The sequence below is a fragment of the Littorina saxatilis genome, linkage group LG5, assembly GCF_037325665.1.
Source record: "Littorina saxatilis isolate snail1 linkage group LG5, US_GU_Lsax_2.0, whole genome shotgun sequence".
NCBI lineage: Eukaryota > Metazoa > Mollusca > Gastropoda > Littorinimorpha > Littorinidae > Littorina > Littorina saxatilis.
The window spans coordinates 58,099,302-58,170,438 of record NC_090249.1 but is presented as its reverse complement, the minus strand read 5'-3'; the positions used below and the strand labels follow the sequence as shown (position 1 = coordinate 58,170,438).

The following is a 71,137-nucleotide window of genomic DNA, read 5'->3' as shown; positions in this document are numbered from 1 at the left end:
GCTTTCTCAAACATCTCTGCAAAGTACTGTACATGTACAGGACTTTAAAAACATACCATGAGATACTACTATGACAGCAAGATTCATTATCAGATTTGCCTGTTTCCAAATCTTGAGAAAAAAAAGGCTACTAAGTACTATAAACACAAAGACCTAGCTTTTCTGTCTCAAAAAATAAGATGTAGAGTGTTCAATGAATTTTGATCATAATAACTGGTGTACTGTTTTGATTCTGCACTCCAAAATGATTGCTAGCTAGTACACTAAACAAGAATTATTCTGTGATTATTGTTCCAAAAACATTTGGGCAAGATTTAGTGAGCAGTTAATTCCTTCAGTGCGGTTATTGTTTACTTTAATGATGCTTATGTCCATTCTTGTTGTCTTTAAGAGTGACTATACTTCATCAACAAAAAATTGAAACTTAAGCTCTTGTAAATGAAAAACCAATTTTAGAATCAGGTGATTCACAAGGAAACTCTCTCTCTCTCTCTCTTCTCTTCAGTCCCGTCTATCATACATCTCTAACCCACTCAATTATGCTAATTCTTTATGAATATGGAAAAGGAAACAAACTTGATGGACCATCCAGTCTGCAGGGTGCATAGAGACAGCAGGGGTTCGCATAACTACGTGTCAGACGCACCTTTTTTATATTTCGTTTTGGGTGTTTTCCTGGTTGGATGTTTGCAACCAATTTTTTTTTTTAAATGTATGCAACTAGCTTTGCAATGTTAAATGAGAGTAATAACTCTACAAGTGGGAACAGGACACACCGATTTAAAAAGCAGGTATAAACAGACTATGCATTCATGTTTATGTCTTCATCTGTTTATGTAGTTAATATCCTCATTGTCTTTTTCTATTCTCTTCTTCCTCAATTCCCTCTCTCTTTTTTTCCTTACCCCATGACTGAGATTCTCTGTGTGCACAGAAAGAGGGGGGGGGGGGGGGTGGGTGGAGAGGTGGAGGTAGTATAAAAAGAGGGAGGGAAAGGGACAATGACAATGACAATTCTTTATTTTTTGAGGGTAACAAGAATAAGCACATGTATGCTTTTTTTGCATCTGGCCCTCGCCCTAAAGAGGAACTAATCTACTACTACTACAACTATACTACCAAAAGCTAATTACATGAATACATAATTATTCGGGGTGTGGGAGAGAAAGAGAGAGGGGGGGGGGGGGAAGCAAGGGAGAAATCCAAAACAGAGGCAGTGAAAGAAAAATAGGAACATGTTCTCTGTGTGTGTATGGGTGTGTGTGTGTCAGTGTGTGCGTTTGTCAGTGTGTGTTGTTATGTTTTTTCACATTCAAATCTAAAATAATACATAATCAATAACATCAATGTTGTGATAGCTTTTTGCCTCGATAGATAACAGTACCAGTTCTGACAGTGACAATACAATCGCCTACCTTTGGTGCAGTTCAACTTCAAGCGTCAACGTCCAAAATAATAATTCAGCTTCAGCCTCAGAAAAAAACAAAGCCCAGTGACTGTGAAAAGGATGTGCATCCAACTTTGGGGCTACACGTTCACTGCGCAGTCAGATAACAAACACGGCCGTTCCTTGCTCCGTCTTTACTCTACAAACCGTCGATCTAAAATCTCCTTACACTGCTGCTGCACAACCGTATTTTATCACAATAGGCACGCTGCGTTTTGAATGTGTAGAATGCACACACTGAATACTGATGAACCGAACAAGCAGGTTTAGCTTGGATATATGCAGCGCGAGTCCTATTTTTAGACAAGATATCTTCGTACCTGTGGGATCTTCACGGTTCGTTGAACAACAAACGAGGTGTTGGAGTCAACAAGGTCTCTGGCTGTCAGCTTCTGTAGGGGTAATACACGATACACCGATGATGCGATGAACTGGAAGTCGTGTGCAGCCGGAGTGTCAACAGCGGAGATCTGGCTCACATCATAACATTACTTGGACAAAGAGAGATAACTAGCAGAGAAGTGAGCATCAAGGAAGTAGCAGTTACTTCCCATAGAACTTTCTTCACGCTTCGCACAACCACAGGCACAGGTCCTTGTTCGGTGCAAAATCCTTCTTTAAGCTTCGTCAGCTGACTCTTATGCAGGAACAAAGATACGGGTTACGTTGAACTTTTGATTTTCTAAATCAACGGCAGGGAATTGCTTAATTTGCCGTAGATGAATTTTATTTTATTTTAGTGTGTGTGTGTGTGTGTGTGTGTGTGTGTGTGTGTGTATGTGTGTGGTGTGTGTGTGTGTGTGTGTGTGTGTGTGTGTGTGTTTGGTTATGTGTTTGTTTGTGCGTGCCTGCGTGTGTGTGTGTACGTGCGTGTGTATGTGTGTGTGGGTATTCAGGAAAAAATATTGCTCTAAAGCGTGGAAAAGCTGAGATCAGCTGTGATTTGACAAATAAACACAATGATATTCTTCCTAAGATTTTCTGAAGTGTTTTTTTCTTGGACCCACTGATTTTCCTGCCCAGTTATCTTCACGATGTTGCAGTAAGTTTTACCTGATGTATTCAATAATTCAAATTCAGACCACTACCGCCACCACCCCTTCTCTCTTTCTTTCCCTTTCTCTTTTACTTCTTTTCTTCCAACACAAATAATATGATTATAAATCTATGTAAATGAATGCTTATTTGTATTCCACACTTTATAAACGAAAATACACAGTTCCAAAAATACCATGCCGTGTAAGAGACTACATATATAACCAAATGCCGAAATACAAAACTGAGCGAGCTCACTGATTTTAATTGAAAATACTTTGTCATGATAGCATTTCTAAATATTGCCATTAACCAAATACTGATATCAAACAAAAAAGATGTCTCCACTGCGTAAAATATGTAGGGGTAACACACCGAATCTAATGGATTTAACACATTCGCGGATGTGATATTGTAAAGCGCATAGTGCTTTTAGTTATGCGCTATAGAAATCTCCTTAATAAATAAATAAATAAATAAAAGTGTCATTTGTAGTTCTGATAAACAAAGGGAAGGAAGCACTCTAAATGAAAACAGAGACTGTCTCTGATGCATTCGATAGATATGTGTAATAGACGCTTTTGACGCTTTGACACTTATTGTCATTAGCTAATAAAAGCCTTATAGACAAGGTAAAACAACAATTTCTGCATCATTCATAAAAGGGGTAAAAGGACGAATGAACAAAACATTAATAACAACAAAAACATAGCAAACTAGTTTATGAGTACGAACAAACAAACACACCGACACGAAAGCCATAGGTAAACAACAAGTCGCGTAAGGCGAAATTACAACATTTAGTCAAGCTGTCGAACTAACAGAATGAAACTGAACTCACTGCATTTTTACAGCAAGAGCGTATACTCGTAGCATCGTCAGTCCACCGCTCGATGCACAGGCAGTGAAATTGACAAGAAGAGCGGGGTAGTAGTTGCGCTGAGAAGGATAGCACGCTTTTCTTTACCTCTATTCTTTTTAACTTTCTGAGCGTGTTTTTAATCCAAACATATCACATCTATATGTTTTTGGAATCAGGAACCCACAAGGAATAAGATGAAATTGTTTTTAAATCGATTTCGGAAATGTTATTTTAATAATAATTTTTATATTTTTAATTTTCAGAACTTGTTTTTAATCCGAATATAACATATTTATATGTTTTTGGAATCAGAAAATGATGGAGAATAAGATAAACGTAAACTTGGATCGTTTTAAAACAAATTATTTTTTTTACAATTTTCAGATTTTTAATGACCAAAGTCATTAATTAATTTTTAAGCCACCAAGCCGAAATGCAATACCGAAGTCCGGCCTTCGTCGGAGATTACTTGACCAAAATTTCAACCAATTTGGTTGAAAAATGAGAGCGTGACAGTGCCGCCTCAACTTTCACGAAAAGCTGGATATGACGTCATCAGACATTTATCAAAAAAATGAAAAAAACGTCTGAGGATATCATACCCAGGAACTCTCATGTCAAATTTCATAAAGATCGGTCCAGTAGTTTAGTCTGAATCGCTCTAAACACACACACAGACAGACAGACAGACAGACACACATACACCACGACCCTCGTCTCGATTCCCCCCTCTATGTTAAAACATTTAGTCAAAACTTGACTAAATGTAAAAAGACGATCCCAGGTCTCTAAAATTCAGCCCTTGTGCTCTAGTGAATCAAAAAATTCCATCTCTGTTCAAGAAACCGTTTCTCAGGTCGGCCACCATAGGGTGGGACCCAAGCACACTGACGGACAGGGTGCCTCAGAAGGATGCGATCCTATCGATACCTTGATCGAGATCAACATTGACTCATCTGGAGTGTGTCCATCTAACCCGAAAACTACTGCTCTTGACACGATGTTCAAATCTAAAGACCCAGAATCAAAATTGATTTGCCTGTGAGGGGTTCTGGGATTGCGTCTCATCTCATGTAAGTATCTCATCCTCAACATTTAAGGTAAGTCTCGTCCAACTTCTATTCACTTCTCTTCTTTGTTGTGGTCTTTCTAACTTTCTCCGCATTAATTTTTGTTTCCATTTTATATTGGTTGCATTTAGCATTTTTCATCTATCAATTTGTTTCATTTGTATTCTTCTTTAGTTGATATATTTTGTGTGTTTGTTTAAGGACAGGTTGTTAGACAAGACAATGTGCCCTTACCTTTATCCTTGTAAAATACAGTTCGTTCTCTCTCTCTCTCTGTCGATCTCTGTCGATCTCTCTCTCTCTCTCTCTCTCTCTCTGTCGATCTCTCTCTCTCTCTCTCTCTCTCTCACGGTGCTGTCAAGACGTCTTTCGCAACGCTCCGGAAAATCAGTGATACAGAAAACACGTACTTAGTTGCTTTAACCCTTTATAATCTTTCCACTGTTTTTTTTTGTTTTTTTGTTGTTGTTGTAAGTCATCATAATTCAATGAATATTTATCAACCTAAATTCGAACTAGAAAACGAAAATGACGTAACATGTTATAACAGTGTTCGCATTTTGAACACTTTGGTGTCCACAATGTAGTGTTCGGGGGAAGGTGGCTGCTGATGAAAAGGGAAATGACGTCGTGACGACGTGTGTGTGTTACACCATAGATCTATTTATATCTATGGTTACACCACATAACTCTCCCCGCGGTTGATTGCCATGCAAAGACAGCAACTGTAAAGGGTCGCGACGATCTGCAAATGAAAAGACTGAAGACAAAATAATTGAAAAGTCGGACATGTTAGTTTCTTGTGTTTGTCGGTGTGTGTGTGTGTGTGTGTGTGTGTGTGTGTGTGTGTGTGTGTGAGTGTGTGTGTGCGTGTGTGTGAGTGTGTGTGTGTGTGTGTGTGTCAGTGTGTTGTGTGTTTGTGTGTTCATGTGTCTGTATGTGTTTGTGTGTGAGCGTGTGTGCGTGTGTGTGCGTGTATATGTGTGTGTATCTGTGTGTGTGTTCGTGTGTGTGTGTGTGTGTGTGTGTGTGTTTTGGTGTGTGTCTGTGTGTTTCTGCGTGTGTGACATACTCACCGTCACTAAAAGAGTGGCGATAGTGATCCCAATGGAATGCGCGGCGTATGTACCTAGGGGGTCAGTCAACTTCTCCAAGCAGCCCTGAAACGAACAGCAAATGACGCACATTCTAGTGACGTGTGCAATTACTCAATAATCTACCCTACCAAACATACACACATACACACACACACACGCACGCATGCACACACACACTTACACGCTCGCCGCATGCACGCACACATACACGCACGCACGCTCATGCACTTCACTTACGCACACACACACTGTCACACACACACATACACACACACACGTACGCACGCACACACAAACATACACACACTCACACAAACAAACAAACACACACGCACACACACAATCTTACATCTTTGAAGAGAAGATCGTTGGCGGCAGTACCTTTGGTGACAGGGAGCTCTTGCACGGGGATGAGACTTTGGGTGTCGCGACACTTGGCAATGTCCGAGCCTTTCTTGCAGCACGACTCAGGGACCAAACGGTTGGCACCTGCCCAGCACACAACACATCGGGGAGTCAAACTGAGAAAAAATTCTCACCCGTTATTCTCTCAGCGGGTGCCAGGAGAACCCCCCCCCCCCCCCTTACTCCTGTTACACATGTTTGCATTTTGAGAGCTTCCATCACTTTGTTTCTCACATCTTTGTTCATACAGACAGACAGACACAGACAGAGACTTTGACAGCAACTGACTGATATCTGTCCATCTTTACCCTGCTGATCTGTGTACCACGTTGTCTTCCTGTAGAATGCCCATGATGTGTTGGAATAGACGTCTCCCTTTAGGCCGCAGCATTCCAGCTATAATAAAGAACAGAGAACAGCCACATTAAACCCCGCCAACAATGAATTAAACATATAATTAATTAATTAAACAGTCTCTTTGTTTTTGGATTTACCCGCCAACAATGATTCAAGTGCAAATCCAATGTTGCTTGAATTTTAATTTCAAAACAAGCAAATATTTATAGATGAACTCACCTTTCGTGTTATGTGATAACATAAATCAAAACAAAACAAATATGTTCTTGCTTCATATATAGTAATGTTCATAATTCCTTGATTTCCTACAAATAGACCTAAACTTTATCCGGATGCGACCTGTATCAACTGATACATTTAGTTATCAAATCCTAATAAGAATATCCCACAGATACAAACTTGCCCCATTCGTTACACTCCTTCCAACCACCATCAACTGTAGCCTCATACTCAACACCCATTCTGATAATCATCGGTCCACGCCCAGACCCGAAGGGAAGTAACTCATTTTGACCCGAGTTCAGGATGACTCAACACCCTCCAAAATATGAAGAGAGAGAGAGAGGGGAAACAAATGTACATGTACAATAACCATGAGTGATTCTTTTTATATTTAGTCAAGTTTTGACTAAATATTTTAACATCGAGGGGGAATCGAAACGAGGGTCGTGGTGTATGTGCGTGCGTGCGTGTGTGTGTGCGTGCGTGTGTGTGTGTGTGTGTGTGTGTGTAGAGCGATTCAGACTAAACTACTGGACCGATCTTTATGAAATTTGACATGAGAGTTCCTGGGTATGAAATCCCCGAACGTTTTTTTCATTTTTTTGATAAATGTCTTTGATGACGTCATATCCGGCTTTTCGTGAAAGTTGAGGCGGCACTGTCACGCCCTCATTTTTCAACCAAATTGGTTGAAATTTTGGTCAAGTACTCTTCCACGAAGCCCGGGGTTCGGTATTGCATTTCAGCTTGGTGGCTTAAAAATTAATTAATGACTTTGGTCATTAAAAATCTGAAAATTGTAAAAAAAAATAAAAATTTATAAAACGATCCAAATTTACGTTTATCTTATTCTCCATCATTTGCTGATTCCAAAAACATATAAATATGTTATATTCGGATTAAAAACAAGCTCTGAAAATTAAATATATAAAAATTATTATCAAAATTAAATTTTCCAAATCAATTTAAAAACACTTTCATCTTATTCCTTGTCGGTTCCTGATTCCAAAAACATATAGATATGATATGTTTGGATTAAAAACACGCTCAGAAAGTGAAAACAAAGAGAGGTACAGAAAAGCGTGCTATCCTTCTTAGCGCAACTACTACCCCGCTCTTCTTGTCAATTTCACTGCCTTTGCCATGAGCGGTGGACTGACGATGCTACGAGTATACGGTCTTGCTGAAAAATGGCAGCTACTTGACTAAATATTGTATTTTCGCCTTACGCGACTTGTTTCTTTTTATATTTAGTCAAGTTTTGACTAAATATTTTAACATCGAGGGGGAATCGAAACGAGGGTCGTGGTGTATGTGCGTCTGTGTGTGTGTGTGTGTGTGTGTCTGTCTGTGTGTGTGTGTGTGTAGAGCGATTCAGACTAAACTACTGGACCGATCTTTATGAAATTTGACATGAGAGTTCCTGGGTATGAAATCCCCGAACGTTTTTTTCATTTTTTTGATAAATGTCTTTGATGACGTCATATCCGGCTTTTCGTGAAAGTTGAGGCGGCACTGTCACGCCCTCATTTTTCAACCAAATTGGTTGAAATTTTGGTCAAGTACTCTTCCACGAAGCCCGGACTTCGGTATTGCATTTCAGCTTGGTGGCTTAAAAATTAATTAATGACTTTGGTCATTAAAAATCTGAAAATTGTAAAAAAAAATAAAAAAATATAAAACGATCCAAATTTACGTTTATCTTATTCTCCATCATTTGCTGATTCCAAAAACATATAAATATGTTATATTCGGATTAAAAACAAGCTCTGAAAATTAAATATATAAAAATTATTATCAAAATTAAATTGTCGGAATCAATTTAAAAACACTTTCATCTTATTCCTTGTCGGTTCCTGATTCCAAAAACATATAGATATGATATGTTTGGATTAAAAACACGCTCAGAAAGTTAAAACAAAGAGAGGTACAGAAAAGCGTGCTAACCTTCTTAGCGCAACTACTACCCCGCTCTTCTTGTCAATTTCACTGCCTTTGCCATGAGCGGTGGACTGACGATGCTACGAGTATACGGTCTTGCTGAAAAATGGCATTGCTTCAGTTTCATTCTGTGAGTTCGACAGCTACTTGACTAAATGTTGTATTTTCGCCTTACGACTAAATATTTTAACATCGAGGGGGAATCGAAACGAGGGTCGTGGTGTATGTGCGTGCGTGCGTGTGTGTGTGTGTCTGTGTGTGTCTGTGTGTGTGTGTGTGTCTGTGTGTGTGTGTAGAGCGATTCAGACTAAACTACTGGACCGATCTTTGTGAAATTTGACATGAGAGTTCCTGGGTATGAAATCGCCGAACGTTTTTTTCATTTTTTTGATAAATGTCTTTGATGACGTCATATCCGGCTTTTCGTGAAAGTTGAGGCGGCACTGTCACGCCCTCATTTTTCAACCAAATTGGTTGAAGTTTTGGTCAAGTAATCTTCGACGAAGCCCGGACTTCGGTATTGCATTTCACTGTGGTGGCTTAAAAATTAATTAATGACTTTGGTCATTAAAAATCTGAAAATTGTAAAAAAAAATAAAAATTTATAAAACGATCCAAATTTACGTTTATCTTATTCTCCATCATTTGCTGATTCCAAAAACATATAAATATGTTATATTCGGATTAAAAACAAGCTCTGAAAATTAAATATATAAACATTATTATCAAAATTAAATTGTCCAAATCAATTTAAAAACACTTTCATCTTATTCCTTGTCGGTTCCTGATTCCAAAAACATATAGATATGATATGTTTGGATTAAAAACACGCTCAGAAAGTTAAAACAAAGAGAGGTATAGAAAAGCGTGCTATCCTTCTTAGCGCAACTACTACCCCGCTCTTCTTGTCAATTTCACTGCCTTTGCCATGAGCGGTGGACTGACGATGCTACGAGTATACGGTCTTGCTGAAAAATGGCAGCTACTTGACTAAATATTGTATTTTCGCCTTACGCGACTTGTTTTTTTTATATTTAGTCAAGTTTTGACTAAATATTTTAACATCGAGGGGGAATCGAAACGAGGGTCGTGGTGTATGTGCGTGCGTGTGTGTGTGCGTGTGTGTGTGTGTGCGTGTGTGTGTGTGTGTAGAGCGATTCAGACTAAACTACTGGACCGATCTTTATGAAATTTGACATGAGAGTTCCTGGATATGAAATCCCCGAACGTTTTTTTCATTTTTTTGATAAATGTCTTTGATGACGTCATATCCGTCTTTTCGTGAAAGTTGAGGCGGCACTGTCACGCCCTCATTTTTCAACCAAATTGGTTGAAATTTTGGTCAAGTACTCTTCGACGAAGCCCGGGGTTCGGTATTGCATTTCAGCTTGGTGGCTTAAAAATTAATTAATGACTTTGGTCATTAAAAATCTGAAAATTGTAAAAAAAAAATAAAAATTTATAAAACGATCCAAATTTACGTTTATCTTATTCTCCATCATTTGCTGATTCCAAAAACATATAAATATGTTATATTCGGATTAAAAACAAGCTCTGAAAATTAAATATATAAAAATTATTATCAAAATGTTTTTTTCGAAATCAATTTAAAAACACTTTCATCTTATTCCTTGTCGGTTCCTGATTCCAAAAATATATAGATATGATATGTTTGGATTAAAAACACGCTCAGAAAGTTAAAACGAAGAGAGGTACAGAAAAGCGTGCTATCCTTCTCAGCGCAACGAATACCCCGCTCTTCTTGCCAATTCCACGTGCACTGCCTTTGCCACGGGCGGTGGAGTGACGATGCTACGAGTATACGGTCTTGCTGCGTTGCGTTGCGTTCAGTTTCATTCTGTGAGTTCGACAGCTACTTGACTAAATATTGTATTTTTGCCTTACGCGACTTGTTTACACTTGCAGCCAAGCTGACTCCAGAAACTGGGGTGGTCAGATAAAAAAAATGTGCACGCTTGAGTGATCTCATTCCTGACACTATGATTTCTTCTTCTTTTTCTTCTTCTTCGTTCATGGGCTGAAACTCCCACGTTCACTCATGTTTTTGCATGAGTGGGGTTTTACGTGTATGACCGTTTTTATCCCGCCATTCAGGCAGCCATACGCCGATTTTGGGGGAATCATGCATGGTATTTTCGTGTTCCTATACTGAGACCCACCGAACTCTGACATGGATTACAGGATCTTTTCCGTGCGCACTTGGTCTTGTGCTTGCATGTACACACGAAGGCACTAGCAGGTCTGCACATACGTTGACCTGGGAGATCAGAAAAATCTCCACCCTTAACCCACCAGGCGGCCGCGGCCAGGATTCGAACTTACGATTAAGAGGCCGACGTCTTACCACACCGCCACTGCGCCCGTCCTGACACTATGACATCTTTGACCTTCTAGGTTGAGCCCGGAGCACAGATTTGCTGTGTCAAGGATTTTGCTAAAATATTTTTTCTTTGGAAAGAGCCACGAAAGCTTCGTCCATTTCCAGAGGCTTAAGTCATCCGTTGTTGAACCCTGTCACACACTGGGAACCTAGTTCAACAATACCTCAACGATAAAGTTTTCCGCGATTTGAAATAAATTGTGGCTGTTCCTCCCGACTTCCGACACCAAACGAAATACCGTATGTGGTATTTATGATTTTAACGCTTATGATCAGAGATGGCGAACCATTTCTTCATTAGGTCAAAATGATAAAAGACTCCATTGGTTACTCGGGTGAGCCCAACAGACCTTAGGCCAAACAAAAATATGTGTTGGTTTCGAGTAACGTGACCAAAAATGATAGGGTCGGTAGGTCTGCTTTTTTTTCTCTTTCTTTAAAATGTAGTCGATTTTATATGAGGTTAATTCCCTTAGTCTTGGTATGGTTCGCAAAATGTGCCAAAAGTTGTTGTTTTTTGTTTTGAGAAATGATTAAAAAAAATGTTAGGGTCGGCGGGAAAAAATAGGGTCGGTCGGGTTACCCTAAACCAACCTATATTTTTGTTTGGCCTTACCTTCCTCTGGACTTCATCCCAAGCTTTGGTAAAATGTTTGTCTGTGCCGTACTTTTCCATCAGCTGTTTGTGCACCAGTTTGCCAGCTGTATCGGCAAGCTGAAACAAAACAGGACAAGAAAAGCAAATGCTCATGCGACTCACCGCTTGTTCGCCATTTTCTGTTATCTGAATGTGTATTGATTATCATTTTAGAACGTGTACATAAGCATTCTGCTTGTTAACGTTCTTAATGTTGTTATTGTTTGTTGTTGTATCAAAGAAAATGAATAAAACACGCTTAAAACGACTCACCTTCATCGTACATTACATGATTCAAGTACATGTATTATCTGTTACTCTATCTTTTATAAACATCAAGAAAATGATAACTTCCTACTTTTTTACCTAAATTGGACCCCCTTGTGACCCTGAAATTTGAACCAGATCAAGCAGACTTGGGTCATGATGTCTAGAAATCATCAAACCCTAGAATCATGTGAATTTTCAACACACACAAAAATTAACTTCAACGAAAAAAGCAAATGCTTACGCGACTCACCCTTTTTATATGTGATAAATATGATAAATTAATTATCTGCTGCTATAGCCCTGTGAACAGTCTGTGACCTTGACATCTGACGAAGGTCAATTGAACTAAAGATGATCAAATCATGGAAGTGTGCCAGGTCTCCTAGAAAGTTTCTCTAAAAGCATTGGAGAAAATTGTATTTTCTATTTCTTGGACAAAAAAACCCTCTGTGACCTTGAAGGAGATCAACTGATTATAGGTCATGTCTAAAGATGATCCAATCCTAAAAGTGCGTCAAGTTTCAAAGAACTTTCTTCAAATATGTTGGAGAAGATGGTACTTTTTTTCATTTTTTGGACCGAACTCGGAACATGACCCATCCGTGACCTTGCAAGTTGTCGAGGATCGATCAAACTTGTAATGCGTCTCCTACCGGCTCTTCTCACGCGTTGAGGTACTCCCTACGTTAATTTTTGAGAACGTTTTTTCCAGTTTCATGAGCTACATGACGCAGGGACAACACATGTTGGGGGTGGGGGAGGGGGCTGCTTTTAATTACATACAGAAGGATAGACAAAGAAGTATCACAAATGGTAGACAATAGTGGCGGCTATACTCACTTTGTCCTTGAAGGCGAAGCTTACAATAATGACGGCCAGAAAGCAGATGACCAGGATGAGCATGATGGCAAAATACTGAAACAAACACCACAACACCTCTAGCCTTTGTTTCATGGCAGCAGTGTCAATGTATACAGAAATGTAAAGGTACTTTCCCTCCCGTGTATCCCAGTTTATGAAATGAGAATAACCAACAAACATGTATGAGCTCTAGCACTGTTGTGATGGTGTTGACACTATATTTTGCCCAATTGAGTCTAACTACCTGATGGCTAATCTACTGTGATACCTGTGATAACTGATGATGATTACTGTTATTGGTTTTATGTGTTTGGTTGGTCTCTTCTTTGGTAGTGCAATAGCGTTAATTATGGATTGTTGTTATCATCATTTACATAAAAACTTATCTGTTAATCCAAACAATGATATAATTACTGTGATGTTCTTAACTACACTTTAACATGGAATGTATGTATGTATGTATGTATGTATGTATGTATGTATGTATGTATGTATGTATGTATGTATGTATGTAGGTATGTATGTAGGTATGTATGTGTTGGTGTGTCGGTGTGTCATGTGTGCAAGAAAAAAGGGTATGGTAGTTGTACATATATTACTTTAGATATTTTTATCATGGGTTTTATGAATTTTCTTCTCTTATTCTTTTATAATTATTAATTAATGACCTATTTGTGCTGATGACCAATTTAATTTCCTTTGTTGGATCAATAAAATGTTATGAGTTATGAGTTATGAGTTATTAAACGGGGACCTGCCATGGAAATTGGTAAAAATTTGCCAAAGCCGTATCTCTGGTGTTTACAGATGCATCTTCATAAAATGTTGCACACTAATTTTAACACCTGCGATGAGCTTTCATGAACAGTTTTAGCAAGTTAATTTTAATTAATGACTAAAAACCAGTTTAAAAATGTCTATGAATTTTGCCGTCTCTCCGGAACTTACAATAACAATCAAATTTGGTATCCTGATGTAAAAATGACTGATGAATGCAAATATTGTCGACAGAAGACTTTAAATGTGATGGGGTGGTTACTAAACCCAAGTTTGTGAGTATTTATTTCATTATTTTTGTGTGTGCATTAACACATGTTTGAGAGAGGAGCAAAAATGGTGTAATAATTATTACACAGTCTAATGCATGGGCCGGGGGTTTGTTCCTAAACCACAACCAGCTTCAGTCAATCAAACCGTTTTCCATAAGAAAGGGGTCAAATTTTGTATCGTTTCTAACATGTTATTGTGTCAAAACTGTACAAATGTTGCATATCTTTTGCTAAAACTCTACACAAACAAACTCTACTTAATTAGTTATTTAGATACGGCTCTGACATGAATTCCACGCAATGCGCCCCCTCAGTGTCAGAAACTGCCCATCTCCAAAGTAGGAGCCAGTCTGCAGAACTCTCGTATGAGTGTTCAGCATTGGTAAATTCAGCGACAACAACAGCATTAAACGACAAGAGTTGTAGGTTGTTCAGCGAGAACAACAGCATTAAACGACAAGAATTGTAGGTTGTTCAGCGAGAACAACAGCATTAAACGACAAGAATTGTAGGTTGTTCAGCGAGAACAACAGCATCAAAAAACGAATTGTAGGTTACTGGAACGTGTATTAGGCCACAAAAAAAGGTCTGTTTACGGTAACATAGGGTGAAAAAATAGGGTCGGTAGGTCGGCTTTTTTTCCCCATTTTTTTTCCATTTTTTTTTCTTCTCCCCTCTCTATGATGTTTCACAGTTCATTTCTTCTCATCAATCCCTGTTTTTGCCCAACATAACTATAAACAGTACTTTGAGCTTACCTCCCTTCTGTCGTCTGCTGTTTGAGCGCAAACAGCTCTATTTTGGATGCGGTTTTTTTTTTCAGACGATCCAAAAAAAAGATTAGGGTCGGGCCTAAAAACTAGGGTCGGTCGGGTTACCGTAAACAGACCTATTTGTTTTGGCCTTATTGACAAAACACAACGTTACATTTACTAGTACGTCGACCCACTGGTCTTTTAAGTAGATAGATAGATAGACTGACAAACACTTATGATACAAATAATGAACTTATCTTAGAAGCGTGGATGTTAGTTGATTTTAAGATACCACTTTAGATGTTTTAGTGCAACTCTAAATTCTTAGTAGATGTGATACGGTTTGGCGTTGATAGTTTAAAGTGCACTTCTTTATTCTTAGTAAATGTGATGTATTTTATGTCTGTAAACGCCTGACACTGCATGGCAATTTTCCTTGTTTTTATGAGGACAATAAAAGTTTGAGTCTCGAGTCTTGAACAACCTATTCCATGACATACGAATGCAAGAAAATATTTGTTCTCGAAGGCGGCTCCAGCGCATCCGAAGAGGGCGATGACGATAGTGGCAGTGCCCAAGCCGATCAAGAAGTGTGCGACCTTCATGTAATCAATGCCGGTAACGTCGGAAACATCAGACGTTCCATAATCTTTTGTGACCATGAGGATTCCAAGGGCAATCACTACACTACCACACAGCTGAAATACAAGAGGAGAAAAATGTTAACCACTGATGTTTCAAACCAAAAGGGGCACGGGCACATGAATACAAAATGGAGTTTATTAGCGCACTCGCTTTCAGATTTACCGCACACACACATACACACACACACACACACACACACTCTCCATACACACACACACACACACACACACTCTCCATACACACACACACACACACTCCATACTCACACACACTCCATACGCACAGACACATACAAACACACACACACAAACACACACACAAAACCACACGCACACGCACGCACACACACGCACACTACGCACACACACGCACACATACGCACACGCACACACACACACACACACACACACACACACATACACACTTACGATAACAAGAATGTTGAAGACCACCAAAGTGTATTTAATGCACCTGTACCCTCCTTGAACCACTTTTCCGCATCGGACTGCAGTTAACAAACAGAAAGATATCTGACCTGCTTGCAAGAATGACAAGAAAAGTTGTTTGGTAGTTGGTATACTTCACTGAATTTTTCCAGTGAATGTCGTGTCGCTACCAGTCTTTTTATTTATTATTTATTAGTGAGTATTTCTACGCACATACCCTCCCAGAGGGGAGGCTCATGGCGTTTACAATATGCCGTGTGAGATGGAATTTTTTACACAATATATCACGCATTCACATCGGCCAGTAAATCTCAAGCGTGTTAGGCGAGTATATACTTTTCACGGCCTATTATTCCAAGTCACACGGGTATTTGGTGGACATTTTTTATATATATGTCTATACAATTTTGCCAGGAAAGACCCTTTTGTCAATCGTGGGATCTTTAACGTGCACACCCCAATGTAGTGTACACGGGACCTCGGTTTTTCGTCTCATCCGAAAGACTAGCACTTGAACCCACCACCTAGGTTAGGAATGGGGGGAGAAAATAGCGGCCCGACCCAGGGTCGAACACGCAACCTCTCGATTCCGAGCGCAAGTGCGTTACCACTCGGCCACCACCGACACCGGCACTTTTCCTTAGTTTTTCTTCCTGCATGCGTGTATTATTTTATCCAATCCCTGTCAACTATAATCATAACACAAACTGAAAATAAATTGTTCACTATTTTGTGTCATTTTTGCAGTAAAGTTCAAAAGGTTGTTACATGTTCAGCTCAAAGAAACATAACACTCCCTCTCTTGTGATACATTAAGTTTATACGGTCATTAACCCGGGGTAAGAAGGTCAGTGTCTGTAAACTGGGGCAGGCAGAGTTTTCTCTCAGACATCAATGGAGACCTCTCATAGATAAAACTCGGTCATTTACCCCGGGGAAGAGGGTCAGTGTCTGTAAACTGGGGCAGGCAGAGTTTTCTCTCAGACATCAATGGAGACCTCTCATAGATAAAACTCGGTCATTTACCCCGGGGAAGAGGGTCAGTGTCTGTAAACTGGGGCAGGCAGAGTTTTCTCTCAGACATCAATGGAGACCTCTCATAGATAAAACTCGGTCATTTACTCCGGGGAAGAGGGTCAGTGTCGGTAACCTGGGGCAGGCAGAGTTTCCTCTCAGACATCAAAGGAGACCTCTCATAAATAAAACTCGGTCATTTACCCCGGGGAAGAAGGTCAGTGTCTGTAAACTGGGGTAGGCAGCTGGTCTCAGCTGTAAAGTATAAATGACCCAAGGTCTCAACGCCAACTAGCTATTACAATGCACCTGCCTTTGATTTCTCACCGTACATGTATCCAGAGCAAAAACCTTTTTGTGTAACGGTGTCACGAACTGAAACCTCTGCTGAACAATCCTTCTCATTGCGGTCAATGCGCATGCGCCAATCTTGGACTTAAAAAATGCGACCCTTTGACCGAATGAACCTAGGGCACAGGCGGAAGGTATCGTCCACTGGACGACTACTAATCACAGAAAGTAGTCTTTCTGTGATAGTAGTAGTCCAGTGGACGATACCTTCCGCCTGTGCCTAGGGTTAGGATTAGGGTTAGGATTAGGGTAACCGGTAAGGGCTAGGCCTAGGGTTAGGGTTAGGTTGTTCACGACCTGATTAATCTCCCCATGTTAGCGCATGCGCATTGACCGCAATGACAAGGATTGTTCAGGCAGAGTTTTCGGCAGTTCGTGACACCGGCATTTGTTTCGTCCACAGGAGCTTGTCGATCATTATTTACATGAACTTGAACTTGAACTTGAACTTGCGATGTTTAAGGCCTTAGGCCTGTTCATCGATCCTGTCGAATAGTACTCCAATAACACTTTTGTTGGTGGCATGCGCGGGCGGTTATTGGTAGCACGTTGGCGAGAATTTCTCTGGTCTGTCTGCCCAGAAATTGTCCAGCCTTCCTTTGAAACTGTTCACTGATGGTGCTGTCACAACTGTTTCTGGCAGACTGTTCCAGTGAGGAATCACCCTTTCTGCGAAGAAGCAGCTCCGAACGTTCAGCCTACAAAATGGTTTATACAACTTGAGGCTGTTTCCCCTAGTGTCTTTGGTTTCGGCCAGCTGGAAATTCGGGTTGCCTGTGTCGTAGATCCCATGCATATATACTTGTAGAGGTCGATCATGTCACCTCGGAGACGCCTGTGTTCGAGACTGGGTAGTTTGAGTATAGCTAGTCGTTCTGGGTAAGTTTTCTCACTGAGAGCCGATATCAGTTTGGTAGCCCTTCTCTGTACGTCCTTTACGTCCTCTGTACGTCCATTTCCTTGCACAGCAGTTTCTGCTGTGGTTGCCATACTGAATGTCCATATTCAAGGATTGGCCTGACAAGACTCTTGTAGAGTTGTACAAACACCTCCCTATCCAGATGCTCAAACGATCTCCTGATGATGCCTATGGTTTTGTTTGCCTTCGCAGTTGCTTGTGCAACATGTCCCTTGAAACTCAGGCGATTGTCTACAAGTACACCAAGGTCTTTCTCCGTTTCGCTTTCTTCTAGAGTGATGCTAACCTCCTCACCACTTTCGGATCTCCCTTTCATGTGATAGCTGGTCTCTGTGTGTTGTTTGCCTAGCTTAAGGACACTACACTTCTTTGGGTGGAACTTGAGGAGCCAGTTGTCAGACCACTCTTGTAGATTGTCCAGATCTTCCTGCATGACAACAGGTCCTGAGGGCACGTCAGTACGTGTATATAGCTTGGTGTCGTCAGCAAACAGCTTCACAGAGCTGGTGACTTGGCTAGGCAAGTCGTTTATATACAGGGTGAAGAGCAGAGGGCCCAATACACTTCCCTGGGGGATTCCACTGGTGACTGGCGCTTTGTCTGAGTGTGTACCGTTCACAATCACTTGCTGATGCCTGTCCGCTAGAAAGTTGCGTATCCAGTTAAGGACGTTACCATGAATTCCATGCGCTTCAACCTTCGCGATCAGTCTTGCATGTGGGACCGTGTCGAATGCCTTCATGAAGTCCATGTAAACTATGTCAACACTGCCTCCTTCATCTAGAATCTTTGTCCAATCATCCAATGCCTCAAGAAGATGGGTCACACATGACCTCCCTTGCACAAACCCATGCTGATTCTCACAGATGAGATTGTTTGACCTCAGGTGATCATTTACTGCCTCTCTGACAAGGGTTTCCATAGCTTTGCATAAGATGCATGTCAAGCTGACCGGACGATAGTTACTAGGCTCTGTTCGACTACCTTTCTTGAAAATCGGTGTCACATAAGCTTGTCGCCAGTCTTCTGGAATCTCACTGTTCTCCAACGACAGTCTGAATAGTCTTGCAACCGGATATGCTAAAGACTCAGCTGTTTTAGCCAAGACACATGGGTTGATACCATCCGGGCCTTGTGCCTTATCTGTCTTCAAACCAGAGAGCAGTTTCTTGACCTTTGCTACTGTGATCTCAAAGTTGTGGACTTCACTACCAAAGACATAGTGGGGGGGAGGTGGAATATTGTCTGTTGCTTCTTGGGTAAATACACTCTGAAAGAACTCATTCAGCACGTCCGCCTTTTCCTTGTCTGAAGAAGTTTTGTCACCATTAGTTTTCTTAAGATCTGCCACTCCAGTCCGACATTTTGTTTTGGATTTCACGTAAGACCAGAAGGCTTTGGGGTTTTGCTTTGAGCTAGCCGCTATTTCTGTCTCTAGATTTTTGGCTGCCTTTCGGCATGCCCACCTTGCTTGGTTGTTAGCTCTCTTGTATGCAGCTTTCTTCATTTCTGCTTCGGCCTTTTCAATTTTGCTAGGTGTCTTGTCATCCCCCTCCTTTACTTTGGATTCCCTGAATAGTCTATGTTTCTTACGCACAGCCTCAAGTGCCTTAGCATCCATCCATTTTTTTCTTTTCTTCCCCGATACTTTTCTGGTTGGAACATACTTGGTGACTGCCCTGTCAATCCTGTCTTTGATAATGATCCATGACTCATTTACTGATTTGTTTTCAAGTTCTCTGTCCCAGTCCACTTCACTCAACATTTTATTCATGTCATGAAAGTTTGCTTTCTTGTAGTCTAACCGGGTGCGCTTAGTTTCATTACTTTGATAAGCACATGTAAAGGTAACAATCAGTGTCGCATGGTCACTTTTCCCTAGACTGGCTGAAGTGTTGATTTCCCTGACCATTTCTTCACGGTTTGTGAGCACTAAGTCAATGAGGCTAGATCTTTGACCATCACGAAATCTTACAGTCCACTACTACGACATACTACTACTATATACTGCGATTGGATACAAGCTCCTGTGGTTTCGTCAACCGTTTTGGAACGGTGAACACTCCTCGCGGGCCTCAACCACTGTCACTGATCAAGTCAAGTCTTCAAGTCAAGAATAAGGAAGTCACTGACATAAAGAAGAGCATGTGAAGTAAAGTGAAGCGCACTTACTAAAACCCATGGTTTACAGCCGCCGCTTTCTCAGCCTGGTGAATGTGTGACAACAGAAACGCTGACCTGACGGACTGTGACAAACTCTTTCTCAGCGCCAAGCCTCACACATCATGGTGTCACAACCTCAACATTTAAAATTTCAACGTGACGTCAAATATCCCGATGACGTAGTTTACTGGGTCCAATATAGCCTCGGTCATACAAGCCCCAGGCGGAGAAATGTTGCTGGACTCGGTTTGCCATATAATAGGACAAAATTAATCTGGAAACACAACACAAGAAAAGAAACAAATTCCCAACTGCCAAAAATGCCTTATTGTTTGTTTGCTTGTTAGTTTGTTGGGAGCGGGAGGGGGCAGTTCCTTGAAATTGTACAATGGAACCCCCTTTTAAGACCTCACAAAATCTGACAAAACCAGGTCTTAAAAAAGGATTAAATGGGAGTAAATATACAGAGGAAATGAATAGAAAGTAAATATACAGAGGAAATGAATAGAAAGTCAAAGAAAACAAGGTCTTACTGTCCGGGCATCAAGTCGAAGCTGGCCCCTTTACCACCACGCCAGCGAAGAGGCCATTGCCAGCAGTTCGGCCTCATCACCTGCCGCACTCAGTATCGGAGTGCCGCTTTTCTACCCAGCACAGTGAAGGACTGGAACTCTCTACCAGCAGCTGTCGTCGAGGCCCGCACTGTCGACACCTTTGTGTCGCGCGCCTCGCACTAAACCAGCAGCCACTGTGACTCATGTCCCCTCCCCCCCATACTCCCCAACCTGTGAATTTTAATGGACTTTGGATGCTGGAAACGCTACTTTATTGGACTTGCGCAACATCCCATCAAGTGCCGAAATAATCACTACTGTTGATTGTGGGCAGCAATGGAAAGACAAAGACAAGACAAGAGGCGAAGCCTTCAAGGCTCACTTAAGAAATCGACAAACACAAACTCAATCACTCCGTCACATATACACGCACACAGTAAGCATATAGGTGACACGGTGCAAGAGTGCGAGACACTAGATCTAGATCTGTCTGTCTGTAGCCTACTTACGGGGACACGACTGCCAGATGGCCAGATCGACACTGCGCTTTCGACAGCGCTTCCTCGCGCAGACACTGGAAACACGCTGTGCAGATTAACCTGTAGGAAATCTCCTTTGGTATCTTCTTTATCTATTTTTCTGGAGCTACAAAACCGAACAATGTGAAATCATGAGTCGTCTTCTCCGAATCGGCGAACTGCAGCTCGGTGATAACTGTATCTATACCACAATCCTTCACGCGATCTGACCTAATCTTGACCCCTGACCTGGTCTACATACCACACACGACGCAAACCAGTCAGCTGTTTTTACCCCCCCCCCCCCCCCCCCTCCAAAAAAAAAAAAAACCACCACCACCCGTTTTCTTTGGATACACACTTTAACTACATACGTGCCGACGAAATGTTGATCATTGCTTCAATACTTTGAAGCTGTTGCTTGAATAATAACCAGGTAAAATTAGTATTTCGGTGTTCAGTCAAATGTTAAAGTTTCTACCACAGACATACATACATACGCACGCACGCACGCACGCACAGACAGACAAAAGTTAGCATCGCTACACTTACGTGAGCCAAAAAGGGAGGAAGTCTTACATTAGCGGGTCTTAAAAGGGAGGTTCCACTCACGGTATGTCTTTGGGGAATCAAATAAACACACAAACTAAATCAGCCTGTTCTTTCTTTATTTGGTGTTTAACGTCGTTTTCAACCGTTCAAGGTTATATCGGGGAAAAGGGGGGAGATGGGATAGAGCCACTTGTTAATTGTTTCTTGTTCACAAAAGTACTAAGGCCTAAAAATAAAAATAGGTGTGGTTACGGTAACCCGACCTACCCTATTTTGGGGGGCCGACCCTATAACTTTTTATTACATTTGTCAAAAAAATACACAAAAAAACAAGTAAACGAGTGCAGAAAACGCAGTGAAAGCGAAAGCGCCCGAGTCGCACACTTATTTCCCTGTCAAGTAGGTTTAATTTGTACACATTAGAAGAAAAAAAGTTTTAAAAAAAAGTGATTGCCTACCTTCCTACCCTTTTTTTTTGGGGGGGCTATGTTACCGTAACCACACCTATTTTTTGGGGGGCCTAATCAAAAAATTGCTCCAGGGGCTTGCAACGTAGTACATTGGGGTGTGCACGTTAAAGATCCCACGATTGACAAAAGGGTCTTTCCTGGCAAAATTGTATAGGCATAGATAAAAATGTCCACCAAAATACCCGTGTGACTTGGAATAATAGGCCGTGAAAAGTAGGATATGCGCCGAAATGGCTGCGATCTGCTGGCCGATGTGAATGCGTGATGTATTGTGTAAATAAATTCCATCTCACACGGCATAAATAAATCGCATAAAAAAAATTAATAAATAAATAAATCCCTGCGCTTAGAATTGTACCCACGGAATACGCGCGATATAAGCCTCATATTGATTGATTGATTGATAGTACAATATAATTATGACCTTACTGGGAGAATGCAAGTTTCCAGTACAAAGGACTTAACATGTCTTACATACTGCTTGACTAAAATCTTTACAAACATTGACTATATTCTATACAAGAAACACTTAGGCCTAACAAGGGTAAAAGGAGAAACAGAATCCGTTAGTCGCCTGGGTTACGACATGCTGGGGAGCATCGGGTAAATTCTTCCCCCTAACCCGCGGGGGGGTATCAGCCTGGTCACACAGCTCGTAACATGCATTGATAGTGAGGACAGGTCGTGTTCATATGATGAATATCCAGACAACAGGCAATGACAGATCTCAGAAACAAAGGTACATAAGAACTCTAAATACATAGGAAATGTGCAACAAGAGTAAGCGGGAGTTATGCAAAACCAATCTTCTGGCACCTGAGAGAATATCAAGAATTGCAATTAACAAAAGACTTTCATCCTCAGCGCTCTGCCTCACTTGTGTAAGATTTTCACAGGCAATGAAAGCTACAAGAAAGCTGTATTTTTTTCTGCTGCATTTCAGTTATTCTGCAGTTAAACCGAATATATTGTCATCATCCGCTAGAAATATTTGCAAGTCTGCCAATTTAGATTTGAACATGTTGTTTCTCAAACAAATCATCATTATCATAATCATCATTATCATAATCGTGACAGAGACAGTTGTTGGAGGGACGTAAGGGCTAGGGAGGCAGAGACCCAGCTTCTCGAGGCGGTTGTGTTGGGGGCCATCGGCAGAAGGTCAGGGAAGTTCATTTGTGTCCATTCTTTAATGTTGTCGGACCAGCTCTTCCGTTTAAACATATAACTTTCAGTGAATACTAAATCAAAGCTGTCTCAGCTTACACACCAGAATAATACAATTTGATTGAATTTGTATTAATGCCAATTTAATGCCCCATGCATCTAATATTTTTGCGTCCTTCATATATTGTGTTGCCAATTAAAACATTGTGAGGTTCAGTAAGGCTATGCTTTAACACACACACACACACACACACACAAACACACAAACACACACAGAATTTTCTTCAATAATTTACTCATTTCATTTCATCATGCAGCAAAGAAGAGGGTTATGACCAGTTCTTTAACAGTGAGACTGCTTAGTGTTGATAGAGTCGAACAGAACAGTCTCAAACGCCATCTTTGGTTTACGAAACGTCACGAAGTGACGTCAACGGTCTAAAAATAGCCCAAGTCCTGGAGAACTGTTGCTAAACAATGCAATAAAGAATTAATTATTTCTCGTAATTGGTAAGGACTTCAAACCTAAAACTTTGCAGGAAGCTTAATTTATACATGGGTCACTCTCCTGAAAACTGGTCAGATGTGTGACTTGAGTGCCCAAAAATAAAGTTAGTCAAAATTGAAATATTTTGGTGTGTTTGGTTTGTTTAACATCTCAACTTTCCAACACAAGGTTTTGAAAAGCAAGATAAACTTTTGGAAATGTTGTAATTTAAGATAATGTGTTGAAGGTTGCCTCGTCTCGCGTGTAACACAGGACACCATTAGAGGCACATTTTTACTCTTATCATAAAAAATACAAGTGATTATCATGCAATTTCCAATGAGATACAATAGAAATTGCTTCATAGAAGTACCAGAAGTTTCAAAATATACCATACACTTACATAATGGGGGGATTACTATGAGGACGCCAGATCAACAATTTCCTCATTTACAGAAAACCTTTCCAGCAAGTGATCAGATATTGCTATCTGCAAAATTGTATGATTTAAAGAATCTCCATGAATACTTAAAACAGGAATATGGACATACTTTGAAAAATCTTGGTAATACATGCAGATATTCATCAAATGACACAGAACGTCTCGCGTGTAACCATGGACACCGCAAACAAACACAGACACCAATATCAGTTAACCATGGGTTTATTTCAGTCAAAACGAAACAACTTTTTATTGAAATGTGTGTCTGCCACGTCTGTCAAGAGTTGGGACAGGCAGCACCTCAACTACTTCCTCAAACTTCACAAAAAATATCTCCTCCACAGCAGGCCACACAAACGATGATCCTTGTTTCCTAAGTAAACGGACAACCACCCCATTCCCATCCAGTGTGTCAATCTGTGGACAAACAAATGAACCTTTCTTAAAATAGAAAAATTAAAAATAGTAACTGAAAAGGTTTACATCATGAATTAAAAATACAAGGAGCAAGTGACACCAATAAACTTTGAAATGTCTACCTCAGAAAAGCAGACAACTGAAGCTCTCCATTCATACCAACTAGGGGTAATTTGGTACTTGAAATACATGTATAAATGTAATTGATTCCATATGTAACCTGCACTTACCATGCCATGGAAAGACTTTGCTAGGAATGTCTGCACAAATCAGTATGGATACAGAAAATTAAAAAAAATGACTGCATGCAAGCAAAGTCATTCCAGTATAATAAGATTAAGATTAATGAAAAACATGTTAAAACAATTATTTACAGTAGAAACGTACCGGTCTCTCTGATCTGCTCCTGGATCAGCATTGACTGGACTGGCAGAAAGGATAGGAGCATTAGCAGCATCCTGGCATCTGAAAAAAGTATGCAACAGTTGGAGTCAGATATTTTAATTGCTACCACAGCTTTACATCGCACATTGAGGTACATAACAGTGCATGTTACAACCGTCAAGATCCCAAGATACACACATTGGAAATCAGAGTGGTTCTGTCCTGAACACATCCTCGTAACACAAAGAAACAACAAGTCGCGTAAGGCGAAATTACTACATTTAGTCAAGCTGTGGAACTCACAAAATGAAACTGAACGCACTGCATTTTTTTAACAATGACCGCAGTGAAACTGACGAGCCTGTTTAGGGCGGTAGTGGTTTCGCTGTGCTGCATAGCACACTTTTCTGTGCCTCTCTTCGTTTGAACTTTCTGAGCGTGTTTTTAATCCAAACATATCATATCTATATATTTGGAATCAGGAACCGACAAGGAATAAGATGGAATTGTTTTTAAATCGATTTCCGAAATTTAATTTTAATCATAATGTTTATATTTTTAATTTTCAGAGCTTGTTTTTAATCCGAATATAACATATTTATATGTTTTTGGATCAGAAAATGATGAAGAATAAAATGAACGTAGTTTTGGATCGTTTTATAAAAAATAAAATTTTAATTACAATTCAGATTTTTAATGACCAAAGTCATTAATCAATTTTTAAGCCTCCAAGCTGAAATGCAACACAAAGTCCGGCCTTCGTCGAAGATTGCTTTGCCAAAATTTCAATCAATTTGATTGAAAAATGAGGGTGTGACAGTGCCGCTTCAACTTTTACAAAAAGCCGGATATGACATCATCAAAGACATTTATCCAAAAAAAGAAAAAAAATATCTGGGGATATCTTGCCCAGGAACTCTCATGTAAAATTTCATAACGATCGGTCCTGTAGTTTACTCTGAATCGCTCTACACACACACACACATATACACCACGACCGTCGTCTCGATTCCCCCTCTATGTTAAAAAATTTAGTCAAAACTTGACTAAATGTAAAAATGACTACACGCTGTGTAAAATCTGCTCCAGTGCAAATGAAAATGCCAGTATCTGTCATAATTTCTGCCCCGCACGCATCGCTGACACCGCATGCGGAAAGCAGCAATGGCGTCTGCTATACGAACGAGACAGCTCTGGCTATGATGAGAGATTCAAACGCTATTTCTTGAGATTCTCAACAAAACAAATGAACCTGAACCACATGATCTAATCTTCATTTAAAAAAATAGAAAATAAACTAACAAGAGGCGCAAAACAATCATAGAAAACGAAAACTTCTTTTCACGTTGGACTGTACCTAGATCTACTCTACCCATGAATTTGCCACTTGGTTGCGTTTTTCTGACAGAAAGGCATTTTTTTTCGAATTCAGTTTGTAAACATGACAAAATCATATTAGTGGTTTAAGTTCTACACGCAAAATAGTAAAAATAGAGCCGTCGTAAAGCTCAAACTTACCTCAAAGGTTGTGATCACATGTACCGTCTCGCACGTCTGTCGTCAACTTTGGCGCGGACCCCGCAACAACAAAGTTTTCCTGCGTCTAACCGCGTGCTCGATTGTACGAAAACACGTTTGCACCGTGTAACCCCCACAGGGACTCCCTTATATTCATGCGCGAATGGGTTGAAAGATCGCAAGTTTGCCAGAAAATAGTTCTGCAATGTGCTCACACGTATCGCAAATTTTCGGACACCACTTGCAGATCTATCAGAACATCTCATTAAACTTGCTTTACAGACTCAACTTGAATCTCATTCAATCGCGATTAACCACATCGAATATTTTACTTAGTCAGAGTAGAATTATCCATCCCCTGAAACAGTATGCACAAGTTATGTTTATGCATGGCGTTGAAGCTAAAAATAGGACACCAGGCGTGACGTGCGAGACGATTGTTTCTACATGGTCAAATGCAACCAAGTTATTATCAAAAGATCGTTTGGGCGCATCGGGGGGGTGAAATCAAATTCATTCACAGGAATTTGCAACAATTGTAGAAAAATGTGTTATCAAATGGGTAAATTTGAGGCATGTGTATGTGCAGAGATAGCATGTCACACTTTCGAATGGAAAAAAGTGGCGATTTCAGAGCTTCTGCAGTGCAAAGCAAATCACAGAATTTACAAACGCTTTAGTTCTTGTTCACACTGTTGCTCCAAATAACACTGAAGACAACAAAACACATAAAAATAAAGGAAAGTAATTATTTTGTTGTTTATTTAAATGTTTTTGTACGCTGTCCCGACTGACCAGTTTCCAGGAGAGTGACCCACATCCCCGCAACGATGGGAAAAGCCCTGGAAGTAATTAAAGCCATATGTACTCGATGACTATACACGCTAATTGCTTTACCAACAGCTGGAGACAGACTAAATTAAGTTCCCTGCAAAATATTGTGGTCTAGGACCCCTTAAATGTTGAGATATTTGAATTTTCATTTTGATCTGGATCGTCCTATTTATAGATTTGGCAACACATGTAACGTTGATGCAAGGGAGAGAACACCGCGGCTTTGTTGACATCCTCACTTTTTCAGAGGCTAGAACAAGCTGTAATGCATGTATTATGGTCCACGCATGGTGACGTATCGTCATTATATGGTCTTATGGTGCGTTTGACATCGATTGTGGGCAAACTACACTTTGTAAACACGGGAGTGCGTTAGTATGCCTTTAAACTAATTAAATAGGACTATGTCAGCCTTTAACAAAAAGTATAACCATTACACAGAAAACTCATTGTGGAATGTTGCTGAACATCATCAATAAACATACAAGCAACCAGATTCTTTTCAAAACAGCATAAAAGATCTCTCTTTCTCTCTCTCTCTGTGAGTGTGAGTTTGTGTGTATGTATACGTGCATGTGTGTGTGTGTGTATGTATGTGCGCAGTCTTTGCTTTCGTTTACAATTATTCTCTGTATATGTTCCAAGGACAGGTTGGAAGATTAGGCTAAGCCTAAAACCTTTATCCTTATGTAATAAAGTTCTGAGTTGTGAGTTCTCTCTCTCTCATTAGACATTTGTATCAGAAGTAAGGACCGGTTGTAAGAAAAGGCGTCGCCTTAAACCTCTATCCTTGAAAAATAAAGTTCCATCACCTCTCTCTCTCTCTCTGTCTCTGTCTCTGTCTCTCTCTCTCTCTCTCTCTCTCTCTCTCTCTCTCTCTCTCTCTCTCTCTCTCTCTCTCTCTCTCTCATACGAATCAATCATTCATTTTTTACAGAAAAGCCTCTTTTTCTTTCTTTTTGTTTTTACATACAAAACTTAAAGGCTCACGTTGATCCTAACGTAAGTACTTCATTTAACAAATTAGTCAGGAAACTCTGACATTATTGCACAGCCACATACATGTACATGTAGTAAAACAAAAAATGAAAAAAGTATACATGGTCAGAACATGCAAACAGTATTACAGCTTCCTGTCGCCAACATTTTTATCAGATTCCCTGAAACCTAATAATGGTGGATGCTACAAGTACAAGACTACAACCACCAAAAAGTCACAGCCTTTGTGAAATTCAAAATGAGCTTCCAAGAAAAAAACCTGAACATTCATTATATGTTATTGTTTATATTCATTCAATGGTAAAATAGTGTGTTCTATTCATAGTAAATATGTAAAGTGTGCAGAGCAGGATTCTTCGTGTATCATGCTATATAAGCTCTCATTATTATTATCATTATTATTATTACTGTATTTCAAGTTCGTGTTCAAAATGTCCAGTGTTTGTCATTAAAAGTCAAAATACAACAGAGAACAAATTGAAAGGAAACAAGAGGCGAAGCCTTCAAGGCTCACGTAAGAAATCGACAAACAGTAACACAAACTCAATCACTCCGTCACACATACACATACACACACACACACACACACACACACACACACACACACACACACACACACACACACACACACACACACACACACACACACACACACACACACACACACACACACACACACACACACACACACATAAAGAGCATAGGTGAAACTGTGCAAGAAAGCGAGACACTAGATCTAGATCTGTCTGTCTGCATGTATGATGTAGCCTACTTACATGGACACGACTGCCAAATAGTCTCGGCCCGCTCAAAATAACAATCACCGAGACTTTCAGTAATTCCATCGCGTGACGTCTAACCCTCGTACGTCATAATGTGACGTCAATGTAATATGACGTCTTCAAATGTTAAAGTTTCTACCACAGACATACACACATACGCACGCACGCACAGACAGACAAAAGTTAGCATCGCATAGGCTACACTTACGTGAGCCAAAAATAGTGATCCCACAACCAGTGAAGACTAGAGTACACATATAGTCTAGACATGTGACACAGGGCTCCCCATAGCACGCGTCCCTGCGTCCTATACGCACTAGAAGCCAAAAACAAGTACTAGAAATATATGGAGAGGTCCCTGGACGCACTAGATTTTAAAAGAGCGGGTCCTAGGACGCACTAAATTTCCTTTATCGTGTGTTCCGTAGATACCATTTTCAGACTGCAATCGACACTTCGCAGTACACTATACGTGACCACAATGTTTTATAAGTACACTGGGACTTTTGGACCCTTGGGACCCTCTAAAATACTGCAGTGGGGGTCCATGGACCCTCTCAAATTTAAAAGTGAGGGTCCCGGACACACTAGGAGGGGCGTCCGTGGGGAGCCCTGATGCACCTGTAAGTACCCCAGTCATTTTTGATCTGTCACATCCTTCTGATTTCTTACATTGTGCGTCATCTTGCACTCCTTTTCCTTCTTCTGCTGAGCCAAACAGTCATGCTGTTCATGCTGCCTTGGAATATATCGCACCATTCTTACCAAACCTCTACTTCATTTATCATTTTCAAGACTACCCCCCTCTTCCCCTCCTCCACCTACCCCCACCCTCCAGTCTCCCCTTCACCAAGAAAAAATAACCAACTTATACAAAATCACAAAACATAAAAATAGAATGTTGTATTTCTCTGCCTTTGGCAATGACTAAATCCATCATTTTGAAAATTGTCCCAGCAACCCCCCACCAATCCCTTCACTATCACCAAGAAAACAAATACCAACTTATTTAAAACAATCAAACGTTACAAAAGAATCTTATATTTCTCCGCCCTTGGTACTCTGTTGATGACTAGTCGGCCATCGTAGCTGAGAGATGCAAAGACCCAGGGATCAGCCGTCGACCAATCAACAGCATACACGCTGTCTTCGTGCTCCTCGTAGGTCGCGATGACACCATCTTTTGGTGCTTCTTGAGGCCTACCGAAAGAATGATAAAAAGATGGTAACAAACCAATCATTATATGTACAGTGTTTTGGATAATACTACACGTAGTGCTTTTGCTCTTTATCTCATTTTTGTACACAAAATGGTGAAAAGTGACAGTAACTGTCAAAATGGACAACTGCAAAAGGCAAAATTCTATCTGATCTTAAATTCCACTGGATACAAATACAACACATGCAAATGCAGTTAAATTTGTTTGTATTCCAGGAATGTTGTGGGGCCCGGAGTCGACAAAACGCCAAAACTTACTTTAAACAGCTAAAAATGTTGACATTATTTTGGAAAATATTTTATTTCACTGAGGGGAGAAAATAACACCAAGGACTGCCATAACCTTTGAACATTTGTCAAAACTTGACAAATGTGCTAATGAAAATAAATCCAAGCAACATCCATACACACATCCACAAACACACACAAACCATCGCTCCAATGCAGCATATACACACAAGCAATGTGCAGCTCACCATTCTTCCCACCACACACTCATGAACACACACAAATACACTCACAAATACACACACACACACACACCCAGTATACACACACACGCACACCATCCCTCCCACCATACACACACACACACCCAGTATACACACACACGCACACCATCCCTCCCACCATACACACACACACACACCCAGTATACACACACACGCACACCATCCCTCCCACCATACACACACACACACAGATGCACACCATCCCTCCCACCATACACACACACACACACACCCAGTATACACACACACGCACACCATCCCTCCCACCATACACACACACACACCCAGTATACACACACACGCACACCATCCCTCCCACCATACACACACACACACCCAGTATACACACACACGCACACCATCCCTCCCACCATACACACACACCCAGTATACACACACACACACCATCCCTCCCACCATACACACACACACACCCAGTATACACACACACGCACACCATCCCTCCCACCATACACACACACGCACACCATCCCTCCCACCATACACACACACACACCCAGTATACACACACACACACACACCATCCCTCCCACCATACACACACACACCCAGTATACACACACACGCACACCATCCCTCCCACCATACACACACACACACCCAGTATACACACACACGCACACCATCCCTCCCACCATACACACACACACCCAGTATACACACACACGCACACCATCCCTCCCACCATACACACACACACCCAGTATACACACACACGCACACCATCCCTCCCACCATACACACACACACCCAGTATACACACACACGCACACCATCCCTCCCACCATACACACACACACACACACACACACAGTATACACACACACGCACACCATCCCTCCCACCATACACACACACAACCAGTATACACACATGCGCACACCATCCCTCCCACCATACACACACACACAACCAGTATACACACACGCACACCATCCCTCCCACCATACACACACACACAACCAGAATACACACACACGCACACCATCTCTCCCACCATACACACACACAACCAGTATACACATACACACACACACACATGCACACCATCCCTCCCACCATACACACACACAAGCACACCATCCCTCCCACCATATACACACACACACACACAATCCCTCACACAAACACACATAAACACACACCATCCCTCACACACACACACAGACACACAGACACACACCATCCCTCCTACCCACGCACACCCAAACATCCACACACCTGTCCTGCTGACTGTCGGAATCACTGTCATCATCTTGCTCCACCAAATGTCCGAAGGGCTCGGAGGAGAGCGTGACAACGTTGTTCAGAATGACACGACTATCACTGCTAGATGTCAGAACCAACTGATCGTGAAAATGGTTGTATCTGACACTCCATACCCTGCAAAATACAAATATCCACTTTGAAAACCCATATACCGATAAGGCCACCCAAAACATGCTGGATCAGGGTAACCTGTCGGTCATTACTTTTTCTGCAGACCCTAAATGTTTATTCTCCACTCTGAAAGCAAATTCTTGTTCACAGACAATGGAACATTTGGTGCAGGTTATGTATCCTAAATTCTGTTTTAATATGTTTACCTCATACTCAGCAGCATCAGGATCAGTACATGAAAAATCCAACTCCATTTACCAGTGAGAATGATCTGAGAGCACTTTGAGTGACTCAGAGCAGTTCACTATACCCATGTGCTGTGCACATTTATAACAATAATTTGAATAAATCAAATCTCCATTTACCAGTGAGAATGATCCGAGAGCACTTTAAGTGGCTCAGAGCAGTTGCGTGTGTCCCAGAATTTCACTCGACAGTCGTCCCCACAGCTGGCAAGGTAGTACTGGCGATTGGGATTGAAGTCAAGGTCTCGCACCAGCTGCCCATGTGCTCCCTCCATCTGATAGGTTTGTCTGTAGTATAGGGAGGTTCTCAGTCATGTTATTAGTATTAGGAAATGGTGCAAAATGTTCTGATCGTCCACATCTTCTGCCTGAAAGCAATGCCAGTATTGTTACTGCGCTCATCTGAATATTGACACACAACCCCAATCCAGTGGAACCCCATCAGGTCAAAAGAGGAGGGAGTCTTAATATGGGGGTTACATTATAGAGTTTATGAACAGAAACTCTTGAAGCCTCTTGAGTATTAAAGCTCTAGCGTCAAAAACCTTCCAGAAAATGTTTTTTTACCCGAATACAACTCTGCAATGACTTTGAAATGTGATGAGGGTTAACCATGCTTGGGTCATGTCTGAAGGTCACCAAACCTTGAAAGCTTGTGAAGTTTCAAACATCTGGCTTCAAAAACATCAGATAAAACTTCAACGTTAAGTTTGTCCTCAGGTGGGTCAAAAAGAAATGAATGCCCGTAGAATTGCTTCTCACTGGAGAGGCGGACCAGACACCGGAGCACTTCCTGCAGACCTGCCAACTCCACAACAGTGAGAGGAAACAAATCTGCCCACTTTGTCAACTTCACGGGCCAACAGATATAAAAACAACCATCATCGAACGGTGAAGAAAAAGAAGAAGCTCCTCACTGTTTTGAACGCAGGTCCCATCCCCTGATGGTGGCCTCGTTGGCTGTGGCGATCTGGGCGCAATTATGGTGAGGATTCCATCGCCCGCAGGTCAGTCTGGGTTGCCCCTTGCTCTGCAGTGTGATGGTGTCTGTAAGCTGTGTCAACAGAAGTAAGCTTGTAGGTTACATTAAATCTCTGAGTTTACTAGTACTCATGTCATCCTAAATCATGGACTATAATCTCTAAGCCTTCTGATTTGAGGATGAAAGTCGCTTGTTCTTTTCAATGCTTGTTATTCTCTCAGGTGCCAGGAGAATGGTCCCGAATAACTCTCACTTACTCTATTACACATGTCGTATGCATTTAGAGCGATTACTGCCCTTTGTTTATCAGACCTTCTGATGTAAAATAAAGTGACGTACTAAACCACATTTTTCATCAAATTTCCCTTTGTTTCACAAAATGCAAGTCTAACACATTAGAAGACATTTTGAAATGCAATATCATCAACAAAAGGCTCTTCTTAAATTTGTAATCCTGAAGTTTTCAAATTAGATCTGCATTAATCTGAAGTAGTCTACTTTACACGTTACTTCTGTTATTTTACATTTCAGACATTTTGTATTGTATTTCTTTCACTCTGTGGGTCATTATAAAGCCACGTACGGAAGCAGAGGAGGATGCCACGTTGAGGTCCCACGTTAAGATACGATCCTCTGACAAACCCAGGATTGTCTGGCCATCTCCTGTTGGGTGCCATAATATTCTGTTCAGGGGAAAAGAAAAAAATATTAAAATTAATATTTCAACATCTAGTAGTACCTAAAGGAATAATAAAAAAATGTGTACTCTCTATTTTTATACATCCTTTATGAATTCAGGCATTCAGCAATTTTGCCACGCCTTCAAAAATGATCAAAGACAATTAAGTCAACTGACGGCAGGATAAGAGATCATTTCTCTATGGCTCGTGCAGCATTTCAGAACTACTGGTAGTGATATAGTGTTACCACCCTGCATAGAGTTTAGCTTCCTCTTTATTTGTAAGTCATGTGCATCCAAGAGTAAACAAAGGTGCCTCTGGGATAAAAAGAAACTAACATTTCTATGCTCCATACGTTGAGCAAAGTGTAGGTATAATCCTGACAACAATCCCCCAAATTTGCCTATGGAAGTGATGTCATGTAATGACACAAGACTGAATATTTTCAAACCATTCAGTCTTACCAAAACATCTTCTATGGAGCTAAATCAGGAGATTGTCATTCAGACAGTGTTATTCTCCCAAAAATCGGCATACGCTGCCTGAATGGTGGGGTAAAAACAGTCATACACGTAAATATCCACTCGTGCAAAACCATGAGTGAACGTTGGAGTTTTAGCCCATGAAAGAAGAAGAAGAAGAAGAAGTATGTTATTCAGCAGTTGAAGGTCAACACCTACCCTTTGACATCATGGTCACCACTGTCCAAGTGACACAGCAACTCCAGGGGTGAATGTGAACTGGAATGGTCATCAGCAGGTGAACTGGGGTCCACGTCATCAGGTAAACGCCAAACTGCTGATCGCAGCTCTGATTTTGTCTCTGATGCTGCCAACAAATAAAACCTCTGACAACCAAAGGGAAGTAAGCACTCTTAATGCATACAACATGTGTAAACATTAAAACTTGACAAAATGTAAAAATCATGTATACGCACAAACACACACACAGAAAAAGGAACAGACATTCTGCAAATGTAGAAGAAAAAAGAACTTGCTCACCAGCCGACTTGAGTGAAAAGGAAAAGGTTCTAAGCATTATACTCTTTATGTTTATCAACTCAGTCTGATAAACTGATGCATTTACTGATTATACACCGACAGAAACCTCTGCTATTTCTCAATCAACTTGTTCACCTTCTTTAAAATTTTCTTCCGTTAATTAAGTTTTGTTTCAACGCTTTGAGTCACCTATATACACTTCAGAAACACAGGTGAGCAGACAGATAAGCAGATAAACAGGATGTTTTTCCCCTTTATAATTGACATATATATCATACTTTTGTTGTAGCATGTTGTCAACAGAGAGGTGTCAAAAGTGGAGGCGCTAATGTGCCAGACTTCTCCTTCTCTGTGTAAAAAGACGTTCTTGTTGATCACATTGTTCTCATCATCAAAGTCGATGTGATGAACCTGAAACAGATACATGTATAACAAAATGAGAACATGTGAAATAATAATGTTTGCGAGGATAAGAATAATGTTAACTCATACGTGTTTGCTTATCACAATCAAATTATTCTGGAGTGCAGTTTTCCTCATGTGTAATGCTATCGCATATATATTGTCCCCAAAAATTAAGCCACGTTTTCATCTTCACTTTGGTTGTCTTCCATGAGTTCCAAGCTGGAGAATATGGCAATCTATGTATACGTACCTGATTTTCTGAGCGAAGCGACTGCGTCCCAACAAGGAACCGGATTCTGTCGGTCTCTGCAGCCTGGGCTGTCAAAGAACGAGCCTGAAAGTGAAACAGAATGTTTAGAATATTAAAGACAGAGAATCACATTCACAAACGATTTCTGATGACCACTAATAATCAAGTGAAACCCAAGATAACATTCGATCCGTCAGCCACTGAGCTAAATAATTCATGATAACGGTACCTGAAATTCAAGACCGTAGATAACGGGTGCTTCATCTTCCATGATGGCTCGTTTGTGGAAAATCAAACTATAAAGCTTATGAACTTTTTGACACAGCAGCAGAAGACAGAAAAATTATATTTTCACTTGTGGTAGTCGCAAACCTAGGAAGCCACCGCCTTCTTACACATTAATTAATTAAATAAGATATTTCATTAACGTTATATACCATTTTTAAATATATTTGTAGACTTTTGTTAAAGAAACCCCATGGAATCATAAAATCAGGAGTTTTACGATATTGGTACATGTATGACAGTTTCCGGCTGCAAGGGACGTAACTACGCACTCATAAATTGCAGACACAGCCTCCAGACTGGTGCAGGGAGACAAGTATTTCAGATCCGTATTCTCTCCGAGTTACGGTAAGACTGAAACAACTTTTGATAAATTTCAATAGAGGAATGTTTTCAAGGTCATACGTGTGCAGATTTTAAGTGCATTCTTACTCCGGATAATGTATTTTTGTGGTAGTTACTTTTAGGAAAAATTAAAATGGGTACTTATTTTCTCCGAAATCTGTCTCAGCCAGTCAGTGTCATCAGTCTTTGGTGTCATGCACTGATGCAGTACACCCTTTCTCACTTCTCAGTAATAACTAATACATTTGTTATACGGTGTTGTCGCCTTCGTTTATTTTCTTAATAATACGAATAATGTTCAATAGTTTACTGTTTTAGGCTGTTATGTACACTGGTGTGTGGCAAAGATGATGCAAGGTACCGAACTTTACAGACAGAATCATTATAGTGTTGAACTTGAAAGAGGGAAAATCATAGTGAAAAGTGATGATTTTGTCTTTGTACACTTTATTTACATGCTGAAAGTCAAATGATCATAAATAAATAGTGAACTGTTGATGGACAGAGTTATTCAGGGACATTGTTCTTGAATGTGGTTTGTCTTCTTTTTGCAGGAACACATGTCTAATGAAATGGAAGAAAGCCTTTATGAAGACCAGCTGGTTCCACCTGCAGGTGTGTCTGCACTGGTCAACTCCCCCACCACTGACACCTTAGATTCTGTCGCCTTGGAAACCTCGCCAACTGATGATCAAGATCTTGGCGAGGAGGAATTGTTGCCTGACAACCAGCAAGGCAATGAAGTTCCTTTAAGAGATTCAAGACTCACTGGCTTATCTTTTGCAAGCCCAGCTGACATCAGCATTGACCTCAACAGTTCTGTGATACCCTCAGCCACAGAAACCCAGGCAATGTTTTCCATGGATAGCCATCCATTGGCAGCAGGCTTTGGTGATACCGCTTCTCGCCGAAATCAGAACATCAGCAGCTATTTCGCCACTGAGGGCACTGCAGATAACATTTTTGATTCCCTGGGAGGTGCTGAAGGGAGTTTTGCAGAGATGAAGAGTGTCCAAGAGAATGTGTTTGATGAGATCATTACCACTACGACAGGTGTGACTATGCCAGAAGAGCCTCCCGCTCACACAGATGAGCTTCAGGCAGAAGAAACAGAAGAAGTGGACGGGGAAATGGAGCCAGATGTCACTCACATCAGGCACAGGGAGCACAAAATCTCCACTAGCGAGCCAGAAACTGTGGGTTTTGAGGGAGTGGAAGAAGGCAGCATGGAAACACCAGCCATAGCAGACCTGACTGAGAAAGAGGACGAGTTTGAGTCCTTCACCGCTGCAGAGGGATCAGGCGTCATACAACACACAGGTCTTGTGGAAAGGTCTGACTCGCTACCCCATGCCCCTGCGACCATCGCTAATGCTGAGCAGCCGGGAGGGAAAGTGGAGGAGATAGGGGGGATGGTACATGGGCTGTCACTGACGGGTCCCACCGTGGGGACAACCCCCACCCAAATGTCCCCGCTTCACACCCCGCTGCATCAGCCGCAACCGCAGAAGAGTGCTTCAGAACCGCCGCCGTGAGTGAAAGGGATTTGCCATCTTTGTTATTTTTTTCTGTGGTGACTCTCAGTTGAAGGATTTTCCTTGCCCATGAATATGAAAGCCTTGGACTTATCGTAACGAAAGAGGAATATTTTCTGTCTTTTTTCCATGTATGTGATTCTTTGTGAATACCATAAACTTGAAAAGTTGAAATTGAGCAAATAGCATAGTTATGCCTCATAACTTTTTTTACTTTGTTGTTCTACTGGGCAGAATGTACATTAAAAGTAAGTAGATCTAGAGTCTTTGCTACACAAACATTTCTCTTAAAGGCAAAGTCAGCCTCCCGTAAAGCATCACAGACACTGTCAGGCTTTTACACACAGTACAAACACCCTTTCATTTAAACGCTCACCGCTTGAGAACATCATAGGTGCCCTCCGTAAAGAGCGAGCAATTTTCAAAGAATATATTTTTGTGTGGTTTATCTTACCCCTGGGCCATTCTGAACCCGTGTGATCCAGTTTCCTTTTTTTCACAATTTAGTCAGTTTGTGATTTCAGTGCGACTCGTTGTAAGCTTATCTGCAATAGCAAGTTATTGTGTCCCTCTGAATCTAAAACGCAACAAACAGCTGTGAGTCACACGAACTAGAGCGGTGGCGGTTGACCGTAAAGAGGAACTGGCGCTATGTTGAACCGTCGTCTGCTACGAGAAAGACGTTTTGCGTGACACAAGTTAGGTCCAGCACCAAAACGAGGCACCTGAGTGTCCGTTCGGATAGTCCATGAAAATAAATTCTTTGAAAATGTCTCACTCTCGACAGAAAGCAGCCAGGATGTTCCCGTTTGTTGAGAGTTCAAATAGAAGTATACTTGTACTTGGCTCTATCCCATCTCCCCCCTTTCCCCGTCGCGATATAACCTTCGTGGTTGACAACGACGTTAAACACCAAATAAAGAAAGATAGTTGTAGTGTATGTAGAGGCTCGGGGAGCTCAGTGATGGTTTACGGGAGGCTTACTGTGCCTGAAAAGGGAAGCTAAGCTTGATGAGACTGAGAGCATTCAATTTTAATCTGATTCTGAAGATACAGTTGAACCTGCACTGGCCAACACTTCTGGATAACAACCACCTTCCCATTACGACCAACCCTAAGTGACCCCAACAAGGTTCTTTCCTATACGATTGACCTTTCCATAACGACCACCTGTCGACAAGGACCACTTTTGGTTGGTCCCTTGGCTGGTCGTTATAGGCAGGTTCCACTGTAATAGTAATAAACTTTTCATTTCATGTTTTCTTTTCATGTTGGTTTTTTTCTCCGTTCAGATTCGACCCCCAGACCTCAGGACCAGGGAGTCCCTTTCACGTTCCCGACTCGGGCCCTCATTCCGACAACTTTCCGTCCTTCGGCGAGGTGGGGGCTGCTGATGACATCTTCACGACCAGTCTCTCCGTCAGCGACACGGACAGACGCTACGATGCCTGGATTCCGTCGGACGCCACTCGCCACACTTTGATCACCATGGCAACCAGCCCTTCTGGGTCGTTCAACCCTGCAGTGGAACAGCTCAGCAGTCCTGGTGTGCTGAACAGTGAACCACAGGTATTGCTTGATCACTTTGGTTTATTTATGGATTGGGTGAAAATCTGCTTGAAAATGAAATGGTGCGAAACAGTTTGATTGTTCAACTTGTCCGGCGTCAAAGAGAGAAGAAAATGTGAACACTGTATACGTGTGTTCCAGTGTAATGTTGCCAGCTTGTTAACTTTTTCTGAATAACTTCATTCCGTACTTATTTAGTACTGTTCTGACAAAGCTAAACATTTACAAGTACATCGACCAAATGGTCTAAATTTTGGGCAGACAAACCAACAATTAATATGTGATCAATGAAACTTAACTTACAATGTTTTTCATCCGATCTATGACAAGGCTATTACTACTACCATAATTATTATTAACCCAATGCCCCCTGACAAAAAAATGGCAGGCAGCCTTCTAAATCTTGAGCAAAGGGAAACTACTCCGCACAACATGCACACATACAAAACAAAACAATTCATATAAAATCATAGAGTACTCACATTTATATAGAAGATGGCAGAATAACTCGAGAATACACTATAGTTTCATATGCACGTATGTTCTGTCCACTTCCGATGTAATAAATGTTGTTTAAAAAAAAAAAATCCAGCAAGTGTTCTTCAAAAACATCCGTGTCAGCCTTCAGTCCTCATTTACCAATATATGTTGAAAACTCCCAGAAAAATCCACCCGAAAGTCCTGTTGTCAAATAACAACACCCAGATCGATGTCAGACTCATCCCCTTTCACCTCTTCAAGTAGAAAACCTTCGAAAGGCGTGTCAGAATCGTCATCTGAGTTCCCCATGATCGAACACCATACTTCCAAACCATCGTTCAACACCATTTTGTCAGCCAAAAAAATCTCAAACTTTGAAAATTGACAGCAAACACACTATCGCATCGATTCAAACTCTGCAAACGCCAGAATGAAGCAGCCGGAAGGAAGTGCATTAATCACATCCGGTCGCAAGGCCTTATGGGTAAGGCTCAAAGCGAAAGTGAAAGTAGGTGACCTAGTGTTTAGCGGGCCATGCCGGGCGTTTCAGGGATTTCATAGGGCACTTCCGGCGGGCCATGCCGGACGGTTCAGGGGGCATTGGGTTAATTCCGAAAGATGTTTACTAAAGTTTATGCCAAATTTTTTTCCCAAGCTCAAACAGAAAAATGACTGTTTATGCTAACTAATGTACTGCAAACAAAAAGAAAAAGTATTCCATTTGCAAATATTGTTTTTGTTTTAAGTGGCTGTTATTATGTCCCCAGGGTGATCCAGTTCGAGACTTGGTGTACCGCTACATGGGGGAGCAGGAAGCCATCAGACGACAGGTGTTGACCGCTGACTCTGTGTCTCACGATCCCGAGGGACTCAAGCAACTTGTGGTATGTCAGATGATGATAAGTGTTTTTTAACGCCCTTACGGTAAAACCATTAGGGGCATGTTCCCGACTTTAGATGGTTAGAAAAATAAATACAAAATATAAAAAAATAACACAGAGGAAACAGGGCCACCGCAAGGACGGGATGGTTGTCACGCTCCAGCTTCCGATCAATGAGGCACCTGAGCCGGAGGTTGGTGTCAAGTAGCGTCATGGAGTTGGTTTGGAGACGGTATGTCAGATACAGGCCAACCAGTCTATAACGACCACCCATGAAACCAACCAGAAGGGGACGTTACGGACAGATGATCATGATGGAAAGGTGGATTTATAAGAAAAACCCTTGACGGGCATCTTGTGAAGTGGTCGTAATGGGCAGGTGGTCGTTATCGAGAGGTGGTCGCCAGAGCAGGTTCGTCCGTGCTATCTTTATCATGTTGTGTTTTTGGTGTATTTACCAAAACAAAACACAATCAGGTGCTCATATTTTGTGGTGGGCTGCTGTATTTCTTGCACATACTACGGTATGTCAAACAGCTTCATGTTCAGTATAGTTCTGTTTGTGTATCATTATCAGCATTGATTTGTGATAAATGTTGTCATGCTGTGATTGACAGGAGAGTGGATGTCTACGGGCAGCGGTGGACTTGACCGGTCGCCTGTTGACCAATGGCGGTCAAGGTGAGAGCAACTTTGGACAGGCCACACAGCACACGCCACAGATGCTTCAGGTAAGTGTCACTGTATGCACTGTACAAACAACTTATCATGTGTAGTTCCATGTAATAGACGATGTTCGAAAATAACTCTGTCTGTTTTGTATGGGTTGTGAAAGTGAATACTTTTGGAAAATATGAGGCACGCTTTCCCACATGACATTATCGGCCAATCACTCGCGAGGAGTGTGTTTCCACACTTGGTGCTTTTCCATGTGTAAAGACAGTGTGCTCACTAGTGATTGGCCTATAACGAGCTATTTCCAGAAGGCGTCTATTTTGCATAAAAACACATGGATGATGAAACTAAAGAGATGAAAGTCTTGATTTCTTTATCTTTGTTTGCTCTCTTCATTTGTTTGACATCAGACACAGTCAGTTTATTTCACGATGTTTTTTACTTTGTTTTGTTTTTTGTATATGGCTGGCTGTTTTGTCTGTTTTTTATTGCACAATACACAATAATGGTTTTCAATATTTTTTTAAAATATTTTATGTGCTGATTTATATATGAAATTAAAAAAATGTCTTATGTTGGTTTAAACATAAGTTTATTTTAACAAAGGTTACAATCATGACATGTATACAAAGTTCACAGAAACAGCAACAAGCTAGAAGCTTATGTTGTAACAAAGGCTCTTCTGTTTTGACTGAAGTACTGTTTATGTGTGCAGCTATGGTTTTGCCGCTTTGCTCTCATGGTAAAACTGCGTCTGTACGAGATGGCCGAGTCTGAGATGAGGGCATTCCAAAATCTGGACACACCTGACCTGTACTTTGAGTTCTACCCACAGCGCTTTCCTGGTCGAAGAGGTGAGACAACTTTTGCCTTTGCCTGATTTTGTTTGATTTTGTAAAACATAATAAGATTGCATGCATGGTTTAGACTCGTCTACACTGGTACCTGCCATGAAAGGACACCTTGTGACCAGCTAAAAGTGTCCCTACATTGCAGGTGGCCTTTCATGACAGGTACAAGATATAGACAAAGGTGTACTGCGGGTGTCCTTTCATGGGAGGTGTCCTCATAACAGAGGGGCCTCACAGTGCAGGTACCACTGTGTCAGTTTTGGCTCTTTCTATTCAAAGGAAACTGAAAAACATGTGTGTGTTTCCAGAAGGCGTCTATTTTGCGTGAAAACCCATGGATGATGAAACTAAAGAGATAAATGTCTTAATGAAATTATCTTTTTTTGCTCTCTTCATTTGTTGAAGGCAAACAAATTGAGACTTTCATCTCTTCAGCTCCACACAAAACAAAGAAAACTGAAAAACATGTGTGTGCAGGTTCCATGGTGTGCTTTGCCATGAGACTTCTACATGCAGACCTCCCACACCTCAATGGCCGCAGTCAGGAAACGCTGGATCGGCTTTATTACATCCTGGCAGTTGTTAGAAAGGTGAGGTCACTCAGTAGCCATCGCTGGCATTATTGTGCATACATTCACCAACTGTCACAGACAGTACGAAAACAAAAGGTGGAACCAGACTGCATGGGAAGCAGGTGTCAAAAGTGAGATGTTAATGTAATATTGAATTAATTTCTTTTATTTTACCTTTACTGAGAGATAGAGTAGGGAGTGAGAGAGAGAGAGAAAGAAAGAAAGAGAGGGTAACAGAGAGCGAGAGAGAGAGCAGCTTTCCAATCACATGTTCATTTCATGTAAGCAATTGACTTCGACTTGTTAGCCTATTGGTTTTTTGACTCACATGCGAAGCAAAAGTGAGTCTATGTACTCACCCGAGTCGTCCGTCCGTCCGGAAAACTTTAACGTTGGATATTTCTTGGACACTATTCAGTCTATCAGTACCAAATTTGGCAAGATGGTGTATGATGACAAGGCCCCAAAAAACATACATAGCATCTTGACCTTGCTTCAAGGTCAAGGTCGCAGGGGCCATAAATGTTGCCTAAAAAACAGCTATTTTTCACATTTTTCACATTTTCTCTGAAGTTTTTGAGATTCAATACCTCACCTATATATGATATATAGGGCAAAGTAAGCCCCATCTTTTGATACCAGTTTGGTTTACCTTGCTTCAAGGTCAAGGTCACAGGAGCTCTTCAAAGTTGGATTGTATACATATTTTGAAGTGACCTTGACCCTGAACTATGGAAGATAACTGTTTCAAACTTAAAAATTTTGTGGGGCACATGTTATGCTTTCATCATGAGACACATTTGGTCACATATGATCAAGGTCAAGGTCACTTTGACCCTTATGAAATGTGACCAAAATAAGGTAGTGAACCACTAAAAGTGACCATATCTCATGGTAGAAAGAGCCAATAAGCACCATTGTACTTCCTATGTCTTGAATTAACAGCTTTGTGTTGCATGACCTTGGATGACCTTGACCTTGGGTCAAGGTCACATGTATTTTGGTAGGAAAAATGTGTAAAGCATGTGAGTCGTATGGGCTTTGCCCTTCTTGTTTGTTTTTACTATTGTATCGTATCTGTAATGAGTGTATGGGTGTATGCATGTTATCCACGCCAGGACAAATACCAATGGCTTTTTATGTTATATGGAGAAATCAATTTTTGTTCTTGTTCTTGTTCTGAATGTCATCAGTGTACATTTCAGATGTTGTGCGTTTGATCTTACATTGTGTCTGACTATGTATGTGCAGATTGTCAACAACCTTGACAGTGAAGTGTGTGAAGACGGCAGTGCGGCACATTTGTCGGCTGACAGCAGAAGATGTAAGTGATCTTCCCAAGCTTCCAGACTCAATTGTATGTCTGTAATACTTTAGTCCTTGATTCTCTTCAGAAAAATGATCAGTTGCAGGTTAAGTTTTTGGAACTGAAGCATTCTGTCTGTTGCATTTCTTCAGGTAAATTCAGGTTCAAAACACTATTACAATTCAATTATTGATGCAGCTAGTATACTAGGGTCTGTCATATTCTTAACACCCTTGTAATGTTGGCCAGACAACAAAGAGATTTTTGCAACCAGGTTTTCAATCCAGATTGTCGTGTGATGGTTCTTTGTCACATGTGGTAAATCTATAAATCATTTACAGGTGCCTTTCAACCTGTGCGCATGTTATTTCTTTCAGTGTCCAAAGACCTGTGGATGGAACGAGAGGGACAAGTCATGTACAACATAGCAAGTGTTCTTCTCTCAGTCAGGGTGAGTTGCTGTCACTTCAAAGCTTTCTTGATATTTGGTGCAGATATTGATAGTCTGTCTGTTTTGTGTTGGTAGAGGCTGTCCTTAAATTGGGCCCAAAATGTATTTTCCGAAGTCGTTTTTTCAAAAATTCAGTGCCAAAGCATTGTGCAGCAATTTTCGCGAAGTAGACTTTGCCCAAGTTATGTCAGGCTTGTGTTTTCATTGAACAATCTAAAGGCATTTTTGCTTACTTACCATCAGTTCCTGTTATGGGCAAGTACTGTGTCATATTCTGTTATATCAAGTACTGTGTCATATTCTGTTATATCAAGTACTGTGTCATATTCTGTTATATCAAGTACTGTGTCATATTCAGTTGCGTATCATGACAATGTCACATTGTGGGTGTTGCCGTGTGTTCTGTTTTGTTTGTAACATTATTTTTTCTGTTCTTCTCGCTCACTTATTTATTCATTTCTTTATATATGTTTAGTGATGAAGAGACCGCATAAACCTTACCTTTGTTTCAAGACTTTTTGTTATCCTCCCAGTGCTTTAGTGAAATCTAGTGAATGAGTGCGAGTGTGTATTGTGTACAGGACTACCAGGCAGCGCTGGCACTGTACAACACACTTCTGGATAAAGACGTCACACGCAGGGCCGAGCTTCTCACTGGAATCAGTCGAATCCATCTACAGGTATGGTTCCACCATAAACTTCAGTGCTGCACTTTTAGATAGTGTTATACATCATGTTTTAGCTTCCAGCAGCTGGTTTTGTTTTTAGACTACACTGTCTGTTTACTGTGAGTTGTTTTCTTCCTCCACCTTTCGTAAGGATTGCACAGAGAAAATGTTTAACTCATTCACAGCCCAGCACATACAAACGAGGTGAAAAACCATAGAAAAGTGTGGGTCTGGTGTTACCCACTCTGTCGAAAAAGTTTCTACAGAAAATGAATGTGGGTCAACCAAGATCTACACCTGGACTGCAGAGTTCACTTTGTTATGTAGGTTAACAGTACCAGCCTCCTGGGGTTGTTTGCTCAAGATTGTGAGTGGAGGGAAGAAAGCTTTTGTGTGATTATTTTATTTGCCAGAGATTTTTTTTAGTAAAGGGGAAAATGTTGTTTTTACATTTAGTCAAGTTTTGACTAAATGTTTTTACATAGAGGGGGAATCGAGACGAGGGTCGTGGTGTATGTGTGTGTCTGTCTGTCTGTCTGTGCGTGTGTGTGTGTAGAGCGATTCAGACCAAACTACTGGACCGATCTTTATGAATTTTTACATGAGAGTTCCTGGGAATGATATCCCCGGACGTTTTTTTCTTTTTTTCAATAAAAACCTTTCAATAAAATCCGGCTTTTTGTAAAAGTTGAGGCGGCACTGTCACATTCTCATTTTTCAATCAAATTGATTGAAATTTTGGCCAAGCAATCTTCGACGAAGGCTGGACTTCAGTATTGCATTTCAGCTTGGTGATTTTGGTCATTAAAAATCTGAAAATTGTAAAAAAAACAAAACATTATAAAATGATCCAAATTTACGTTCATCTTATTCTTCATCATTTTATGAATCCAAAAACATATAAATATGTTATATTTGGATAAAAACAAGCTCTAAAAATTAAAAATATAAAAATTATGATCAAAATTAAATTTTCGAAATCAATTTAAAAACACTTTCATCTTATTCCTTGTCGGTTCCTGATTCCAACAAGAAGAGCAAACGCTCGATCGAGTCACTTTCGCAGTTCTGAATATTATATGAGGCATCAGATGGACAGGAAGAAATTGCTATTCACAACACAATGAGTCACGTTCACATAAAATTTGAGCCCGGTCACTTTTATAGTTTCCGAGAAAAGCCCAACGTTAAGTTGTGTGTTGCCGAACAGAAAAGGCTAGTTATCTCCCTTGTTTTTCTGATAACGTTCGTAAAAGGCTACAGATGTAAATACTTTGATGTAAAGAATAATCCTACAAAGTTTCAATCACATCCGATGAACTTTGTCAAAGATATAAAATGTCTAATTTTTCCTTTGACGCTGACCTGTGACCTTGAAAAAGGTCAAAGGTCAACAAAACCATCGTTAAAGTGTAGAGGTCATTGGAGGTCACGACTAAACAAAATATGAGCCCGATCGCTTTGATAGTTTCCGAGAAAAGTCCAACGTTAAGGTGGTGTCTACGGACGGCCGGCCGGACGGCCGGCCGGACGGCCGGCCGGACAGACTAACACTGACCGATTACATAGAGTCACTTTTTCTCAAGTGACTCAAAAACATATAGATATGATATGTTTGGATTAAAAACACGCTCAGAAAGTTAAAACGAAGAGAGGTACAAAAAAGCGTGCTATCCTTCTTAGCGCAACTACGACCCCGCTCTTCTTGTCAATTTCACTGCCTTTGCCACGAGCGGTGGACTTACGATGCTACGAGTATACGGTCTTGCTGAAAAATTGCATTGCGTTGAGTTTCATTCTGTGAGTTCGACAGCTTGACTAAATGTTGTATTTTCGCCTTACGCGACTTGTTTCTTGATGTTTCAGAATCAAAGTGCGTGTGAAGACATGTTGCTGAGTACAGGTCTAGAGCAGTAGACACTGATGGGTCTTATGTTGAGCATTGTGACAGCGCCTGGAGGAGTGAAATGAATGTGTTTCCGCTTGTAATAGTGTGCTTTCTGTGTCTTTCAGATGGGCAATGTGACCAAAGCTAACGAGATTCACACCGAGGTTGAGAAACTGATGACCAAAGGGGATAACGTGTCAGCGTGCCGCAATGCTATGAACAAGTAAGAACTGTTGCGTTGATTTTCATGAATGTTGTTATGCAGTGTGATATTTCTCAAGGTTTCACATGAATTCTGTTGTCCTTTTTTGCTTGTTCTTTTGTATGCGGATACATTTGAGAAGAAATGTGCCCTGAAGGAATATGTATAGTTTTACACAAATTCTAGTATCAGCCTGATCCTATTCATTTAGGCCATACATACCTGAATTAATTTGACAATAAGTATGTAATTTTGTATTAAACACATTGATTGTTGCACATTATCTAATTGGTATTTAACACAATAGTGCGTTATAAAATTGAAACTTTTTTAAAAATTTTTTTTATCTAATTCCCAAAACAATGTCACAACTTTTGGAAGGCAAAATGTGTAATTTTGCTTCACACCATTTTAAAATAAGATAGCAGCAGCAGCAGCCCTTCCTTGCTTGACTGATGTTATTTGCTGTATTTCAGAGGCCTGTCGGCAATGTGCATCAACAATTTCTCCGAGGCTTACAACTTCTTCAAGACAGCTGTACAACTGGACCCCAATGATACAAATGTGAGTGATAGTGTTTTACGTACATTTACCAAGAACAATGGGGCACACCATTTTTACATTTAGTCAAGTTTTGACTAAATGTTTTAACATAGAGGGGGAATCGAGACGAGGGTCGTGGTGTATATGTGTGTGTGTGTGTGTGTAGAGCGATTCAGACCAAACTACTGGACCGATCTTTATGAAATTTTACATGAGAGTTCCTGGGAATGATATCCCCGGACATTTTTTTTCTTTTTTTTCGATAAATACGATGACGTCATATCCGGCTTTTTGTAAAAGTTGAGGCGGCACTGTCACACCCTCATTTTTCAATCAAATTGATTGAAATTTTAGCCAAGCAATCTTCGACGAAGGCCGGACTTCGGTATTGCATTTCAGCTTGGTGGCTTAAAAATTAATTGATGACTTTGGTCATTAAAAATCTGAAAATTGTAAACAAAATTATAAAATGATCCAAATTTACGTTCATCTAATTCTTCATCATTTTCTGATTCCAAAAACATATAAATATGTTATATTTGAATTAAAAACAAGCTCTGAAAATTAAAAATTAAAAAATTATGATCAAAATTAAATTTTTGAAATCAATTTAAAAACACTTTCATCTTATTCCTTGTCGGTTCCTGATTCCAAAAACATATAGATATGATATGTTTGGATTAAAAACACGCTCAGAAAGTTAAAACGAAGAGGGGTACAGAAAAGCGTGCTATCCTTCTCAGCGCAACTACTACCCCGCTCTTCTTGTCAATTTCACTGCCTTTGCCACGAGCGGTGGACTGACGATGCTACGAGTATACGGTCTTGCTGAAAAATTGCATTGCGTTCAGTTTCATTCTGTGAGTTCGACAGCTTGACTAAATGTTGTATTTTCGCCTTACGCGACTTGTTTGTTGTTGTTTTCACTCTTCATTCAGGGGGAGGGGAGTTGGTGGAGGAAGGTATGGATGTTTTAGTACTTTTACATATATGTGTGTGATTTTGGCGTGGATGTTTTTTTTATTCTTGATGGTTTCCTTTCTTTTTTAGCTTGTTTTTGTTTGTATGGAGTGTTTGTGGTCTTATTGACCAACAGCAAGAAAACAGATGGATTTGTGTACAAGAATGATGGATGGAAGTGAGGCGGCGTGAAGCCTCAAATTATTTTGGCGAAGTTGACTTTGTGAAGTCTATTTCACGAAGTTGGTTGCAAGAAGCTTTGGCACTAAATTTTCTCTAAAAAGACTTCACAAAGTCTTGGCGAAGTTGACTTTGTGAAGTGTATTTCACAAAGTTGGTTGCAAGAAGCTTTGGCACTAAATATTCTATAAAAAGACTTGACAAAGTCTTGGCGAAGTTGACTTTGTGAAGTCTATTTCACGAAGTTGGTTGCAAGAAGCTTTGGCACTAAATGTTCTATAAAAAGACTTGACAAAGTCTTGGCGAAGTTGACTTTGTGAAGTCTATTTCACGAAGTTGGTTGCAAGAAGCTTTGGCACTAAATGTTCTATAAAAAGACTTGACAAAGTCTTGGCGAAGTTGACTTTGGGCTGGATTAAGGACAGCCTTGAGAATAGCACAATAAGATTTCAGCAGCCGTTCCCATGTCTGTCTTCCAGTCTGTGATTACTATTTTCCCTCCTCTCTCTTTCAGGCTGTGAACAACATGGCGGTGTGCTCCCTGTACCTGGGTCGTCTGAAGGACGCACTCAACACGCTGGAGGCCATTGTCCACAGCGACCCTGCGCGCAATCTGCACGAAGGCATCCTCTTCAACCTCTGCACTCTCTACGAGCTGGAGTCCTCGCGCGCTTTGCACAAGAAACAAGCCGTCCTTGACCTTGTCAGCAAACACAAGGGAGACGGGTTTCCTATTGCGTGTCTGAAAATGGCTTGATCATACAGTCCCACCTGTCTAGTGGTCACTATGGACAGGTGGTCACTATGGAAAGGTGAATTCTAGGAAAGAAACACTTATCTAGGATTCTTGGGATGGTCATTGTGGGCAGGTGGTCATTATGGAAAGGTGAATTCTAGGAAAGAAACACCTATCTAGGATCCTTGGGATGGTCATTGTGGGCAGGTGGTCATTATGGAAAGGTGAATTCTAGGAAAGAAACACTTATCTAGGATTCTTGGGATGGTCATTGTGGGCAGGTGGTCATTATGGAAAGGTGAATTCTAGGAAAGAAACACCTATCTAGGATCCTTGGGATGGTCACTGTGGGCAGGTGGTCGCTTTTGAGAGCGCGCAAGGGGAAGTTTGACTGTATTTTGTAGTTTTAGTGAGGTACGTTTACGAACAGTTGTCTTGTGTTCCATCATGTCCTTTTGATAGCTGAACGACAGTTGTTCATTTGCAGACTTTTTTCTTGGTGTTTTTTTCAACCACATGGCGGTAGACAGTGTTTAATTTTCTGAAATTATGATTTCAGAAAAGTTTTTAATTTGGGTATTTTTGAGAATGCCTGTGTAGATAACAAAAAAGCTGTGCTGAAACTGGAATTAATAAAAATGTCTGGGAAAAAATTTGAAGATTGCAGGACCACATTTTCTTACCTTGTAACATTTATTTAGGCTTTAGCTTTCTAGCTGTTGGATTGTATTTGTCTTTCTTTTACTATTTCTCTTTCATAAAGGGGCTGTTGCAATATAACTAACATGTTTGTATGAATATGAAATTGTGATATCCATACGTTTGTGTAATATGTGCACTGTGTGATTGTTTCACTTGCATTGTCTGAGCACTTCACATAGTTTACCTGTGTGATGTTTGGTTATTACATAGTCATAATGTGAATGTTGTGTTTTGCTCATTTTCTTTACAAGTCCTGTAGAACGATAAAACACACACACACACTCAGAGCCTACATTTGCACGCACACACACACACACAGTAATGAAACAATACATCAAGTCTTGTCCAATTTATCTGTCCATGAAAACCACCTTTTTCTGAAAGCATCCGAGTTGAACACTTGAGTTTTCTGCACACAGAAATCATTCAGAATTGCTCAGAATTATACCAATATGGTTACAATGCACTATTATATCAACATTATGTACAGTAAAGCTAGGTATACACATTCTGGTCACAAAATGTTCTTAAGACATGTCATCATCAGGACCAAGGTATACGCATATTCTTGAAATCTAAATCTACAAAATTGTATTACTCTGTCATTCATAAGCCGTGATTTTGTGTGAATGTGATTACACTATACCATTCCAATTTAAATGTTTAGTTGGTTAATTTGTGCTTGAAATTAAATTCATTGATAAATCTGGAGTCTGTCAAAATGTCATTTGTGAAGTATGCATGGGTGTAACAGCGATGAGCAAATGATAACATGTTCGTTTTGTTAACATATTTGTTTCCATCACTCACAGTAAAGAAAGAAGTATGCACCTTCTTAACTTCTTCAAACTCATAGGAAATGTATGACTCGTGTCGAGTTGCAAATGTATTTTAGTAACGGCAATAGCTCCATGCTTCATCTGTATGTCAGTTTGAACTCCGAACATAACTCTGTCAGGGCTGTATGGGTTGTGAAAGAGTGAATACTCTTGCTTTCAGTGAGGCAAGCTTTCTACATGAGCTCATAGTCCATGTGTTTCCCACATCCCCTTCTTCTTCTTCTTCATTCGTGGGCTGAAACTCCCACGTACACTCGTGTTTTTTGCACGAGTGGAAATTTACGTGTATGACCGTTTTTACCCCGCCATTTAGGCAGCCATACGCCGCTTTCGGAGGAAACATCCCCTTCTATTGACTGGCCTATGTGGGAAAGTTGGACTCCCTGGAAGCTAGTGATTACTCTTTCACAAACCATACAAACCTGACAGCGTTTCTCAACATCTTCTATTGCAACACTTTTTCTCCTGGAATACTCACATTTGCAGAAGCACTGTCTTCTTCATCATCAGCAGGTGCAGTGTACTCGATGTCTGATCTTGTTGCCTGAAATTACAACAAACAGATACATGGGTGCAACTCTGCCGGCTACATGCCGGCAGCCGGTTTTTGGTTTCATCGGCTGCCGATGTTTTTGTTCCAGGAGTTTTTTTTTGGCAATTTTAATACTAAAAAAGCTGGACCCTAACTTTTGCCGGTTTTTGGAATTTTCCAGGTTGCACCCATGCAGATATAATATTGTTCTCTCTCTCTGTCCGTCTCTCTGGTCTCTCTCTGTCCGTCTCTCTCTGTCCATCTCACTCTGTCCGTCTCTCTCTGTCCGTCTCTCTCTGTCCGTCTCTCTCTGTCCGTCTCACTCTGTCCGTCTCACTCTGTCCGTCTCTCTCTGTCCGTCTCTCTCTGTCCATCTCACTCTGTCCGTCTCTCTCTGTCCGTCTCACTCTGTCAGTCTCTCTCTGTCCGTCTCACTCTGTCCGTCTCACTCTGTCCGTCTCACTCTGTCTGGCTTTTTTCTCTTCGTTGTTGTTTCTCTTCTTTTTTTTGCGCGCATTCTTTATATGATAAATTGGAACTTGGTATTCATAAGCAGCAATAAAAACAGCAATACATGTACATGTCTGTTTAACCCACCAGGCTTGTTATCCTTCATGACAAACACTAACTTGACAAAGCCTATTTTACTAAATGGTCCCTAAAATAAAAGAATGCAGAATCATGAGGATCTCCTCCCTACCTCTTTAGCCTGGTCAATTACTTTCTGTGAAGCATCAAGTTCTTGTAACTCCGCATCAATCTGCAAAAGAAAAAGCAATTGTTTACTGATAAAAACAAAGATTTAAAAAAAAATCGAGATTAGAAAATATTGAACCAAATAAATTACCTTTTATTTGCAATCTCAAAAATCAATACTTCTCAAACTGTCAGCAAAAAGCAACCCCTATAAAAAATTAAAAAATTAAAAGTTTTATTTGGACACGCTATAATCTCTTCAAAAACAAGCACTTAACTATCAACCGTTTCCTATAACATTTTCCAATATACTTCTATCAAACTGTGATATCCAGTACCTGCATTTCCTTACCTTGCAAATAATGGTTTCACTTTTCTCTCTCGCCACCTTCCCAACTGTGTGCAGAACAGACGCCAGTAGTATTCTGTACACCGACAAAATACATTTGGATTTGAATGTGCAAACATTCAGAACAAGAAATAGGGACCATTTGTCTGCATCACTTACAATTTTTGCAAACTGTCACTGCATGTTATGGACAGATCTGTGAAACACCCGCTATACACAATGCTACATATACCTGATCTGTGAAACAGCCGCTATACACAATGCTACATATACCTGATCTGTGAAACAGCCGCTATACACAATGCTACATATACCTGATCTGTGAAACAGCCGCTATACACAATGCTACATATGCCTGATCTCTGAAACACCCGCTATACACAATGCTACATATACCTGTTTCCATTTCTACTGGCTACCTGCCATGTTTGAGCATTTATAATTTCAGAAAATTAGTAGAAGTTACTTTTCTACGATTATTTACACGTTTTAAATTGAAAGAGGTACCCCCCGCGGGTTAGGGGGAAGAATTTACCCGATGCTCCCCAGCATGTCGTAAGAGGTGACTAACGGATTCTGTTCCTCCTTTTACCCTTGTTAAGTGTTTCTTGTATAGAATATAGTCAATGTTTGTAAAGATTTTAGTCAAGCAGCATGTAAGAAATGTTAAGTCCTTTGTACTGGAAACTTGCATTCTCCCAGTAAGGTAATATATTGTACTACGTTGCAAGCCCCTGGAGCAATTTTTTTTTATTAGTGCTTTTGTGAACAAGAAACAATTAACAAGTGGCTCGATCCCATCTCCCCCCCTTTCCCCGTCGCGATAAACGTGGTTGAAAACGACGTTAAACACCAAATAAAGAAAGAAATTGAAAGAGGTACTGTCCATACCACGGGAGGAAATATGGGTTCTAAATGTCTATCTCTTGATTGTCTGTGACCTGTAGGACTTGCAGGGGATTTCTCCAACTTGTTCCACACCACTTCTCACATAAATTCTTAACAAAATTACATCACTTAAAAGATTACACTAATCACAGACAAGGTTTGACTTCAGTCATTTAAACATCGACATCCATTCTATTATCCTGCTAGGTTTCAATTAATCAGTCCACAAAAAATCAAAAACTTTCTTGCCTGACACTGTTGGTACCTTTCTTTGGGCAACATCAGGGAATTACCACAGACTTTGTTCAAAATAAGTCAATATGATCAAGTACAAACACAAACATGGAACACCGGCAGCAGTGAACAAATTATCAAACATGTGACAAACATTAACTGTACAAACCTAGCTCTGACAAAGCAAGTGACAATCTGTGGTAGATGCTGAAGACTGTCACCCCTGTCTTTGAAGCAGTGTAGATAGGCTCTGCCCAGCTCCAGCCAGAAAGGGGCGTACTGACTCTGCCGACTGGCCAGCTCCTCCAGAGCACAGATGCAGCCTGAAAAATTAAATGCCACATGAAAATTAGTCAACTTAAAAAGTAGATGACCAATAAATGTTAACTAAATACCACAGAAAAACAAAACGCTATTGCATATTTTATATAGAGCGCACATTGCATAACATACACAACATATTTAGTTGTTTGTCACCATGGCAGGTATAAGCCAGCTTGCATCTGCTGTTGTTCTGCCTCACTTGAAAAAACTTTCCCCCATTTCTGGGGAGCTTACTCTGCCATATCACTGAAAATCCTGACAGAGTTATTTCCGAAACATTGTCTACCGTGGAATCCCCCTTTTAAGACCTTCACAAATCTGAGAAAACAAGGTCTTAAAATGGAGGGAGTCTAAAAATGGAGGTAAATTTCCAGAGGTTATGAACAGAAAGTCTGAGAATACTGGGTCTTAAAAGGGAGGGAGTCTAAATATGGAGGTAAATTTACAGAAGTTATGAACAGAAAGTCTGAGAAAACAAGGTCTTAAAACGGAGGGAGTCTAAAAATGGAGGTATATTTACAGAGGTTATGAACAGAAAGTCTGAGGAAACAAGGTCTTAAAAAGGAGGGAGTCTAAAAATGGAGGTAAATTTACAGAGGTTATGAACAGAAAGTCTGAGAAAACAGGGTCTTAAAAGGGAGGGAGTCTAAAAATGGAGGTAAATTCACAGAAGTTATGAACATAAAACCTGTGAAAACAGGGTCTTAAAAGGGAGGGAGTCTAAAAATGGAGGTAAATTTACAGAGGTTATGAACAGAAAGTCTGAGAAAACAAGGTCTTAAAATGGAGGGAGTCTAAAAATGGAGGGAGTCTAAAAAAGGAGGGAGTCTAAAAATGGAGGTAAATTTACAGAGGTTATGAACAGAAAGTCTGAGAATACTGGGTCTTAAAAGGGAGGGAGTCTTAAATTGGGGGGTCTTAAAAGGGGGGTTCCACTGTATTGAGCTTGTGAATTTTACCTGTCCAATCTTGGGCTGCCTTGCAGGCCTGAGAGAGAAGCAAGAGACTCTGTCTCTGCCGGGCATCATCTTCACGCCTCATCTGCTCTACCTGGAAAAGACAAAATAAATAATGGCAAGCTCCCAATTTAGCCTCGTTTTTATTTCCACTGGGCTATTTCTCGAGCTTTATTAGTAATGAGTAATACAATAAAATCTTTCCTTTTTGTTTTTAATCAGGAAATAAAAGATTCTTGTTAACAAATAAGTGAATTAGACATAAAAATTGTTCTCTCAAGTATTCTCCTCAAACCTGTCACCACTAGATGTCACTAATACAGTTCACTGCAATGATAATAAGTTTGATACATTTGTGAAAGGGCTGTGGTTATTACTGAATACAATTCATAAGCTGATTAGCCTGCGGCTATGTGTCGCCTGTTGTGACAGTATTCAGTAGTTCTCGGAATCGATCAATCGAGCTGGTCTGAATCATTCATCCGCAGTCAGTCACGTGGGTGTACGCACATGGGCAATAGCATTTCCGCCCACCACTCGCTCTCTCTGGCGTGCACGCGGGACACAAGGCATGGCTTACCAGTTAGCAATTATTGCGCTTGTATTATTCGACACACAACATCTGTGCCAAACTGAGCCTGTGTATGTGGTGAGCTGGGCTGATAATTTGACCTATAAACACTTTAAAGATAACAAATAACAGGTAAAGCCCTAATCGAAAATTTCAATAATAAATTTTCATTTAAGTAATATACGTACTCAACTCACATAAATAGCATTAACTTCAGTTCATTGCTTAGGTATTGAAGTAGTACTCGACCCTGGTACAGGGGGAGGTAACTCCCAAAACAAAACAAGTCCGTAGTCAAGGACAGGAGTCACCTCCCCTACCGCTAACCCCGCGTATGCGCGAGCCCTGCTATCGGTCTTCATTCCCCCACGGAAACACACACCTTCAACACATAAAAAATGTTAGCGGGGATGGTTGGGAGGGTATGAACTATGTGAGTTGAGTAAGTATATTAATTAAATGAAAATTTTTTTATTGAAATTTTCGATTCAATCACATATTCTTACGTCAACTCACATAAATAGCAGATTGCACATAAAGGCGGTGGGATACTCATTATTCTCTCGGAAGTATCTGGCCTGCGGCAACCATGGCTGGGAGGCAGCTAGTACCATCCGGGCGAGTGCTAGCAATGTCCCGAAGGTAGTAGCTGAGAAAGACGTCCTGAGATGTCCAGTAAGCGGCGTTGATAACATCAGACATCTTTCCAGACTTGAGGACAGCTATTGAAGTCGCCCACGCTCGAGCCTCATGCGTTCGAGGCAAACGTAGAGGGAGGACTGACTGCACCCCCCCCCCCCCCCCCCTTGAGTCTCCCACCACTGATATGCCAACCTTATGAGTGTGGAAGACCATCTGGTAAGCGTGGTTTTTGCAATGTCTTTATTTCTAGCTGGGTTCAGTTAAATAAATAGCAATTTCTGATTAGATGCTCTAAGCGGCGCGGTGCGAGACAAATACGCCTTAAGCGCTCATACCGGGCAATTAGAAAGATCCGGTTCGCCGGGCGCCAAAATGTCCCAGAGAGGCCGAATGGAAATAGCTGGTGAAAGCTGGTCAGGATTTTGATTCTTTGCGAGAAAATCGGGATGAAAACGCAGTGAGACAGAACCGTCTCTTTCGAACGCGATGTCGATAGACACGTGCGCAGACTCCTTAGTTGCGGGGTTGAAAACCTGCACTACAGTCACAGACGGCTTGGCCGGGGTAGAAGCTACTGAGGTTCATGTTTTGGGCTTAGCTTTGGCTTTATCTTTATCTTTATCCTTATCCTTTCCCGGGGATGCGAGAAGAGAAACTTGCTTCGATTTGCTCTTCGAGCCTTTATCCGCCATAATGAAACGAAGTGCCAAACGTAACACGTGGTGACAAAATTTCACAGGGAAGGCGAAAAATTACAAACTGTCAAAACGCGTTGCGAGAACAAGAACGTTCTTACCAAGAAGAAGAGACGCAACGCAGGAAACCAAGGTCAAATGGCCTTTCACAAAGGCCAAGGCAAAACATTGCCAGAGAACTACAACACGTCCTATCAGTAGTGTTGAAGTGGGTGGAATGAAGACCGGCAGCAGGGCTCGCGCATGCGCGGGGTTACCGGTAGGGGAGGTGACTCCTGTCCTTGACTACGGACTTGTTTTGTTTTGGGAGTTACCTCCCCCTGTATCAGGGTTGAGTACTACTTCAATACCTAAGCAATGAACTGAAGTTAATGCTATTTATGTGAGTTGACGTAAGAATAAATGATTGAATCAACTCTGAGTAGCTCACTCACAAAGAAAATATTAAAATATTCTCATAGTTAAAATGTCTAAATCCAGGACGATGTAATGCCAAGTCTTACCATTGTGAAAGCAATGTCTGTGCTGTCCTTGTGCCTGCCAAGCTTGGTATAACTCCTGCATAGCGATTCCTGCACATCCTGCCTCATTGGCATGTTGCTCATGGGAATCAGCTCTGTACGTAAGGCCAAAAAAAAAAAGGTCTGTTTACGGTAACATAGGCCAAAAAAATAGTCGGTAGGTCGGGATTTTTTTTTTTTCTCCAAAAAAACCAAATTTTTACGTTATCTTGCACAAAAGAATTTTTTTTTTTTCCCCAAATGCCAAAAAAAAGTCTAGGGTCGCGCGAAAAAAATAGGGTCGGTCGGGTTACCGTAAACAGACTATTTTCTTTTTTGGCCTAACACAAAGTTCGGGCATTATTGTTGCCGTCAGTAACAACCAAAGGCTTTTTGTTCTTACATCAGCTAAATTTCAAGAATTATTATAATCAACCAAGTACACACTCAAAAAATCCCCCCACTCTGCCACTGAGTATTTGCCTTCTCCTGAGTACACTGATATATACACATGCACACAAAGACACATGAACAGACACATATACACTTACTCGCTTAATTACTACACATACACACACACTCACACACTTACTCCCACTGAGTATCTAATTTTTTATTGGTGAACACACACGCACACACAGAATAAATCAGAGCAAATCACACAGGCAACATACCTAGAAGTTGTTCATACTTCATAGCAGCAGTTTCATAATTGCCTTGATGGAAGTGGTAATCTGCACTGTACTTCAGCTGAAGTGTGTATTTGTCGGGGTCTACTTCTCCTTCTGTCTCAAACCACTGAAAAATACATTTAAACATCATATCAGCCCAAGACAACAGTGGTAAGTCCAGTCAAGTGCTACAGAATTTCAGGTTTGCTCTCCCACACTGCCGACTGTAACCATGAACCATGTTTTCGAGTGAAAGTTTGGGAAAAGACGCATGGTTTTGTGTTATGAAAAAAGAAACAAAGGCAAAGTTTAGGGCCAAACGTTGAGATGGACTCATGGTTATGGATACAGAGAGAGATAGAGTGACTGTGTTCCCGTGTGTGTTCCCGTGTGTGTGTGTGTGAATGTGTGTGTTTGTTTGTGTGCGTGATTGTGATTGTGTGTGTGTGTGTGTACACGTGCATTTGTGTGTGTGTGCGTGATTACGATGAAGATTGTTTACCGAGTGTTGGCATTATAGGAGCAGATTGACAGTGAAAAGAGACACCAACTATACATGCAGGCTGTACATGTATACAGTGGAACCCCCTTTTAAGACCCCCCTAATTTAAGACTTCCTCCCTTTTAAGACTTTGCTTTTTTAGATGTTCTGTTCATAACCTCTGTAAATTTACCTCCATTTTCAGACTCCCTCTTATTTACTACCTAATTTCCTCAGACTTCTGAAGGTCTTAAAAGGGGGGTTCCACTGTACTTCCTCAAGTCCTTGCGCTTCCAGCCAGTGAACACACCCGCATATTCAGTGAATCAGTCAGATAAATGTACGATAACGCAACACAACGTCTTACATGGCATGCCCGAACAGTTATTACTTCTCATTTATGAGAAAAGGTTACCAGTGGATTGCAGACTTTGGCGTTGTATGAAGTCTTCGTTCCCGCGGTGATTTTCTCTTTACGTTCAAAGTCAGAGTCGTCAAACCCCAATCCAAGATCCATGCTGGCTTTGTCGAAAATGTGTTTTTCAGGGGGCACAACTCTCGTTAACTGTTATTGTATTATAGAGTTATAAAACGTTATAGTTTCGCTTTGTGTGTGTGTGTGTGTGTGTGTGTGTGTGAGTGTGTGTCTGTGTATGTGTCTGTGTGTCTGCGTGTCAGTCTGTCTCAGGGGCGGATCACATCATTTTTAAAGGGGTGGGTTCCAAATTTCTTTTAGGGACAATTCGACGACGCGAAGCATTTAGTTGAGGGCGCAAAGCCGCCGGTTCAAACCTCCTAGGGGGGTCCGAGGGCATGCCCCCCCCCCCCCCCAGAAAATGATGATTAAACACAAGGGAAATGGAGCAATCTGATGCAATCTGAGCCAAGAAACTTCCCCTCATACACCTTCCAAAAAACTAATTTAAGAAGCCAAATTTGGATCAAAACAAGGACAATTGACTGATCTGGTACAACCTGAGCCAACAAATTACCCAACTACCTTACAAAACAGTCACTTAAAAGACAAAGGCCGGCTCGTAGGGGGGTCCGGGGGCAAGTCCCCCCCCCCGGAAAATTATGATAAAATTCAAGGATAACGGAGCAATCTGGTGCAATCTGAGCATCAGGTTTTTTGGGGGTTTTTTCTTCTTTTTTTTCTCTCTGTTTTTTTCTGGATCCGCCCCTGCTGTTTGTATACGTGTATGCATTGTTGTCTGTCTGTCTGTTTGTTTGTCTGTCTGTCCGCATGGTGGGCTGTGTGTCAGTGTTAGTGCCAATGCACGTGTATGTGTGTCACTGAGTGCGGTATGCGTCCGTGCGTGCGTGCCGGTGCGTGCGTGCGTGCTTGCTTGTGATTGTGTGGGGCCGCCGGGGGTGGGGTCGTGACTGAGGGTGTGTGCCTGTATTATGCCTCGGTCTCACATCTACGAATGTCACCCGACTTTAGGTAGTCGGCTGGAAGTCGGAAGAGGTCGGAGAGTTCGTGAGAATTAGCAATTTTGTCACGTTTTGAAAAGTCGGATAGTTCGGAAGGCCCTTCAGACTGTTTTGAAATTTTCAAAACAGTCGGAAGAGCCTCCCGACTCAGACGAATAGAAATTTGTCGGGTGGTTGTCGTAAGCGTGTCGGTTTAGTCGTAAGGCGATTCTGATTAGTCGTAACGGTAGTCGGAAGACTCGTAAGGGTGGTCGGGTTTGTCGGTAGCATAGTTTCGTTCACAGTTCGGATTACAGGGCCGGACTAGGCGAAGAGGAGGGGGAGGGTTGCCAGTGGTGGCCCAGGGGGATGTCCCCCCTGGCGGCAGGGGCCGATCAGTTCATTTTATGACTGGTTTTTTTCAAAAGTATATTGTGAAGATATGGGTGTGAAGGCGCGAAGCGCCAGTGCCGACGGCGCGAAGCGCCTAGCTTGCTAGGGGGGTCCGGGGGCATGCCCCCCCGGAAAATTTTGAAGAAAGGATGCAAAATGGTGCTATCTGGTGCATTCTGAGGATGATCATTACCAGTTTCAGGCAGCAGATTTTGTCACTGATTAATACCCCAAATATTGAAACTCAATGTAAAATAAAGAAATGCATACCTCATTCAATATTTTTATTTTTTGGCTGGGGGGGGGGGGGGTCCGGAAACCCTAGAACCCACCCACCCCCCCCCTTGTTGTGGGGGTCAGGGGGCGAAGCCCCCTGAAGCTGACGGGTAGGTCATATTCTGAGATAGGAAAATGGTCGCTCCTTGCATGAAACGGCATAAAATAAGCAATAATAAAAAAAAATTAAATAAGTAAGGTACATGTTTAGGCTAGGGGGGGGGGTTGCGCAACCCCCATAACCCCCCCGGTAGTCCGGCCCTGGATTAGTCGTAAGGGCAGTCTGATTTGTCGTTAGGACAGTCGTTAGCTAGTCGGTTTAGTCGTTACACTGGTCGTGAGAGTCGGCTATTGTTCGGAAGTTTTTCAGCCGGGCCTGTCGTAACTGCAGTCGGAATTGTCGTTACTGCAGTCGGAAGTGTCTGGACACATGTCGGATTTGTCGGCCCTAAAGTCGGGTGGTTGTCGTCTGCTTGTCGGCTACATGGTCGGATCAGTCGTAAGGACAGGTCGGGAGTGAAATTTGGAGCCGAATTTGCATCCGACACTTCCGACCTAGCCGACTTAACTATCCCCGACACTTCCGAAAAATCGTATATGTGAGACCGAGGCATTACAAACGCGCGCGGCACACACCACACACCACACACACACACACACACACCGCGGCACACCCACACACACCGGCATATACACACTGACACACGCACACACACAAACTAGAAACACTGGTACAAACTGGTGTCCCACTTTGGTCTTTTACTGCATCTCTTTAACTCTAACTCAGTTTCGACTTGTTGTTTGTGAAGTTTTGTGCCCGTCGCATTTAAAAGAGTAGACACAACACAAACCAAGAACGAAATTTAAAAGAATTAAGTGCAAGTTAATAAACAAATGTAGCCATTGGACTGTTTTATTTATTTATTTATTAAGGAGATTTCTATAGCGCATAACTAAAAGCACTATGCGCTTATAAAAACACTGCAACTGGTTTTATTGCTGACAGTAACAATCTGAGCAGCGCATTAAGCATAGGCCACTGATACACGTTTGTAGTTATTTATTTATATCATTTTATTTATTCATTTTTTATTTCATTAATTTTATTTATTGGGGGAAGGTGGGGGGGGGGGGGTGGGGGGTGGGGTGGGGGTAAGCTTTTGTATGCAATCAAGCAGCTTCTCATTCATAGTTATTGGTTGTTGTTTTTTAATATGATTTTTTTCCTCAAAATTAAAGAATCCCAAATCAAAAGAGGTTATTTCGTGGAACAATTAATTTAATCAATGTACGTTTCTTTTATATAAAGTATTCAGTCACCGTTTAAAGGTTAATTCGACCAGTTGCAGTGTTTTTGTCGCGCTTTCTTTAATACCATGCAATGAAGTAACCTTGTTTCAGTGTTTGTTTGTTTTTATACTTTTTGTATGTATGTTTATTTTTGTGTTTGTTTGTTTACTCGTTGTAATTTGCCACGATCGGTCACTATTTACTCAAATACAGTTGTCAGTAATCGCGCAAGGCATTTTCCAAATCCAGAGTTGTCTCTTTACAAGCACGGATCCTTGCTCTCACAATGCCGGTCATGCCACACCAACTGGTCAAATCAAGTGATTATAATAGTATCATGTGGGAGAACGCCTTACAAAACAAATAACAACCAGTAGAGTAATACCGGTTTCCAATTTCATGTTCGTTGTTTGCAGATTATTACTGGTCGTAAAGTACCGGAAATGTTCGGTCAACGCAATCCCTGGTTCTGTAAATATAGTAATTTATTAAATCAATGACAACAGTGTAATCGGACGCAGCTTTATCAAATCTGCGGTACTGATTCGTATTTTTTACGGCCGGTTTTACAGCATGAACAAGATCCCAAAAACTGAGTTCTGCAAAAAGTTATGGCTTCTCTACTGTCTTCTTTATTTGGTGTTTAACGTCGTTTTCAACCACGGAAGGTTATATCGCGACGGGGAAAGGGGGGAGTTGGGATAGAGCCACTTGTCAATTGTTTCTTGTTCACAAAAGCACTAATCAAAAAATTGCTCCAGGGGCTTGCAACGTAGTACAATATATTACCTTACTGGGAGAATGCAAGTTTCCAGTACAAAGGACTTAACATTTCTTACATACTGCTTGACTAAAATCTTTACAAAAATTGACTATATTCTATACAAGAAACACTTAACAAGGGTAAAAGGAGAAACAGAATCCGTTAGTCGCCTCTTACGGCTAAATTCTTCCCCCTAACCCGCGGGGGGTTCTCTACTGTACCGCGATACCGTCAAAGCCAAGCAAAGTATACAGGTTTCAGAGCGACTTAAAACATGAGTTTGGCGCAAAAATTCTCTTTGATAAATATGTAGAGATAAACAACTATATATGTATATGAAAAAACATTCTCCTGTCAAATTTAATTAGAACGTATCAGTGTTGACGTTTATATCTCAGGAGTCTTTTCAAAAATCTTGTTTCAGTCGTGTATGACCTATATGCTTATCAGATAAGAGTGAATAGAATAGATTAGTTTTTCTCGGTGAAATCAAAAAGAAGAATGACTGAACCACTCCTTTCATTAGAAGTTCGGTTAAATTTGATTTTGACGGCGCACATTTCTCGCGGCTTCACTGCCGGTAGTGGGCTTCAAATAATGTAACCTTTCGGCTTATGTACAACATGCATACTTATATCACTATCGTGTCACTATTTGTTTGGGCATTGTATCTGGTCATTTTATTGAACATTCTCTAGTGTCAAGTCACCCTCGACTGGTCAGCTGCAGGGCCGGACTAGGGGGGGGGGAGTTACAGGGGTTGCGCAACCCCCCCCCCCTGGCTTAAGCATGTACCTCCCAAACGCTTTTTTTTGGGGGGGGGGGGGGGTTGCATCTGGATCATCATGAAATCCGAGGAGAAATCGCACCTCTCACCCCCTCCAAAAAAAATTATGAAAAAGGGAACATTCCTTGCATTGCATTCCGCCGTTGCCTATGCGTCATAGGGGATCCATCGGCACTCTTTTGTGATGAAAAGTATGAGTCCTTACAATCTCAATTCTTCTTCATTGCCTATACAGCTTGCTGTCGAATTTACCTTTTTCGTTCCGGCAAGGAGAGGCTTCCTTTCCCCCCAGAAACATCAAAAAAACGTTCAGCGCCCCCTTACAACCCCCACCAAGGGGGCTTCGCCCCCTGGACCCCCACCAAGGGGCTTCGCCCCCTGGACCTCCATCTGTAACCCCCCCCCCCCCCCCCCCCCTAGTACTTACCTAGTCCGGCCCTGAGCTGATACGACCCGGACAACCACAGAGCTTTATAATAAAGCAAAGAGGAGTTATATTATATAAGAATAAGACTTGCCTTTACAGTAACTTGACGGGTTAGTTCTTGCCGGCAGGCATACACACACATGAATTTGTCCTCACTAAAAAAAAACACTTTAAACAAACATTCATTAATAAATATATAAAATTAAAACAAAGAAATGTGTACAATCATGCGCCTGTGCTGATATCAGCGAACACAATTAATGAGAAACGGGCTTTCAGTATCGCCTCCAACGCTAAAGCAATAGCAAAACGTCAAGCTCATGCAAGTAGGGTTGTGAAGGTTAAAGACCCCTTCCTTTCCGTCTAAACTGACCATCGTGTAAATAGTCGTCAATCCGCCCAGGCTTTTTCACGGGGCAATAACATCCTGTCACTCGGACACATACCAACAACATCCTGTCACTCGGACACATACCAACAACATCCTGTCACTCGGACACATACCAACAATCAGCCTGTCTACTTTCCATGCAGAGTAAGAATTTTCAGTTGAATACATTTCCTACTTTACTCGGACACATATCAACAAAAATCTGTCAAGCCACTTTCTAGCAGAGTAAGAATTTTCTGTTCAATAAATCTCCTAATTTACTCGGGCACATATCAACAACAAAAATTCTCATTTCCTGATTTACTTGGACACATATCAACAAAAATCAGTCTTGCCGCTTTCTAGCAGAGTAAGAATTTTCTGTTGAATTATTTTCCTACTTACTCGGACACATACAAATAATCAGCCTGTGCTTCCTTTTCAGAGTGAAGATTTTCTGTTGAATAGATTTTATAATTGACACCTGTGTTAATTCTGAGAAATTAGTTCAGCAAAAAATGTCCACTCTGTCCCGGAAACAGTGATAGTCTTGATTGTCGGTGTGTGTGCAAGTGGAAGGATGTTTTATGTCATGTTAATTCTTGGACACATCTGTTGTGGTACATGATTTGTTTTTTGTACACGGGAAGGAAGGTACAGTCAAACCTCTCCATAACTGGGGGTGGGGGGGTGGGGAGAAGAAAGAAAGAAAGAAAGAGAGAACAAAAAATGAGTCTTTAGGCATATATATATCGCCTCACAATGCTTTTAATATAATACGGGTCATGTTCAAAATTGACAGTTTCACTGACCAGCACAAATATCGAAACAATCGGTAACAGATAAACAATTGATTGATTGGTTTCTTGTTCTCCCTCTTTATGCCGGAAGGTCATCGGGGGAAGGGGGGTCGGAGGGGGGGGGGGGGTGTTGCATACGTACCGTTTTCACCTTATTCCTCGAGGTTCTTGACCACCAAGTCCCGGCGCCGGTTCAGTATAAGCCAATATTGTTGGAGGGACGTTAACAACCAAGAACCAACATTCCCAGTCCTTACAAACATTTCACATACTGGTATGGCTATTCCTAATAGCATTAAAGGATATGTTTCAGCAAACAGAATTGAAGTCCACATTACACCGTCCCTTGTCCTGACCACACCTAACCACACGCTTACCTATGTACAGCGGTAGTCCCCCTATTTTTAGAATAATTCCACCCACACTATCCAACCCCGATTTCGGACACAGATTTGTCAGACTTTCTGTTCAAAGCTTCCGTAAGTTCACTTCCATTTTAAGACACTTTAATTCCTCAAATAGGATCTGACTTTCTCGATAGTGTTTGCAGTCTTAGAAGGGAGGTTCCACTGTATCCTACCAGAACCCCGTACTCAGTCTCGCACCCTGTAAAATACCCGCTCTGCCTTCGAGGTTTGCCCAGTTACCTTATCAATGAGCGGAGCACAAAGTTTCTGTGGACTTGTTACAGGTGCACCATATCAACACGATAGCGCATTGTGTTATTAATGCACCCTGGGTGGGTGACGATGCCAACACTGCTAGCTAAACTGTCGTTTGCCCCCGAGTCAGTCGGGAAGCTAGGAGAAATTTGCTGGCTTGTTTGACTTCTTGGACGGTTATTGTTTCACTGTATGTAAGTGGATTTTTTTCTTGTTGACTTTTTTTGCGCTGAATATCGTGTTGCATTTTTTTTTAAATCTCACATTGTGTATGTGTATGTGTGTCAGTTTTTATCAGGTTATCCGTGTGAGCTGTGCTTTAACGTGCAAAAACGAAACTCGAAAAAAAGAAAGAAACAAATTAGAATGTTTCTGCTTTATACTGAAATGAGAGGACATTATATATATGGGAAAAAGAAGTTAAATATGTTGTAGTACCAGAACTGCCACATGCTAACATCTGTTCTGACCTAAGAATGAGATTCTATTTCTTGTGTTCCAAAAACTACGACCAAAAGTATATTTGTCAAAAACATGGATTTCTTAATATAAAAATATTTTTGGTTCTCCCCCCCCCTCCCTCTCTCTTTCTCTCTCCCTGAGTGTGTGTGTGTGTGTGTGTGTGTGTGTGTGTGTGTGTGTGTGTGTGTGTGTGTGCAAGGGTGGATCAATTCACTTTGGAGGGGGGGGGGGTTACAAAATGACTGCGAAGATACAAGTTGACGGCGCCAAAGGCGCCTAAGCATCTAGGGGGGTCCGGGGGCATGCCCCCCCAGGAAATTTTTGTTATCCAAAGAAGCAAAATAGAGCTATCTGGTGCATCCTGAGCCAATAAATTACCTCTCAGTTTTTGGGTGGGTGGGTGGGTGGGTGGGGGTTACGTAACCCGTGTAACCCCCCCCCCCCCCAGATCCGCCCTTGGTGTGTGTGTGTGTTTATATTTCAGTGTTTATGTGTGTAATCTTCATTACCAGTCTTGATATTTACTGTGTATAAATTTACTTAAATGCCATTTCATGCACAGCACTCTGCGCATATTGCAATGTAAGCCCGTGGGAAGAGTAAATATCTTCGTTGTGTACTCCTGCTTGAACGCTCAAACGTAAAAAAATGATGTTCTATTTTCTACCCTATATTCGTACCCGTTATTCAGTAACCTCTCCACTCTTAGCTTGCATTTTTGGAGAGACACTAAAAACAGGGGTTGAGTGATATTCGAGAGCCAGCTTGACGACTTGCGGCCCGTAATAAACATAGGGTGTAATAACATAATTGTTTTGTACTGCGGCACAGAGACTTTTTCCTTCCCGAGTAATCCAAGCGAAACACCATGCATGTGTGAGGGTGTGTAAACGGTTTAAGACCATCCTTCCACTTCTTCTTCTTCTTCTTCTTCTTCGTTCGTGGGCTGAAACTCCCACGTACACTACGTGTTTTTTGCACGAGTGGAATTTTACGTGTATGACCGTTTTTACCCCGCCATTTAGGCAGCCATACGCCGCTTTCGGGGAATCATCCTTCCACTCGGACACATACCAAGAATCAACAGTTGGGCTGATCAATCAATCAATCAATCAATCAATCAATCAATCAATCAATCAATGAGTCTTATATCGCGCATATTCTGTGGGCACAGTTCTAGGCGCTCTGCAGTGATGCCGTGTGAGATGAAATTTTATACGGCCAGTAGATTGCAGCCATTTCGGCGCATATTTACCTTTCACGGCCTATTATTCCAAGTCACACGGGTATAGGTAGACAATTATTAACTGTGCCTAAGCAATTTTGCCAGGAAAGACCCTAATGTCAATCTGTAAAATTGCACGGTATTACCACTGTGCTCATGAAGCAGTCAGGCTGATGATGTCTGGTATGTGCAAGGGCGGATCTGGGGGGGGGGGGGGGGGGGTAACACGGGTTACGTAACCCCCCCCCCACCCCCCCCCCCCAAAAGAGAGGTAATTTATTGGCTCAGGATGCACCAGATAGCTCTATTTTGCTTGTTTGGATAAAAAAAATTTCCGGGGGGGCATGCCCCCGGACCCCCCTAGAGGCTTAGGCGCCTTCAACTTGTATCTTCGGTAAAATTAAGAAGTGAAATTATTTATGGACGAAAAGCATGTCAGTTTCTTGCATGTGAAGAAAATTGGTGGTAAAATTTAATAGATTTCACCCCCAAAATCGAATTCTTCGAAAACGTGTACTGAGTGGTTACGTCCCTTGAGTAAGAAGAAAAACATTTTAGGATGAATCAAATTTCTAAGTTAAATAAAACAAATTGGTTGGACAAATTTGGCCCCATGAATGTAAGGTATACAAGGTCGCTCATCAGTACTGTCGAAGGGTGTTTTTTTTGTTCAGTGTAGAGTTTATACTAGATCAACGACTCGAGGCCGACTGAGAAGCCGGAAATATCAACACTGTGACGGCGAAAGATGAAAACGTCACACCGGATGGTGTCGTCGCCAGACAACGAACAATACTGACCACTAAACCACCACTTATGTCGCGGACAGATCAAATACCATTTGGCATGCGGTTTCTAGGGGATCTTTTATCAGCTGGGCTCAACCTTTAGAGATCGTCTGCTTGTTTTTATCCCAAAGCTACGATTATTCCCCTTTGATGATCACCACTATTCGTGTTAGTACCACTGAGTACTAAACGTTTATGACAGTAAGACGTATTTTAATCCCATTCAAAAATGATGGAGTAACACAAATACGACTTCGATTCCCTTTACTCTTTGCATGGATTTGTTTTTAATGCAGGCTTTCCAGGCATTTTAGTTCTTTCCATTAGAAATAAAAGTACACAAATGACTTGAAAGATGTGTAAGTATATATATTATTTTAGCGTATCACCAACTCATGGTCCCTAAAAGGAAAATTTCCTGTGAGGACGTTAAGGACCCCCATTTTAATTAAAAACAAGTCGCGTAAGGCGAAAATACAATATTTAGTCAAGTAGCTGTCGAACTCACAGAATGAAACGCAATGCCATTTTACTCGTATAGTGGGGCTCGTATGTTGCAGACGCACTCATAAATCATTCACATCTTGCAACAAACACCATACTTTGTGATATTGTTCCTTATAATTATTTAAGGGATTTCAGATACAGAGCCACTTCAGAAATCGGTTTTTTTTGTCTTTGATAGGGAATAAAAGGCTGCATTTACAGCAGACGAAGTTCGTACCAAAAGCGCTCAGCAGTAAATATTCCCAACTCAGCAAATGTAAAATTCAATGGTTAACCATGCACCAGAAGTTGTTTGCTGATAACACATGCATGAAATAAATACTCTTATGGGTATTTTTGTGTTCTGGTATTTAATTTGATCGTTTTTAGAATTTTATATATCCGCAGCATGAAACTTCAAGATGGCGGCCTCCGCAACATTGGGTGTTTTGATTTGAGCGAAAACAACGTTTCTGAAGGTAAGTTTTCAAGAATACGCATTCATTCACCAATGTCACATCATTTTAATGTTTAATTCTCCCCTGGGGTCTGTTATTCATCGGGTGAAGCGCTGAAATGCAGAGACTTTGTTTAATCTTGCAATAGCTCCCATTAGCTGGATTGTGATACTGATAGATCTAGATCTATCTGTTGATTACAAGTAAGGAAATCATGATCGCCACGCTGGTGATTTTAAACAGATTAAACGAACTTTGAATAAAAGGCGAGGAGAAAGAGATTGTTCATGGTATGATAAATGATTAGTCCTGCCTACGTTAAGGACTTCCATAAGGTGGGGAGGGGTAGAGTCAAAAACTGAGTGAGGGTAGGCCAGATAGTAGGATGACCAGCTGGAGATAAAAACACTCCACTCCCCATGTCTTTACAGTGTTGTGATCAAACTTTCAAAGACGGTAGGTAACAGACAAAAGCATACAGTGTATGCTAATCAAATGAGATACATGTAAGTGGTTTTGAAAAATGAAGAGGTACCGCTCTTTGAGTTTTACAATTTTGGTTTGTTGCTTGTTTCTCATCCTTTTGCTTATTTGAAGTTGACCGTGCATTGGTGTGAATTTTATTTTTACAGGATATATACAAGAGTTACACCACATGCCGGTTCCCGAACAAGCGTTCTGCATTTATTCCGGTGCCACAGAAGGGAGCCGATTTCACTAGTAGTAGTACTACTGTATCAAGGTTTGTTACCTAATACATCTTAACAGTAAGATATTTTTATTTGTATTAATTGGAACATGTTTGCACATCATTTGTAAGCGACCTCTGTGAATTTGATGGGTTTAACGTACGAACCCTCACTATGGTCAACATTCTGTTAGCGACTGTTTGAAGCAAATAAATGTAGCGGTCAGAAAGATTCCAGAATCAGTTGGGTCACTGGAAACTGTGTTTGTTTGTTTTTTAACCTGAAACAGTAAGAATTATACGAATTCATGAAATACAATTTTCTTTCATTTTGGTCTGTTGTGTGAAGACTTGCTAACCCGGCTTTGACCGACTCTCTGAGATAGTAAACATTATTCAAATACAGGCTGATTTCCTGCACCATGGATGTAGAGGAGGCCAGACAGTCTGCTTCTCATTCCAGCTGTGTTGCGTTTTTTTCTGCTCGTGAAGTGTATCGCCACATTGCCAAAGCCATTGGCCAAGAGAAGTCACCCTGTCTGCCCATTTTGCATAGCCTTACAGGCTGTGACACTATGTCGTTCTTCAATGGTATTGGGGAATCAGAAGGCTTGGGAAGTATGGCAAGCATTTGAAGACGTCACTCAAACTTTCTTCATGTTGTCTGCTCCTCTTTGTAAGCTGAGTACCACTGACAGGGCAGCACAAGAGCTTTTTGGTGTACATCTGTAGGACAAAACCAGCAACGTACTGGGTGTAAACAGTGCTAGACGGTACCTCTTCAGTAAAAAGAGCTGCCAAATTGACCATAATCCCCTTACAAGTGAGGTGCTGCTGCAGGACATGATTGAGAAGAGCCATGTACATATTAGA

General features: G+C 41.1%; 6 protein-coding genes across 10 annotated transcripts in view; 2 read left to right on the top strand and 4 right to left on the bottom strand.

The window, feature by feature from the left end:
- LOC138967553 (tetraspanin-18-like) overlaps positions 1-1,928 on the bottom strand; it is a 25,389-nt gene extending 23,461 nt beyond the window's left edge. Inside the window, exon 1 of one of the 2 annotated variants that reach the window (XM_070340130.1) lies at positions 1,768-1,928. The gene's annotated coding sequence lies outside the window, so the exon portion shown is untranslated. Of the gene's footprint in view, positions 1-1,415; positions 1,723-1,767 lie in introns of those variants that run through there. The other variant, XM_070340129.1, reaches the window with a different exon arrangement.
- Positions 1,929-4,824: 2,896 nt separating this feature from the next.
- LOC138967548 (leukocyte surface antigen CD53-like) lies at positions 4,825-20,162 on the bottom strand. Of its 3 annotated transcripts, none has more exons than XR_011455986.1 (9): positions 19,957-20,162; positions 15,483-15,559; positions 14,910-15,107; positions 12,585-12,659; positions 11,454-11,552; positions 6,225-6,312; positions 5,893-6,000; positions 5,491-5,574; positions 4,825-5,159 (listed from the first exon to the last, which is right to left on the bottom strand). XR_011455986.1 is itself a non-coding variant. In XM_070340123.1 (9 exons), exons 1-9 carry the CDS (start codon positions 19,964-19,966, stop codon positions 5,091-5,093), a joined length of 840 nt encoding a protein of 279 aa, XP_070196224.1. In that variant the 5' UTR covers positions 19,967-20,150; the 3' UTR covers positions 4,825-5,090. The 3 variants fall into 3 exon arrangements, 2 of the variants coding, with proteins under 2 accessions (XP_070196224.1, XP_070196225.1); XM_070340123.1 differs by having other exon boundaries at positions 5,861-6,000; positions 19,957-20,150; XM_070340124.1 differs by lacking the exon at positions 15,483-15,559 and having other exon boundaries at positions 5,861-6,000; positions 19,957-20,150.
- A 4,181-nt stretch (positions 20,163-24,343) lies between these two features.
- Positions 24,344-36,124, bottom strand: LOC138967547 (EARP and GARP complex-interacting protein 1-like). Of its 2 annotated transcripts, none has more exons than XM_070340122.1 (11): positions 35,996-36,124; positions 35,767-35,850; positions 35,390-35,522; positions 34,791-34,938; positions 34,014-34,113; positions 33,366-33,502; positions 32,569-32,736; positions 32,045-32,206; positions 26,457-30,271; positions 24,929-25,019; positions 24,344-24,554 (listed from the first exon to the last, which is right to left on the bottom strand). In XM_070340122.1, the coding sequence occupies exons 1-9, from the start codon at positions 36,035-36,037 to the stop codon at positions 30,097-30,099; spliced, it is 1,149 nt and encodes a 382-aa protein (XP_070196223.1). In that variant the 5' UTR covers positions 36,038-36,124; the 3' UTR covers positions 24,344-24,554; positions 24,929-25,019; positions 26,457-30,096. The 2 variants fall into 2 exon arrangements, with proteins under 2 accessions (XP_070196223.1, XP_070196222.1); XM_070340121.1 differs by having other exon boundaries at positions 24,942-25,019.
- Positions 36,125-36,327: 203 nt separating this feature from the next.
- LOC138967545 (trafficking protein particle complex subunit 12-like) lies at positions 36,328-51,306 on the top strand. Its single transcript, XM_070340118.1, has 13 exons — positions 36,328-36,399; positions 36,951-37,927; positions 39,224-39,500; positions 40,748-40,864; positions 41,479-41,592; positions 42,252-42,390; positions 42,865-42,977; positions 44,211-44,283; positions 44,643-44,716; positions 45,298-45,396; positions 47,398-47,495; positions 47,951-48,038; positions 49,672-51,306. The coding sequence occupies exons 2-13, from the start codon at positions 36,957-36,959 to the stop codon at positions 49,912-49,914; spliced, it is 2,406 nt and encodes an 801-aa protein (XP_070196219.1). The 5' UTR covers positions 36,328-36,399; positions 36,951-36,956; the 3' UTR covers positions 49,915-51,306.
- On the bottom strand, positions 50,901-59,546 carry LOC138967546 (uncharacterized protein C8orf76 homolog). The gene is made up of 9 exons (XM_070340119.1): positions 59,389-59,546; positions 58,496-58,619; positions 57,825-57,937; positions 55,417-55,507; positions 54,303-54,456; positions 53,015-53,087; positions 52,667-52,726; positions 51,913-51,978; positions 50,901-51,004 (listed from the first exon to the last, which is right to left on the bottom strand). Exons 1-9 carry the CDS (start codon positions 59,488-59,490, stop codon positions 50,930-50,932), a joined length of 858 nt encoding a protein of 285 aa, XP_070196220.1. The 5' UTR covers positions 59,491-59,546; the 3' UTR covers positions 50,901-50,929.
- A 6,136-nt stretch (positions 59,547-65,682) lies between these two features.
- The window catches only part of LOC138967543 (dynein light chain Tctex-type 5-A-like), a 13,858-nt gene continuing 8,403 nt past the window's right edge, over positions 65,683-71,137 (top strand). Inside the window, exon 1 of the mRNA XM_070340116.1 lies at positions 65,683-66,351. The gene's annotated coding sequence lies outside the window, so the exon portion shown is untranslated. The remainder of the gene's footprint in view (positions 66,352-71,137) is intronic.

What these genes read in the sequence shown, in the direction of transcription:
- LOC138967545 (XM_070340118.1), top strand. Translation starts at nt 36,957, where the DNA reads ATGTCTAATGAAATGGAAGAAAGCCTTTATGAAGACCAGCTGGTTCCA. An exon ending in AGGGACTCAAGCAACTTGTG is followed by an intron (nt 40,865 to 41,478) that starts GTATGTCAGATG and finishes TGTGATTGACAG; the next exon opens with GAGAGTGGATGTCTACGGGC. An exon ending in ACACGCCACAGATGCTTCAG is followed by an intron (nt 41,593 to 42,251) that starts GTAAGTGTCACT and finishes TTATGTGTGCAG; the next exon opens with CTATGGTTTTGCCGCTTTGC.
- LOC138967546 (XM_070340119.1), bottom strand. Translation starts at nt 59,490, where the DNA reads ATGGATCTTGGATTGGGGTTTGACGACTCTGACTTTGAACGTAAAGAG. An exon ending in ACTTGCTTTGTCAGAGCTAG is followed by an intron (nt 53,088 to 54,302) that starts GTTTGTACAGTT and finishes GTCGGTGTACAG; the next exon opens with AATACTACTGGCGTCTGTTC. An exon ending in AAGACAGTGCTTCTGCAAAT is followed by an intron (nt 51,005 to 51,912) that starts GTGAGTATTCCA and finishes TTCTGTGTGCAG; the next exon opens with AAAACTCAAGTGTTCAACTC.
- LOC138967547 (XM_070340122.1), bottom strand. Translation starts at nt 36,037, where the DNA reads ATGGAAGATGAAGCACCCGTTATCTACGGTCTTGAATTTCAG. An exon ending in TCTACGGTCTTGAATTTCAG is followed by an intron (nt 35,851 to 35,995) that starts GTACCGTTATCA and finishes TTTCACTTTCAG; the next exon opens with GCTCGTTCTTTGACAGCCCA. An exon ending in GACAACATGCTACAACAAAA is followed by an intron (nt 34,939 to 35,389) that starts GTATGATATATA and finishes ATTTGTTGGCAG; the next exon opens with CATCAGAGACAAAATCAGAG.
- LOC138967548 (XM_070340123.1), bottom strand. An exon ending in GCTTCGCCTTCAAGGACAAA is followed by an intron (nt 11,553 to 12,584) that starts GTGAGTATAGCC and finishes GTTTTGTTTCAG; the next exon opens with CTTGCCGATACAGCTGGCAA. An exon ending in TCGCCACTCTTTTAGTGACG is followed by an intron (nt 5,160 to 5,490) that starts GTGAGTATGTCA and finishes TTTCATTTGCAG; the next exon opens with ATCGTCGCGACCCTTTACAG.